Source organism: Lactuca virosa, chromosome 3 (genome assembly GCF_052849685.1).
Source record: "Lactuca virosa cultivar CGN04683 chromosome 3, Lactuca_virosa_CGN04683_v6, whole genome shotgun sequence".
Taxonomy (NCBI): Eukaryota; Viridiplantae; Streptophyta; class Magnoliopsida; order Asterales; family Asteraceae; genus Lactuca; species Lactuca virosa.
The window spans coordinates 253,629,752-253,701,840 of record NC_136428.1 but is presented as its reverse complement, the minus strand read 5'-3'; the positions used below and the strand labels follow the sequence as shown (position 1 = coordinate 253,701,840).

The window sequence follows — 72,089 nt, the reverse complement described above, 5'->3', positions numbered from 1 at the left end:
CTTCGGAGAACGTCCCACGTACTCACATGTTTCAGCCATTTTCGAGTTAACTCGGTTGGGTTGAATCAGTTGGGTTGACTCGTCTGGGTTGACTCAGTGGGTTTATGGGTTTTTACCAGTTGACTTTGAGTTTGACCATGTTTGACCATGTTTGACCAAGTTTGACTTTTAAGGGTATTATGGGTATTATTGGGTTTGATGGAATTGGTCACTTGCTGGTTGTAGGTATTTGAGTTGAGAGTTGAGATTCGAATTCGGGCCTTATCAGTTCTGTGTTGCTTGTGAGGTGAGTTTTCCTCACTATACTTTCAGGTCGAAGGCACCAAGGTCGGTCAATTGGTTTGATAACATGATACTGTTGATATGTTAAGTATGGGATAGATATGCATGCTAGTTTTGATATGCTAGTCTGGTAGATCTATAGGACTACCTGTGATACTATCTGTTTATCTGTCACACCCCCAAACTGGAACGGCGGAAATGTTCGGGGGCGGAGGACGTCATGTTTAGCATCACAACCAATGAATAATAGGAAACATAGCAACACAACCAATACAGTGGATACATATATAAGTAAAATGTTTACATCAGTTTGAAATCTTGTTTTAGGTACATCAACAGTATGTAAAAGATAAACATACGACTTTTATTGCTCCAGCTTCTCAAAATCCAGCAGGTACCTGTCTACTAATTCCCTGAGAATACAAGCAGTTTTGAAAGAATATCAGCATAAAGCTGGTGAGTTCATAAGCATTTAGTTTTGGTGGAAAAATGTTCTTTGATTCTTTTTGAAAAGTGTTCCTCAAGAAAATCCTATATTTTCTTATGAAAAGTAGTTTTGAAAGAGTATCTATTAGTAGAAAGTAAACCATCAGTATTAGAAATGCCAGTGTTATCCTAGGAAAATCCTATATTTTCCCTAAAAGCGGGTTATCTGTCCTAGAGGTAGAGATGGCAGTTTAGAAATCCTTAGAAATCCCCGATTACTATTAGCATATAGAAAAGTAGTTTTATTACTCAAAATAAAACAAATGAAGATTAGAGTCCGTAAACCAAAGTTAGTTTATACTTATTTAAGAGTCGTATAACCATACTTGATATGACCTAGAGACCTTTATAACGTTCTTCAGGCGTTAAGCTAAATGACATTTGTTCACCCCAGGCGTTCCCGCCTAACTGTAGCTAGCAGTTCAGGTGTGGGATTGTCAGTACCGAATAGATCTATTCACAAATCTCACGCTCTCCCTCCAGGAGACTCTGGTTATACTAAAAGGATTTATCACTGTACACCTAAGAGTACAGTATTGAAGTAGAGCCTCACAATTTTTTATCTAGTTTACTAGCGAGAAACAGTATAAAACAATAATTAACCTTGAATAATAGTACTTTATACTCCTGAGAAAAAATATAACATAAACTAAATCTGCCATAGTTTATACATATTTATTCATGAAATCTGATTTGGTGAAAAACTGCCTAGAGGGTTATCCCAAACTATACCCATTATAGTTTATTAGAGTTGATATGGAAAATGTTTAGTAAAAACCTTTCTGAAAACCATGAAGTAGATTGCCAAAATAAAAGCTTCCCTTATGCTCGACATAATACAAAAGGGATAAAATATCGGAATATTTTATTAAACATGGAAATCGTTGAATTGTATTAATAAGTTTAAAACTTAATAAAATACTTTGAGTTTGGCTTGTATTCCCCCCCTGAAAACATTAAAAACACGGAAAATGTAGGGGTATGAACACACTTGTAGTGAGTGGTTCTGACGTGTGGTTGGAAGAAGAGTGCAGAGTGTCAGGTGTAACCTTGAGCACACAATGATCCTAATAGACACATATAGACATGTATGTGTATGAATTTAGTGCATAAACGACTAAATAAGAAGGGTAACACCCTTATTGGCTAGGAAACTCTAACATTTATGGGATACAATCACATATGATTGCATAACTAGGGTATATGGCCACCCTATAAAGTTTACGGTCAAAGAGGTATGACCATTGGAGTTCACGGTCCAAGTGTTTACGGTTTTAGTGTTTACGGTCCAATGACCTTATGGTCATAGAGTTCACGGTCTAATGACCTTACAGTCATAAAGTTTACGGTCCATGGGTTTACGGTTCCATGGGTTCACGGTTCATGGGTTTACGGCCCATGAATATACGGTCATTGAAGGGTGTACGGTCTAAGGAGATACAACCGTAAACTCATCATTCTTCCACAAATGATGGTTTTCAAGGGCTTCATTCAAAGGCATCTGATTCTAGGGACCATGCTTAGCCTTAGGAAGGGTAAAGGCTATAAGAACACCCTTTATAAGGGTTTACGGTCTATGAAGATTCATAGGACCGTAAACTCTTTTGTTCGAGCAAAGGGTGATGATCTTAAGTCCAAAATGAAGGATTTTAACTCGATTCATGAAGGGGAAGATGATACTCACGGTTTTTGAAGGCAAAGAAGGTGTTTTCGGTCCAAAACACAACCGTGTTCTTGAAGATCTTGGAGGAAACTCGATGCAGGTAGAGAGAGAGTGGAGAGAGAAAGCCTTTGAAGTGTTTAGAGTGTGAAATGAAGGCCAAATACTCTATATATAGGGTAGAGTTCTCGGTCAAAAAAAAGGGGAGTCCACCTGACCGTAAACGGTTTTACGGTCTACACGAGTTTACGGTCGTAAACTCGTCCTGACCGTCAACTCGGTAATTTTCGAGGAAGTTTAAAGTTTTTCGCGTGATTCCCGGTTTATTCCGAATCGTATAAAATACATATTATTTATTTAAAACTTAAGGTCCTTCCCAAATTAAGAAATTTGACGGAATTAAATAAAAACCCAAATTTTATTAACGGAAACTGGGTAAGGATAACGGGAAAAGTTTCTGGTTGTCACATTATCTGTATATGATAACATATGTTATATGTTGACATATTATGTGGGTTGGGTTGAGGTTGTACTGCTCTGTGCTATAGCCAACAAACCCTGGAGCATACTAGTTATGAGTTGAGGGCCATGGAGGGCATTCCAGACTCATACTGAGGGCTCATAAGCATTCCAGATACGAGCTGAGGGCCGGGAAGGGCATGCCAGACTCGTACTGAGGGCTTAGTGGTATTTAGTCCGAGGACTGATCAGGCCGGGAGCAAGCCAGACATAAGTTGTGGGACCAGGGGCAAGCCATACTTATGCTGTGGACTCAGGGGTAATCCAGTCTGTTAGTTGTGGACCCGTTGCATGTTGTTATTATGTTTGTGCTATTTGCTTGTGTATTGATATTTTAGGGAACTCACTAAGCTTTAGGCTTATAGTTTTGGATTATGTTTCAGGTCCCTCAGAGGATTGTGGAAAGGCGAAGGCAAGATCGTGCACCTCCTCATGTTTTGTTTTCGTAATTTTGGGATTTCTCTGATATTGAACCTGTTTTGAAAACTATTAGTAAACAATGATGATTTATGGGTTGTTTTAAAAGTTTAAATTTTTCACAAATTTTATGGATGTTACAATTTGGTATCAGAGCCTTGGTTTGAGTGAATTGGAGGAACACTTGTGTGAGTGAAGTCTCAAGTTATAGAAATGATTTTTTTAAATGGTTTTCAAAATAATCGATGAGGATGCGATGTGTGCGATCAGCCAGAGCCAGTAACTAGACCCCAAAATACCATACTGTTATTTGATATTATGATATGTTAGAAAAGCATGCTAGCTATAGGCTAGGGTTCTTCAAGATTTTGCATGATAGAATTGCCTGATTATATGATGCCTGATAACATAGGGTTCTTCTCTAATGGAATTGACATCATTATTGTACTTTCTTAATGTATGCATCATGGTCATTCATAAATAAGAACTTATAGCCTGAGAATGTTTGGTTTGGCCTTATTTCATGTTCTTGTTTGATGAAGGACTTAGGGTAGGATCAGATATTCAACTGTCTATATGGTCCAGTGTTATGTACGGCTAGCATACACGAGTGTTTCAGGGTTGGTGGAGGTCTCATGGATGAGTGGTGTGGGGTCAGTCGGCCAGTTTTGAGATATATAGCCTTCCTCTACGGTGTGAGGATTGAGCGTATGAGTATGTTAGAGAGTATTGTTAGGGTGTTGTGATGATCCTCTGAGACAAATACGGTTAGGTGTGGAAGGTAGTATGGGTTCGTACTACTGAAAGCACATGACCCGTACGTGGCAAGGAAGTCACAACCGATAGGGCTATGTTGGGAGTTAGTTCCCCGTTATGATATGTGTGTTATCTGATATCCTCCTGGTTTATTTTCAGTATGGTGACTACGCATCGAGTTAAGACAAGATCTGGTTCGGGATCAGGAGCTGGCCGTCAGGGTGAGTCGGTTGCGTTGGATAACAGGATTAGGGAGATCCTGCAGGAGGAGGTTGTTACTCGTTTCCGAGCTCAGTTGCCAGAGATGTTTAGGTCTACCAAGATTGCCATGATTGAATACTTTGATGAGCGTTATGCTACTTTGTTCGAGGCTGCTGTTGCAGCCACTGCAGCCATTGCGGCTGCAGGGGTTGTATCGGGTCGGGTTTTCATTATCAGGACTTCGACAATATAAAGCCCCCGACTTTCAATGGAGTGCAAGACCCGATCATCGCCATGAGGTGGCTAGCTGATGTGGAGGGATGTTTCTTCACTTGTTAATGTCCAGCTGACCAGAAGTTCATATGCACTCTGAACCTTCTCAGGACCGGAGTGAAGGATTGGTGGAGGTTTGCTACTAGTTCCTATTCAGCTGAGCAGAGAGTTGTTGTGTCTTGGGAGTAGTTCTCTGAGATGTTCCGCTCCCGATATTTTCTGCTAGTGGAGCGAGAGAGGTTGGCCCAAGAGTACCTGGATTTGAGGCAGGGTTCTGAGACGGTGACGGAGATCACCAAGATGTTTACGGAGAGGGCTATGTTTTGTCCTGAGTTTGTTGCATCTGAGCAGGCTCAGATGACCCGTTACTTGAGCATGCTCAAGACGGAGATCATACAGTTTGTTTCTACTTAGCGCTATGGTACATTGTTGGAGATGTAGGAGGCCGCCAAGCGGCGTGAGATTGAGATTGATTTGCAGACGAGGGAGCCGATGCCGGCCCCAGCGTAGTCACAGCCTGCGCCAAAATGGTTTAAGGCCGCCGATGTCAGATTTGGGACCTGTAAGGGCCGCACTTGTAGGAAGTGCAGCAAGGTGCATGAGGGTGCTTATCGATCATAATCTGGGTGCCACAATTGTGGCCGGCAGGGCCATATGGCGAGGGATTGCCTCCAGCAGGCTCCAGCACTCAGTTCCAGGATTTTTTTATCATTGCCACCAAGTTGGACATGTGAAGGCCAACTACACATCGCTTGCTGCTAGGCCAGTGTAGGCTCCAGTGCTAGCTACTTTGAGGATCACGGATGGGAGTCAGGGTAGAGTGGAGCCCCTGAGGGCTCGAGGTCGTGCTTTCCAGCTTACTGCAGAGGAGGCCAGAGCAGCTCGAGATGTTGTGATTGGTATGTTTCTATCCCTTATTCTGTTAATTATGTTTTGTGTTATGCTTCTGTTTGTACCTCTGTTAGGTACATTCCTAGTAAACTCTTTGCCTGCTCTAGTATTGTTTGACTTGGGTGCAAGTCGGTCTTTTGTATCTCGGTCATTCAGTAGGGAGTTTGATATGCCCATTGGAGAGTTAGAGTGTCCGTTGTGAGTCACTATCGCCAACGAACATGGAGTTTCTGCATCATCAGTATATCAGGGTTGTATTCTAGAGATTTTCGGGGTGCCTTATATGATCGATTTGACCCCTATCCCCATGGGGGATGTCTGCGTGACTGTGGATATGGATTGGTTGAGCCGTTTCTGTGCTATGATTGATTGTGAGGGCCAGCGCGTGGTAGTTTGAACCCCAAATGGGGGAGAACTGGTTATCTATGGAGAGGGCACCAGGATGGGTTCAAGGTTTTGTTCTGTAGCCAGGGCTCAGCAGTATATTCAGCACAGGTGTGCGGGTTATTTGGCTTATGTGGTGGATACGCATGTTGGGGATCATGTTTCAGTTTCAGAGGTCCCGCTTGTCAGGGAGTTTGCCGATGTATTTCCGGATGAGCTACCCGGTGTGCCTCCTGAGAGGCAGGTCGAGTTCAGGATTGACCTTGTGTCGGGTGCGGCCCTGATTGATAAGGCGTCGTACCGCTTGGCACCGCCTGAGATGCAGGAGTTGTCATCGCAGCTCCAAGAGCTACTAGGAAAGCAGTTCATCAGACCGATTAGTTCTCCGTAGGGAGCGCCGATTTTATTTGTCAAGAAGAAGGATGGTTCATACCGGATGTGTATTGAATACCGGGAGTTCAACAAGCTAACGGTGAAGAACCGTTATCCCCTTCCGCAGATTGATGATCCATTTGATCAGTTTCAAGGTGCATCTTGGTTCTCCAAGATAGATCTGAGGTCCGGGTACCATCAGGTCAGGGTGAGAGAGGAGGACGTGGAGAAGACCGCATTCTGGACTAGTTATGGGCATTACGAGTTCGGACTAGTTATGGGCAGTACGAGTTCGTGGTGATGTCATTCGGGCTCACAAATGCGCCTGCGGTATTTATGGATTTGATGAATCGGGTATGCGGGCCGATGCTCGATCATTCGGTTATTGTGTTTATTGATGATATTTTGGTGTATTCCAAGACCATAGAGCAGCATGAGGAGCATCTTCGCGAGCTTTTGGGAGTTTTGAGGCGAGAACGGCTTTATGCTAAGTTCTCGAAGTGCGAGTTTTGGTTACGAGAGGTTCGGTTCCTTGGACACCTCGTTAAACACCTCGTTAACCAGGACGGGATATTGGTCGATCCGGCCAAGATCGAGGCAATGATGCAGTGGGAGGTTCCGAAATCTCCATCTGATATTAAGAGTTTCTTGGGGTTGGCAGGGTACTACCAGAGATTCATTCAGGATTTCTCCAAGATTGCAGTACCCCTCACTCGACTGACAAGGAAGGAGGTAAATTTCCGGTGGGGCCTTTAGCAGCAGTCAACATTTGAGACCCTTCGGCAGAGATTATGTGAGGCCCCGATTTTGGCCCTCCCATTGGGAATTGAGGATTTCGTGGTATTCTGTGATGCTTCCATCACTAGTTTGGGGTCGGTCCTCATGCAGAGAGGACGGGTGATAGCATATGTTTCGCGGCAATTGAAGTCGCACGAGACGAGGTATCCCACGTATGATATGGAATTGGGGGGCAGTGGTTTTTGCCCTCAAGATTTGGAGGCATTATCTGTATGGGGTCCATTATACCATCTACACGGATCACAAGAGTTTGAGGCACATCATAGATCAGCCGAACCTGAACATGAGGTGGCGCAGGTGGTTGGACGTAGTCAAGGATTATGACTACAATATCCTTTACCATCCGGGTAAAGTGAATGTGGTGGCAGATGCTTTGAGCCGCAAGTCGGCTGGGTCGTCAGAGGGGGTATCATGTATGAGGATATCAGTGGATTCCCTGCTTTTGGGATGATTAGGGAGGCTCAGGACAAAGGTTTTCAGGAAGAGAAATGGAAGATTGAGAGGATCAGGGGTGAGATCACCAGATTTATTCTGGATAGTCTTGGATTGTTGACCCGTTGTGGTCAGCTATGGGTTCCTAGGTCTGGTGGAGACAGACAGATTGTGTTGGAGGAGGCTCATAAGTCTCGCTTTTCTATCCATATGGGGGCCACCAAGATGTATCGGGGTCTGAAATTGAGCTATTGGTGGCCGTGTATGAAGAGGGAGATCGCCTAGTATGTGGAGAGGTGCTTGACCTGCAGGATGGTCAAGGTCGAGCATCAGAGGCCTCAAGGAAAGCTGTAGCCTCTGGAGTTTCCCATGTGGAAATGGGAGCATATTTTGATGGACTTCATCACCAATTTTCCGAGGACAGCAAACGGCTTTGATGCTATTTGGGTCATCGTGGATCGATTAACCAAGAGTGCCCATTTCCTGTCGATTCAGGAGATTTCTTCGTCCGAGAAGTTGGCAGATGTGTATATTTGAGAGATCTTTGCTTTCCATGGGGTTCCGGTCTCCATTGTTTCAGACCATGATGTTCGGTTCACCTCCGGTTTTTGGCAGAAGTTTCATGAGGAACTGGGTACGAGGTTGCACTTCAGCACAGCTTATCATCCACAGACCGACGGCCATAGTGAGCGGAAGATACAGACCCTTGAGGATATGTTGCGGGCCTATGTCATTGATTTTGGTGGGAGCTAGGACTCCTACCTACCTCTTGCGGAGTTCTCCTACAACAATAGTATTCACACCCACATTGGTGCTCCGCATTTTGAGCTCTTTTATAGGCGGAGATGTCGTACCCCGGTCTGCTGGGGCGAGGTTGGTCACAGGGTTATGGTATGGACTGAGGTGGTCCTTTAGACTACGGAGATCATTCCTTAGATTAGGCAGAGATTGAAGACTACTTAGAGTCGGCAGAAGAGTTATGCCGACCGGTGCCGATCCGAGTTGGAGTTTCAGGCCGGCGACATGGTGTTACCGAAGGTCTCACCTTGCAAAGGTGTGATTCACTTCCGGCAGAGGGGGAAATTGGGTCCCCGATATATTGGGCCATTCCAAATTATTGTCAGGGTTGGCAAGGTCGCCTACAGATTGGATCTTCCTGAGGATCTCAGTCAGATTCATAGCATTTTCCATGTTTCGCAGCTGCGAAAGTGCGTATTGGATGAGGATGCAGTAGTGTCGTTGGATGATATTCAGGTTGATGAGCACCTGAACTATGTTGAGAGACCAGTGGCTATTTTGGAGAGGAAAGTAAATGTTTTGCGCAGCAAGGAAGTACCTTTGGTAAAGGTATGATGGAAGTATCGGAGGGGCTCCGAGTGGACCTTGGAGCCGGAGGTTGAGATGCGGGGGCATTACCCAGATTTGTTCTCTGCAGCAGACTTCAAGGACGAAGTTTAGTTCAAGTGGGGGAGAGTTGTAACATCCCGGGTTTCAGGTATTTTCAAATCCTTCCTTTGGTTTTAAATTATATCATTTTGGTCCTTGGATTGTAAAGATGTAGCCCTAAGAAGCCTTAGTGGAAAAATGGTAATTTTGGAGTAGGAGTTGTACGCTGAGCGTACATGTGAGTACGCTAAGAGTATTAGGGCGCGCCCTAGTATGCTGGGCGTACACATATGTACGCTGGCCGTACTTATGTTCGAGTGAAACCCTAATTTTTAGGGTTTGAGGGGTATTTAAACACCTTTATGGATCATTTAGCCCCATCCTTTCAGCCTCCAAGCCCTTAAGTCGTTTTTGGCAAAACCTAACCCCATAAGAGAGTGTGTTGAACTAAAAGTGTGTTCTTTGTGTGCTTAAGGAAGAAAGAGTTGCATCAAGGAGATTAGAAGTTGAAGTAAGCTTATGGATCTTGGATCATCACCTTCTTGGGAAGCTCCAGAAGGTAAAAAGTTGCTACATTTATGCTTGGTTTGCTTGCATCTCATTTTATTAGCTTTATGATGTTATTTTTTTCCCAAAAGCCCCATTGTTATGCATGTTTGGTTTTGGACGTTTTGGGTTGTCCTTTCAGACCCTAGAAAGGGTTCTAAGCCATAAAATGAGGTCCCTTCAGCTAGTTTTGCTCCATGCTTCTTGTAGAAGGTCTTAATGGATTAAGACCAAATATTAAGGACCTTTTGGACGTTTGAAGTCATAAAGTTGGAGACTTTATGATTATGGGGTGCATTTGGACCATGGATCGGAAGTTTGGGCTTAAGTGCTTAAGCCATTAAGAACTTATTGAAGTTTTGGACTCTGGAGGGTACGCCCCGCGTAGAAGGGAGTACGCCACACGTACTCGGTCAACGTCCTCGTAATGTAGTCAATGTGAGGCTTGCGTACGCTGAACATACTTTCGGTACGCCCCGTGTACTTACATGGTTCAGCCATTTTCGAGTTAACTCGTCTTGGTTGACTCAGTAGGTTTATGGGTTTTGACCAGTTGACTTTGAGTTTGACCATGTTTTACCAAGTTTGACCAAGTTTGACTTTTAAGGGTATTTTGGGTATTATTAGGTTTTGATGGAATTGGTCACTTGCTGGTTGTAGGCATTTGAGTTGAGAGCTGAGATTCGGAGTCGGGCCTTATCAGTTTTGTGCTGCTTGTGAGGTGAGTTTTCCTCACTATATTTTCGGGTCGAAGGCACCAAGGCCGGCCCATTGGTTTGATAACCTGATATTGATTATATGTTGAGTATGGGATAGATATGCATGCTAGTTTTGATATGCTAGTCTAGTAGATCTGTAGGACTGCCTGTGATACTGTCTGTTTATCTGTATATGATAATATATGTTATATGTTAACATATTGTGTGGGTTGGGTTGAGGTTGTACTGCTCCGTTCTGTAGCCAACAAACCCTGGAGCATACCAGTTATGAGTTGAGGGCCAGGGAGGCCATGACAAACTCATACTGAGGGCTCATAAGCATTCCAGATACGAGTTGAGGGTCGGGAAGGGCATGCCAGACTCGTACCGAGGGCTTAGTGGTATTCAGTCCGAGGACCGATCAGGATAGGGAGCAAGTCATACATAAGTTGTGGGCCCAAGGGGCAAGCCAGACTTATGATATGGGCTCAGGGGTAATCCAGTCTGTTAGTTGTGGACCCATTGCATGTTGTTATTATGTTTGTGCTATTTGCTTGTGTATTGGTATTTTGGGGGAACTCACCAAGCTTCTGGCTTACAGTTTTGGATTATGTTTCAAGTACCTCAGAGGATCGCGGAAAGGTGAAGGCGTGATCGTGCACCTCCTCATGTTTTGTTTTCATGATTTTGGGATTTCTATGATATTGAACCTGTTTTTAAAACTATTTGTAAACAATGATGATTTTTGGGTTGTTATAAAAGTTTAATTTTTTCATGAATTTTATTAATGTTACATCACAAAGCTTTGGCTTACATTTGTGGAATAAATCTTTTTCAGGTTACCATTGGTGATCAATGGAAGGCGAAGGCATGATTGTACAAACTCATCAACAGCATTGGAGATTCCGCATTTATTGTACTACTCTGATTTTCAAACAATTGTATTTTGGAACAAATGAGCTTTCTTAACTTGGGTTTTATGAGATGTTGTTTTAACTTAATTTAAAATGAATTTTTTTTGTGAAAATAGGACATTACATATTGCATTATAGTGATCCACTGCAATGACAATGTAGTTATGGAAATGTACTAAAACTTATGTAAGAAAGTAAAGGAAATTAACTTAAATGACAATGTACTTATGATAATTTACTTAAACTGAAATGACAAGTAAAGGAAACATACTTTAAATACTTGCATTGTTAATCACATAAAAGGGGGTGTTAAAATTAGAACCAAACATCCAATTGCTCAACAATCTTATAAATGGCCATTAACTATCAATGTTTAAAAAGGCCTAACTGGATACTAGATGCTGATAAACAATTGGATGGTTGTTACCAAAAGTTGATGCAATGTTAATAAAAAGGGAAAGCAAAATACATAGAGCCCATGATACCCCCTCCTAAATACTCATACTCCAAAGTAATGGCTTTCTCCGTACTAGAACCACCTCCATCCTTGTCATAAACCGTTTTCTTCAACTTCATCTTAGCAATTCTCTCAAAAACCTTCCTTTTCCTGGGCCTCCCAACTTGTATATCTTCAATGAAGTCAATCTACCCATCAATTTCCTCATCATCTTTATTGACCCAAGTAGTGGTGAATCCAGAAAGAAAAGTTAGGGGTTGCACTACTAGAAAAAAAATTCATTTCCAAAGGAAATTTTTGTCACAAAATGGTCAATAAACCGACAAATTTACACTAAATTCACAATTATCTGACTTTGTGATGGATTGCCAACGGATTCGTGATGCATTTTGACGAATTTTCACTAAAGGTTGGCATACCATTTCCACTGGTGGCACAGGGTTAGGTATCACATCCCTTTTTAAGTTATATGCAGTCTCATTAACATCTATATCTTGTACCATATGATGTATTTACGAATTAAAAATATAAAACACAAATGATGCATTTATAAGAAAATAAAATTGGAGTTGGCATACCATTTCCACTGGCGACATAGTCATAAACTTGTTCCACTATGATTGGAGGTTGAACTGCATTTTATGTGTGTGTGTGTGCGCGCGCGGGGGGGGCTCTTGTGTAACATCCTCAAATTCACGGTCATTTTAAAAAATTTATTATGCTTATTTTAAAACAGAGTATTTCTTTTGTTGCGTAATTGGTCCCAAAAATATTATTTCAATGTGAGATAATATTAACATTAAACATTTTCGAAGAAACGTTCAGTATTGATATCTATTCAAAACTTGGGATGTCATAACTAATACAAAACATAAGCATAAATAGATCTTACATTAATTTATACTAATGATCTGCGTCTCCTTTAATCTCTCGATGTAATGCATCTTCGCATCAATACTTGTGATACAAATAAACTGAGTGGGTTAGGTTGAGAAACCTGGTGAGATACATAGGGTTTTCAACCAACAATAATATAGTTAATTTTTTTATTCACATATATCATGTCAAACAATTAACCCAATTACTCATTCCCTTTTTCCTTTATGTATTCTTCCCTAAGTATTTACCCTAAGGGTCATCTCCTACATTGCATTTACATATCATCGCCTACATCACATTTCCTTATATGTTTGTTGCTAAGGACTTTTCCTAATGATTATCGCCTATATCATATTGACAGTACTATTTTGAGGATTACTCCCCCAATACGTCTCCAGTAAGGGTTAGAGTATCATCTCATGAATACGTAGTTACTACATCACCTGAACTCGTAATCACCTACAGAATGAGCCTGCTAGTGTTTCCACATGACTTGTTTAGATTAGTCAGTGGTTGCCATATATACTCCGATAGATGACTACATCGCAAGTCAAGGTTAGGCCATCTCCTAGTCATCTCTTATTTATCATCACCTATGTATCATCTCCTATATGTTGGGTTTTTAGTTCAAAAATAGTTTCATAAACAAGAAAAATATAGCAATGGAAGACTTTAATTTTTGAAATAACATAAACATTTTATACCCACTAAGGATCTTCTTGCAAGTTATAGAAAGATTAAACACCAACCAAAGGAAGGATGAAGAAATAACAACCATTGTAGTTCGTTGGGTCCTCTTGGGAGGCTTGGAAGTTGATGAAGAATGTGGAACCTTTGACACACCAACAATGACTCAACTTGATGTAGATGCTAGTCCAAAACTCTTAAACTCTTAATCTTGAAGTTCATAACCAAAGTATGAACTTCAAGAGAGTTAATACAAGTAGCTTCTAACCTTCTAACACTTTTGCAAGAGAAGAGTGAGAGAGATAAGAGAGATTTTGGTCATTTCATCAAGCATAAGAATGAATCTCCTAGCCTTAAGCAAGCCCCTTATTTATATGCATAAAGTGAAGGCATTAACCATTCGATACTTTCACTTCAGACAAGCTTGTCCCCTAAAGCATACTTGTCTCCCCATGCTTTTAATTCTTTTGAATAAACTAATGGAAAAGCCATACTCTTATTCTTTTTATGCAAATCTCGAAAATTGCATAAAGAAGAGGAAAGTTAGTTTAAATTTTATAAACTCAAGGTTTATAAAATATAAATTGTCTTTTGAGTAAAAGACAAAAGGTTTTCAACTAGTCCAAAAAGTTTTGCATGACTTATTAATTCATACCATATGAAATAATATAATGTTACTTGCTAATGAAAATTATTATTTCCATGAAACAAATAATTTCCAATTTAATTATAAGATTTTTATTGAATATTTATTAAAATCAATTTCTAATAAATAGTCAATTGTATCAAGTTGTTGTTAGTGTGACCCATTAGTATCATATGTTATTTAGCAATATCACTTTAATATGACTCTTGAGCATACTGGACCTTTCACTATATACCATCACCTATTACTACCCAATACATATTTATAAGTCTATAATACTTATATGATTAGATCAGTTAAACAACATCTCATAATATCTTATCTAACACATAATATTCTCAGCATAGATAATAAGCACATAATCATGTAATTATCTAGATACTTCATATATATATATATATATATATATATATATATATATATATATATAAGATGAAAGTAACTATGCACTCACTTGTTAAATTGATGACCCGAAACTCGAACATCGTTTCGCTTCTAGCAACTGTCTTTTCCTTTGACGTAACCTAGTATCATTATCACTAAGTCTTAGTCTAATATTTTTTACGACCAATTATTAGTCTAGATTCATCATTAATTGAATGTCAGCTGATAAGGGACAACCAAGTAAGATCATATCGGAGGTAGGGTCTGTTTGGCATACATAGTATACTGTTTGGAAAGATCACTTTAAACACCTCACTAAATCTAGCCTTTCCATCATCCCCGTATGTAGATCAATTAGTATAACGACTTGGAGTCACAGATGAATCTTGTTTATATGTTCATAATAACGATAACGAACTTAAACATAAGTTATACTTAAAGCACAGTAAGCATAACTCAACTTATATGTGGTTTAGCGAGAAACCGGACTTTGCATGGGCATAACTTCTAAACTGAAAGCTCTATTTCTCGGGACTTTCCGACACTCCGGAGCTTCACTACTAACACTTAGGAAGTTCTATAGAAAGTCCTTGGGACCTTGAGAGGGTTTTGGAAGAGAAATGATGAAAAGGTGTGAAGAAATGAGTGAAATTCGGCTTCTATTTTGTAATGCCCGTGTTTCTAGGCTAGGCATTAATACTGATATGATAGTCTAGGTTAAACTTTGTAACTCATTTTGAAGAAATGAAAAGGAATTATGTGAATATTATGTGTTTTATGTGTTTTATGCTTAATTACTAGGATTTAATTAATTAAGAATAAAAATGAGCGTCGAAAATAAATATTAGACAAAGCCGATATCTATTAAGAAAGTTGTAGTGGTCGTGACAAGGATTACGGATATATAAAGAATACCAAAATCCGAGTTATAACGAAGAAGTTATGACCTGTCGAAGTTTCACGACAAAACCGGCACGGTGCCGAATGACGTAAAAAGTGAGTTTTTGATAAAATACTTTTTAGCCTTAGTGATCTAAACAAAAGTCGTAGTGTTCGTTAAACCGAGAGTATGTATAAAAAGAATGCCTAAATCTGACTTCGTATGAGAAAGTTATGATTTTTCGAAGTTTCAGCTTAGCAGTAGACAGCTAAAAACTCGAATTTTAGATCGAGTGATTTTTAGCTGACACAACCTAAATGAGAATCGAAGGTCTCGTCAATAGTATTACAACGGTAAAAAGACAGACGAAAACGGACGTCGGATGAAGAAGTTATGAATTTTTAACGGATTTCCTGTCCCGGTCTGTTAAAAATAATAATATAAAAATTAAAGTCAAAATTAGCCGATGAAGTCTAAACGAAAGTTGTAGAGCGTAATTTTACCTACGCGTGCATATAAAGAACGTCAAAAAAGGAGCTCGTATGCGAAAGTTATGGATTTTAGAAGTTTTGGCATAAAAATCGAGAAAAATTGTCAAATCCGAGAAATTTCACAAGGTGGACTTTGGCCACGTCACCTTCGCTGCATGTGTGCCACGTGTCCGAAATCTGCTGAGTCATCCGAGACGTGTCGCCTGCCCTCGCATCCGAAGCCGCGGTCCAGTAGCGATCCGACACGTGCCTTCTAATGACGCATCCGAGCCTCGCAGGTGAGCCACGAAACCCCCCTCCTCGGACCTAGACCTCGGTCCAATCAGAGATCAGCAGCGAGACCCTCGCACGTGCAAGCCATGTGCTGCCCCTTCGGATCTGCTGACGCGTGGAGGCTTATCAGCCCTTGGATCAGGAGCCTCGCCCCTATAAATAGGAGGGTGCGAGACCTCCCGGGGAATATTTGGAAATTTGTCACTTTTAGCCCCTCTTTCAATATTTCTTTCATTCCAACTTCCCCCAAAGCCCCGGTATCATACCAAACACCCGAAACACGTCCCGAAGTGCCCGAGAAGCCCTAGAAATTTCTCTTTTCGGTTTTGAAGCCCGACCTCGCAGAGCCCGGTTTCTCAATAAAACTTCCGGTTTTATTAGAAACGAACGTTTTAGGAAACGAAGTGCTGCCCGATTATCATCAAATCATGTGAGTGTGTAGTCACTTTCATCTTACATCTAGATATGAAGTATTTTCTATAAAATACGTGCTAAGTGTAATTATATTAAGTGTTTATTTGAGGTGACTGTTGAACAGATGTTTTATACAAGTTTTAAACTGTATATGTATTTTATCTACGAATATGTTGGGTAGAACATGGGTAGATGAAATAGTCGATGTGTGTTAAAATGGTGAGAGGCCTCGATGTTGTTGTTGTTGTTGTTGTAGTCGTCTAGCGGAGTATAGATGACGACCACGGACCTTTCTAGACAGTCCGGTGGCACACTAGCAGGTTCGCAACTTGTAGGTGTTGATGAACTAAATGTTCATTGGCGTACTCCATCCCCCTCATGGTTGCCTTTAGGACATGTATGGATGAGGAGACCCCTTAGCAGTAGTGTCCATCCCGACGATATTCCTTAGGCTAGATCCCTTGTGATAGGTGTTTAGGGACGTAAAGTGAGGACAACAGGAATGGGTAATCAGGGTTATTGTTGATTGGTGAACTTAATAAGTTTATTATTATTGTGGGTTGAAAACCCTATATGCTCACCAGGCTCCCAAGCCTGACCCACTCAGCTTTTTATGTTACAGGTAGTGGACCCCGAGCATAGTCGGAGGACGATGAGAGATTTTTTATTATAGGCCAGTAGTTGTAAATAACTGTAATAAGGCTTATAATGTCTTGTTTATGCTTTTGATCTGTATCGGAACATGACATCCCCAGGTTTTGATATGAAATAAAATTGTATATTTCTTATAGAAAGGTTTTGATAAACTTTTATCATGTTTTGTTGTGGGGACCAATTCCGCAACATCTCTTAAAAGGGTTTCTCTGATTTTATTTTAAAAAGCATAAATTAAATCGGTCTTTTCTGGCCGAGAAATTAGGGGATGTCACATATTTATAGGCTGCCAAGAGGCCCAGTATGTTGGGCGTACTCAAATTATGTTGGGCATACTCAAATTATGTTGGGTGTACTAGGGTCCACGTGTCATCATCTGGTGGAAAGCCATGGGGAGAACGGTGTGTGCCAGATCGCGACACGTACCGAGCCTTGGTTAATCCGAAAATTAATTATCTTGTAAAATTCATAACTTTCGTATAAGAGCTTTATTTTTGACGTTCTTTAAATTTGTGCGTAGCTATCGACGAGATCTATAACTTTCGTTTAGGCTCCGTCAGCTAATTTTGACTTTATTTTTAAAGTTATATTTTAACAAACTTAGACAGATAAATTCCGTTAAAAATTCATAACGTTGTCATCCGACGTCCGTTTTTTACTGTCATTATATCATTGAGCTCCTATTAATAAGATCTCCAATATTGTTTAGATTGTTTCGGCTAATAATCAACCAATCTAAAATTCGATTTTTGAGTTGTATATTGCTACGCTGAATCTTCGAAAAATCATAATGTCCTCTAATGAAGTCAGATTTGGACGTTCTATATATGCACACTCTCGGTTTAACGACTACTATGACTTTTGTTTAGATCACTAAGGCTAAAAGGTACTTTATCAAAAATTTACTTTTTACGATATGCAGAGTAGTGCCAGTTTAATCGCAAAACTTCAATGGGTCATAACTTCTTTGTTATAAATTGGATTTCATCATTCCTTATATGTACAGAATACTTGTCACATATACTATAACTATTGTTAAGATTATTTTTCCTAAATAATCTTCTATAAAAAGGTCATTTTTAACGCTTATTATCTCTAAATTGGCTAGCCCGAATATGCAGGTGTTACATCTTGAAACATATCATCTAGAGTTTCCTGATAATGATCATCCTCTTGTATAGTTTTTTGAACACTTGCATTAACTTGTGTAGTTTCAACATCTACACTTACTTGAACATCAGCTTATGTAGTTGCTTAAACATCTCATGTAACTTCACCCTATTCACTTGCTTAAACCTGTGCAGTTGCTTCAACCTCTTCACTTACTTGAACATCATCCTAAACATTTGCATTAACCCCAGTAGTTTCAACCTCTTCATCGTGTGAACTTGCTTGGACATCTCATATTGCATTAACTTCAATAGTTGCTTGATTTGAGGTTCCTTCTTCATCCTTGTTTCTCTTTCTATTACTTTTCATTATAAGCTTAACTTTCCTTTGATTTGAGGTTCCTTCTCCATCTGTGGCATCCTCTAATTTTCGAAACCAAAAAGAACTTTCTTTACGCTTTAAAAATCATAATATTTTATTTGCGGAAAATCCTAGTATATAAAAATATTTTGAGAACAAGATTGTCTCAAATAAAATCCTAAGGATGTCATAAGCAATATAGATACATAAGTTACATTGTAAAGACCTATTGGTCCTAAACACCATTGCATGCTTTCTATTAATCACTCAACATGCTAATCAATTCACATTAGCTTAAGCCTTGATACCCCTTGATGCATACAAACTGAGTGGGTCAGGTTGGGAAACCCGATGAGTACATAGGGATTTCAATCCCACAATGTTATATTTATATATATATATATATATATATATATATATATATATATATATATATATATATATATATATATATATATATATATATATCTTAAACCTTCAAAACAATATGTAGATATATTTCCGATTTGGATATATATAAAACCTCATACCTATACATACCCACCCTAATCGATCCTCACAGATCCTATTCCACGATTATCAAGAAGATAAACCGTTTAAGTACACCGATATGGGCTTCCTTAGCTGGTGAAAGTCATAACGGCATGTAATCCATCAAAATATTTGAACAATATGGTATCCTATTTCATCTATGTATGTGGGTTATAAACCCACACTAGCAACGTAATTCACAAGACCATCTAGAATGATCAAGTGTTGTCAACTTACTCTGGGAAATGACCATACATACCATTACAGTTTCCTAACTTGGACCCACCATTTCTGATCATCCAAAAAGGAATACGATTTGTACTCCGGTACATATTTCGTACCATCAACACCTGAACGTTCCATGGAACAGACCTCTACTCGTCGTTCCTAACTTATACACACATTCACTGAATGAGACTACCCGATAGCAAATTTAATTGAACTATGTATCTATTAATAAGTCTTATCTTATTAACAGGCAAAACTATTAGGCTCTCAATACCAACTTTGTTTAGACAACATTATCCTAATTTAATTTATATTTTTAACACAGAGTATTTAGGTATTAATATACTATTATCTTTCTCTTTAATAATACTTCTATTATTATTATCACATTATATATATATATATATATATATATATCTTAAAACATATAGAACCATATCTGGTTCACATATCGTATATCATCAAATACATTTCTAACAGATAATCCAGGCAATAAGCATATAGCTCACGTACAAAAATTTTGATACATATTTAATAATATAATTAATACTTGTATTAAAATCATGTTCATGAAAAGTATTATGCACTCACCTGACTTAGGTGGGTGACCGGAGAATTCGGCAGCGCTCCGCCTAACACCTTGACTTTTCCTTTGACGTAACCTAACTACGATTTATACTCAGTTTTAGTCTGATATTCCTAGTGACTAATGATAGTCTAGATTCCTCATTAATCCCAATGTCTACATCAAGATCTATCAAGTAAAGAATAACCGGGTAGGATCATATCAGAGGTGGGGTCCATTTGGTATACATAGATACTGCTTAGATATCCCACTTTAAGCACCTCACTAAATCCAACCTAGACATCATTTCCATAAGTATATCAATCAGTATAATGACTTGAATCACTGATAAATCTTATTTATAGGTTCAGAATAACTATTATGAGTATAAATATAAGTTACACTTGAAATAAAATAAGTGTTGCTTAACTTACAGAAATTTTAGCGAAAAATGGGAAAATTGCGTTGGCAGAACTCCGACCTGACAGCTACTAATTCTGGACACTCAGAGACTACCAATCTTCTTCAAAATACTCTAACTATTAGGAATTTTTGAGATTATAACTCGGAGAATCAGAAGGAGGGTTTAGAAAGGGGTGAGAAAACAAATGAAGGTCACTGGAAATTTATAGGGAGAAAATTGGGTTGCGCGTCACACCCAGAATAGAAGTGTGTCGCGCCCTAGCTTGGTCAGCCTCCCAGGGTGTGACACATGTCATTTAGCCGGTGGAGCAACGTGGAAGCTTCTAGAAGGCGCGCGTGCATGAGCGAATTTCCTGATTTTCAAAAATATGTATCTTCTTCATACGAGCTCCGTTTTCGACGTTCTTTATATCCACGTGTAGGTATCGACGATATCTAAAACCTTCATCCAGATTACGTCGGTTAATTCTCACTTTATTTTTAATGTTATATTTTTAACAGGCTTAGACTGTTAAAGTCCGTGTAAAAATCATAACTCTCACATACGACATCCGTTCTCGATTGTCTTTGTATCGATGGACTCCTATTAACGAGATCTTCGACTCTTGTTTATATTGTTTCGGCTAATAATCAACCAATCTAAAATTCGATTTTTGTGCTAAAGTTGCGCTGAAACTTTCTAAAAATCATAACTTCCTCATATGAAGTCAGATTTTGGTGTTCTCTATATGCACGCCCTTCGTTTTACGATTACTATGACTTTAATTTAGATTGCTTAGGCTAATAAGCAATCTATTTAAAATTCACTTTTTACAATACAGATAGCCGCATCAGTTAAATCGCGAAACTTCGAAGAAGCATAACTTCTTCATGTGAAGTCAGATTTAAGAGTTCCTTATTTGTATGGAATCCTTGTCATATATATTATAAATTTGGTTAAGGTACTTTATCCTAAATAACCTTCTATCAAAATTTCATTTTTATCGCTTATTATATTTTAATTGTCTAGCCCAAAGTTGTGGGCTTTACAATTATCCCCCCCCCCTTAGGATGATTACGTCTTGGAATCATCAAAAAAATAGGGCTTGTATAATGATTTTGCATGTTACCTTTCCATCCAGGCGATAACCGTAACTCATATATCTTTCCAAATGAGGATCAAATCCTTGGACTTCTTGACCGCTGGCTGCGTTCAACCTTGCACCCGCTCTTCATCCTATGTTGGGCTTTCAGTCCTAACCTTCGAGATACCAAGTTGATCCTTATCAGATACTCCTGCTCCTTCTTGAATAGACTTAATTCAAGATAAGGTCTTTACTTCGACTACCATAACAGACCAAATAGTTATGTTCTAAGGATCGTTCATCGCATGATGCAATGGATAGACTTAGGTATTTATGAGTTAGACTTTAGCATGGAAGATACCTTAATTCATGTTCTGATGTGATATAATTACATCATATCATGTAGCATTTCTAGCTACTGGCTGCTTAACCTTAACGAAGGTCGCGATACTTCTGTCGATCGCTTTATATTTTCCTTCAATCTCCTGACTTAAGTCGGATACTACATCGAACATGGTTCTCTGAACCGAGTAACTTACTTTTCAGACTTATCTTAATTGGTCTCGATTCGTTATTACCCTTAGGGTTGGAATAACATTCATTTCTTAGTCATCACCGAAACGAAGGTAATGACGAAAACAGACGAAACAAACTCAACTACTAGTGCCTTAGAAACCTTGCGACTCTTCCTGATCCAAGTGTGATTCATGTGCTTCTGGTAGTATAGGCCTTTACTACCTTTCATATATACTCATACTCATCCCAAAATTGTCCCGCAGTTCCCAAGTTACCATACCAGAAAAATCACAAGCAACTTAACATGTTGGATAGCAAAACATAATTAGGGATTTTATAACTTCTAAAAATGAATACAATCATATTCAAAGCCTATTATACTCTATGCCTCTTATATTTAGGCTACATGCTACAAGACTATCTATGTGGGGTGACCACTTCATGTCTTGAACTCCCTAGATAAGTAGCTTCCATCTATTAACTCTCTAAAGCGACATATGCTTCCTCCTTTATAGCTTTGAGAGTCATATGCAATGCTCATGCAACTTCTTCCTTCCTTGGGCAATCCTTCGAAATATTCCCACTACTTCCACATTCATAACATTTCTTGCAATTAAACATACAGTCTTTGGAATAGTGACCATTACTTCCACATTTGTAGTAGGTCACCACTTCTTTGCATTGTCTAAAATGCTTCTCTGTATTGTTCACACCATTTTGCCTCTTTGTTTTCCCCAAGATTCTTGTTGTTGGGGCTAGATTTAGAAAATATACTCTTTTTATTAGATTTTGAGGATTATTCATTCTTCCTCTTCTTTTCCACTTCAGCTTGGTCGAAAGCTTTCCCTTTGACTATGTCTTCAAGTGATATGGCAACTTGGATAGTTGCTTCCAAATTAGTTGCTAATTTCACCATTGGTTTGAAATCCACTGGTAATCCATTAGCAAAACTTTCTATCTTGGAGAGTTCAGTGGGAACTAGGTAAGGAACTAATTCCATCTTCCCAGAAAAATCCACAGCGTACTTGCTGACGCTCATCTCTCCTTTCTTCAGGTTCTAGAATTTATTACTTATCTCCAAAAGGTCTCTCTCCGAGCAGTATTCTCCTTTCAACTACATAAGGAAGTCCTTCCATGACATCTTCCTTTCTTCTCCTTTTGCCATGGTATTAGCCAACCATTTCCACCAGCTCAATACTTCACTCTTTAGTTGTCTGGCTGTGAAGATCGTTTTTCATTTGTTGCTACAGTCACAGCTTTCAAACACCATTTCTATTTCATAAATCCAATCCGTAACTTTCGCTGGAATTGGTTCTCTAGAAAGACTTGGTGGTTGGGATTCCATGAAGTCCTCATACTTTCATCTATTTCTGTCAACCTCCTATTCGATGTTGTTTCTCTAAACCCTTTGTGGTTCAATTTGATTTACAACTTTACTACAACTTCATTCTTCGGGTTGAACTTCATTTAGCATTGGTTCAACCATCGGTGTCATGAATTTTCTCTTACTCCCTTGGAGCAGTTGTATGGCCTCCTCTATATGATCAGCTAGCATTTCTTGCATCATTGCTTGCACTCCTGCCATTGTGATAGGTTCGGGTGCAGGTGCAACGACCGATGCACGACTAATCACATTCTTAGGCTGTCAGTTTTCGTTATCATTTCCCCGCTTGCTATGAGTTCTTACCATGACATTTTGTACTCCGACAAATTACATGCCAACTCTAATACATTAATTAAATGTTTAGAACCCGAACATATAATATTTTATCCTTCGAACCAAGGTTGGCATTTAACCTCAATTTATTTCAACTATTAGCATTCTAGGTAATATAACACATAACATTTAGCTCATATTAGCACATAAGGCATTAATCCTAAAGTATGTCAGTGCTCCTAATACCAAATAAGGTACATAACCTAAGGCATGCTATAACTTAATTTTTATTAGCACATAATACTAGTTAAGGCTCATACCCTAAAATATTCTAGTGCTTGTGTCTTTATTATTAATTTAGGTATACTACCTAAAATATTCTAGACACAACTCTCACCATCATCACTCAAGCTCTAAGTTTAATTCTAGAAATCCTCACAATTCCTAGTTCGCTTAAACTAATGCTCTGATACCAACTGTGACATCCTCTAATTTTCACAACCAAAAAGAACTTTCTTTGCACTTTAAAAATCATAATATTTCATTTGCATAAAATCCCAGTATACAAAAATCTTTTGAGAACAATATTGACTGAAATAAAATCCAAAGGATGTCAAAATCAATACAGATACATAAGTTACAGTGTAAATATCTAAAGGTCCTGAACTCAGCATCCTAATCAAGTCCCAGTGGCTTAAGTCTTGATACCTATGATGCATACAAACTGAGTGGGTCAGGTTGGAAAACCTGGTGAGTACATAGGGATTTCAATCCCACAATGTAATATATATATATATATATATATATATATGATTTGGGAAAACGTCATATAGGTTGGAGAATGTTATTGAGTAATTTGAGCTCTTAACCCTTTCAATGGAGTGTTTATAAGAATTGGAGTGTAATGATGGAATTGAGGATTCCATGGTTAAATTAAAAACTTACAATAGGATTTATTATAGTTTTATGTGCTTGAACACATTTATATGAGTGTTCAATAAGTTGGGAATAAGCTTTGTAAACTTTGGAATTCTCAAGTGAATAATGGACAAGTTAGTCTTCTTATGGAATTTGAGGATTTAAATGATCTTAAAGGTTTCAATGAGAACGTAATGGATTAGGTAGAGTGTCTAAGATGATAAAACACCTCCTAAACCCTAAATAAATGGTACAAAGTGAATGGGAAAAGGGTCTTCAAGAATTATGCAAAGTAGAGTGTTATATTGAGAAAATTCGAGAGTTTTGTGTTACGTCCCAAATTTCAAAGGCAATTTTTTTCATTTTTATTTATCTAAATTATATTTCTTACAAAACATTACAATTCATTATTATATAAAAAAGTATTTTAGCGAAAGTCTATAAAACTTTATTGATGCTTCGATGCTGATACAGTCATGAGTGAGTCTTTCCACGGTCTGATGAACAACCTGCAAAGTAGTTATTCAACAACTATAAGCCGAGGCTTAGTAGATTCCCTCAAAATATTTCATACCACACCAAATATACAATGCATGCGCATAATGGCCTTCAACATATAGATGGTCCGCCCCTCGGCCTTCAGCATATAGCTGGTCCGCTCATTTTGCCTACAACATATAGATGGTCCGCACCTTGGCCTTTAACATGAAACTAGTCCGACCGATTCTATTAGCCTTCAACACGAGGTTGGTATGTCCTCAACTCCATATATAATAACATACACATATAACAACAGTCCACATAACAGGCAACTAACTATCCTAGTCTAATTTCCTAAGTGCTTACTACAAGGTAACTATATCCTAACATACAAATGATACATACTGGAATATACAATATAGTGAGAAGAACTCACCTTGACAAATTCTCAGAGGATTAATAGTTAATCGGACAAGTTAGTTGACGACCAACACTTCAATGAGGATTAACCTATATTACTATAGTTTATTAGTTCTTATCGTAATCTTGGTAAAGTAGGCTAGATGTATCACTAATCCCAATGAATACTGATAGTTCTATCAAATAAGGATCAGCCAGGCATGACAGTTGGGAGGCAAGACCATTTCGACTAATTTTCATTTAGTCGGCTAATTTTGACTTTATTTTTTTCATACAGACTTAGATTGTTAAATCTCATATAAAATGCATAACTTTCTTATCCGGAGTCTATTTTCGACTGTCTGTATATCGATGAACTCCTATTAACGAGATCTTCAATTCTCATGTAGATTATGCCGGCTAAAAATCGACTGATCTAAAATTCAACTTTTGAGTTGTACACTGTTATGCCGAATCTTAGAAAAATCATAACCTCCTCTAATGAAGTCAGATTTAGACGTTCTCTATAGGCCCACTCTCGGTTTAACGACTACTACAACTTTCGTTTAGATACCTTAGGCTAAAAAATAATTTATTAAAATTTTACTTTTTATGGTACGCAGAATCGTGCCGGTTTAATCGTGAAATTTCAAAGAAGTATAACTTCTTCATATGAAGTTGGATTTACATGTTCTATATATCTACGGAAATCGTATCAATGTTTCCTACGTGTCTATGATGATTATTTTGGCTTTATTTCATATTTTAGTACAATATATCTATAGTAAAAATGGGGTGTTACATTTTGTGTGTGTAGACCTCATTCCACGGCCGTGGAATGACAAGGAAAATCATTCCACGGGCGTGGAATGACCAGATCAAGGCCATGTATTTTTTTTCATAACTTTTGCTTACGGACTCGGATTTACGCGTGGTTTTTGCCTACGTTCACTTTTTTACATAAGGAAAGAGATGAAACAATAAAATTTAGTAATGGAACAAATGAGGTTATTTTGGTCATTTTAATTACTTATGTCTATATTGTATAGGTTGTGTCTAAGGGGTGATTGCTAGTGAAGTTGAGCTAGAAGGGAGTAGCAACCTTCATTGGAAAACTAGGTGAGTACGTGTTGGCATTTTCCCACTTTGGGGTACATGGTAAAATAATTTTATGATAATGAAATACAAAGCTTTGATATATGAAATCTTTTGAAATGAAAGTGTTAAATGCTATTGAAAAGAATGTTTTGAAAGAATGCTTTGAAAGTAAGAATTTTTTGAAATCTATTGGGGTGGTGTCTCCCCTTCGCGAAGTAGATGTCATAGTTAGCACATTGTGTTGGTGGATTGATTTGTTCTTTCCACCTTGGTGTAGACTTAGGGGTACCCTAAGTGTAAAAATGACAACGGTTTAATACCATAATTGGCCCTTAATGATAAAAGAGAATGAAATATGGAAAGATGTATTTTGAAATAAAATGAAGAGAAATGAAATGATAAGATATGAAATGATATTTATGAAAAGAGTTTTCCTTGAAAATGTTTGAAAAGGTTTTATGGTCAAAAAATATGTTATGTTATGAATGAAATGATTTTTCATGTAAAATGTGATGAATGTTTTGGGTCACAAACCTGCATAGCTCACGAGACATCATTGTCTTACGTATCTATTTTAATGTCATGTATCCTAGGTTATATTCAAGGAGAAAGATGATATATGGAAGTAGAAGCTATGAGATAGGAAAGGAGTGGAACTTGTCAAGTTCCTTATCAATGCATTGATGTAATTCTTATTTGCTTGCTATGGTTATGTAAGATTCTTAATGGTAACACCCAATATTTTAATTGTAAATATTTTTATGGTACCGGTTTTTTTTTAAACGTTGGTTAACCCCCGAAATGATTTTTAAAACCATAGCATTTGAAAAGTTTTAAAGCTTCAAAATTTTGGGGTGTTACAGCTTGGTATCAGAGCCATAGTTTAAGCGAATTAGGATTGGATCATTCCACTCCCAGGCTTAGACTTTGGTTATGAAAAGTGTGAATGATACATAGGATTGTTATGCCTTAATGTAGTTAGTATCCTATGCAATGAATGATGATGAGAATTGACATAGGTAGATGCTTATGACACTTTAGATAAGACTAGATAAAATTATAGAATGCTACATTTAGTGCTTCTATATTGGGTAATGGAAATAAGAATAGTGTATGGACTATCTAAACCAATGGATCAGAAGCGTTTTGTGGTGAAGTCAAGGTCAATTATGTATGATGTGGGTATAATAGTATAGGGCTCGTACTATTACACACACATGATACATACCCAAACTTGGTGGAACCATGAAAGGGTATTGTGAAATGTGGTAAAGAATCGAGTGAGTTAGGGACTCAATGAACACATATCATGTGTCAAATAATGGTCATGAAGGATCTTAAAGCATGTTGATGGATAAAGGAATTTTTTTGACAACTTTGACTTTTCTGTCAAAGTCAAACAGCTAGTGTCAATTGAAAATTACTTGGGGTATATTTGATACATGTTGTAAATTGATCTTGTATCCATTAAGTAATATTAGTAGAGTTAGAAACACCAAGGAACGAAACAAATTGAGTAGTTAAATTTGTTAACAAACAATTAGCTAAAAAGGACGTAGTTGACTTTTCGTAAAAGTCTAAAAGGGGAGAAGAATTGAAATTCCAAATATATGATTAAGAAACTAGTTCAAGTTGGTTATTTGGGACAAACTTATGTTATTACATAGGAGTGAGAATTTCATATTGCAATAAAGTTGATTGAGAAAAGAATGGAATGGAATAATGAATTCCATCTTCAGATGAAAGTAAATACTTGGATGTGATTGAAGACACTAAATGTGAGCACAATGAGCTAATTAGTGTAGTCGTGATAACATGATGAAATACAGATAATAGTAGAAAGCACGACTAAGACAACTTGGGAAGGAGTTTGATACATTTGACTCAATGAGATATGTTAGGATCCTAAGGAGTTAACAACCAGAAGCCAACAATATCGAGTGTCGAGTGTGATGGTTACTATGGAAGAAGGGTGTCTTTGTGAAACCAAGACACTAGTAAAGGGCGAGTAATGGAGCATTAACCTAATGCACTAGAATGGTATGTGAAATCACTATAAGGAAAGACGATGTGACATCCCCTAATTTCTCGGCCAGAAAAGACCGATTTAATTTATGATTTTTAAAATAAAATCAGAGAAATCTTTTTAAAAGATGTTGCGGAATTGGTCCCCAAAACAAAACATGATAAAAGTTTGTCAAAACCTTTCTTTAAGAAATATATAATTTCCTTTTATATCAAAACCTCGGGATGTCATGTTCCGATACAGATCAAAAGCATAAACAAGACATTATAAGCCTTACAACAGTTATTTATAACTACTGGCCTATAATCCAAAAATCACTCATCATCATCATCTGACTATGCTCGAGGTCCTCTACCTGTAATATAAACAGCTGAGTGGGTCAGGCTTGGAAGCCTGGTGAGCATATAGGGTTTTCAACCCACAATACATAATTTATTATGCTTAAACATCAAACAATCAACCCAATTACCCCAACCCCATTATCTTATTTATTTCTTAAGGGTTTAACCTAGGAATCAACTATCACTCCTTCCTAAGGATTCATCCTAAGGAATAGGCACAAGGTCACACCATCACCAGGGTTTATACAACAGGCACTAACTCCATAGCTGCCAAGGTTTATTCAACATGTGCTAAGTCCATAGCTCTCATTTATCGACAGTATTATTTATAGGTATTCCCCCCCTGTAATACATGTCAATGGGTTTTTAGAGTACAGCAAATGAACATATAGTTCATTACACCTACAGGTTGCGGGCCTGCTAGTGTTCCACAGACTGTCTAGAATAGTCCATGGTTGTCATCCATACTCTGTTGAATGACGGGGGCCAACATTTTGGGTAAGTGATTCTCTCAAATTTCACCACTCACCCTCAACTCATGATCAATATTACTGATCATCTCCTTTATCCAACTCACCTTTCATCACACCCACTATTTCATCTACCCATGTTTTACCCAACATTTTTCGTAGATAAAAATACATATACAGTTTAAATTATTTAAAAACCTGTATAAATCATTCCTTCAACACCCATCTCAAATAAACAAACAATATGTATATTCACACAGCACGTATTTTATGTAAAATACTTCATATCTATGTGTAAGGTTAAAGTAACTACACACTCACCTGATTTAATGAAAATCGGGCAGCAATTCGTTTCCTAAAACGATCGTTTTTAATAAAACCGGGAGTTTTATTGAGAAACCGGGCTCTGCGAAGGGTCGGGCTTCGAAACCGAAAAGATAAATTTCCCGGGCTTCTCGGGCACTTCGTGGCGTATTCCGGGGGTTATAATTGATACCGGGGCTTCGAGGGACGTTAAAATGAAATAAATATGGAAAGAGGGGCTAAAAGTGGCAATTTTCCGAAATATACCCGGGAGGTCTCGCACCCTCCTATTTATAGGGCCGAGCCTCCTGATCCAACGGCTGAGAAGAAGCCACGCGTCGCAGATCCGAGGGCTCGCAGGGAAGGCTCGCACGTGGGCTCGCACATGGCTGCGCATGCGAGGGCCTCGCTGGAGGCTTCTAATTGGACCGCTTCGGACAGCACCTCGGTTCGGACACGTTGCTGATGACACACCGAGATCGGACACGGGGCAGCCTCCCATTGGACCGAACCTCGGACTCGCGAAGAACATGACACGGCTCGCCAGGTGGCTTCGGTGACTCAGCAGGTTCCGGACACGCGTCGGATGCGAAGCGAGGACACGTAGCCGAAGTCCACGTGTGCGAAATTCCTCGGTTTTGGGGATTTTTCTCGGTTTTCACGCCAAAACTTCTAAAATCCATAACTTTCGCATACGAGCTCCGTTTTTGACGTTCTTTATATGCACGCATATGTAAAGTTACGCTCTACAACTTTCGTTTAGACTTCGTCGGCTAATTTTGAATTTAATTTTTATATTATTATTTTTAACAGACCGGGACAGGAAATCCGTTAAAAATTCATAACTTCTTCATCCGACATCCGTTTTCGTCAGACTTTTTACCGATGTGCTACTAATGACGAGACCTTCGATTCTCATTTAGGTCGTGTTGGCTAAAAATCACTTGATCTAAAATTCGAGTTTTTAGCTGTCTACTGCTAAGCTGAAACTTCGAAAAATCATAACTTCCTCATACGAAGTCAGATTTGGGCGTTCTTTTGATCGAACTTCTCGGTTTAACGAATACTACGAGTTTCGTTTAGATTACTAAGGCTAAAAAGTAGTTTATCAAAAACTCACTTTTTACGACATTCGGCACCGTGCCGGTTTGTCGCGAAACTTCGACAGGTCATAACTTCTTCGTTATAACTCGGATTTCGGCATTCTTTATATATATGTAATCCTTGTCACGCCCACTACAAGTTTCTTAATAGATATCGGCTTTATCTAAAATTTAATTTTTGACGCTCATTTTTATTCTTAATTAATTAAACCCTAATAATTAAGCATAAAACACATAATATTCACATAATTCCTTTTCATTTCTTCAAAATGAGTCACAAAGGTTAACCTAGACTATTATGTCAATATTAATGCCTAGCCTAGAAACACGGGCATTACAATTGTCTCCCCCTTAGAATGAGTCCGTCCCCGGAATCACACATCAGCAAACAAATACGGGTAGCGACTCACCATGTCACTCTCCGTTTCCCCCGGTGAGATTTGGCCCATTCGTATGTTTCCAACGCATAAGCACTAAATCGACTATCTTACGTTACAACTTCTTAGTCTTACGGTCAACGATTGCCTCAGGTTCTTCCATTAACCTCCTGTTTTCATCCAACCTTAATTCAGAAATGGGAATTATGTCGGGCACTCCTCCCGTGAATTTTCTCAAATAACACACACGAAAGGTGTTATGAATACCCTTTAGTTTTTCCGGTAATTCTAGCTTGTAAGCTTGATTCCCGATCCTCCGAAGAACTTTTAAATGGTCCAATAAACCTTGGACTCAATTTTCCCTTCTACCAAACCTTATAAGTCTCTTCCACGGAGAGACTTTAAGTAAAACCGAATCTCCAACTTCGAAGGATATCGGTTGTCTTTTATTGTCAGCATGGCTCTCTTGAGCAGCTAACATCCTTTCCCTAATCACTTTCAACGTTTCAGCAGTCTGATGGACTATTTTAAGTCCCATAAACTGCTTTTCCTCAGCTTCCAGCCAACATGACGGCGTTCAACACTTTTCCCCCATACAAAGTGTGATAAGGTGTCATCTAGATGTTCGAGTAGAAACTATCATTATAGGAAAATTATACTAATGGTAAGTGTTTACCCCAGTTACCTTGGAATTCCAGGGTACATGCTCTCAGCATATCCTCCCAGGTTTGAATTGTTCATTTGCTCTGACCATCGGTTTGCAGATGGTAAGCTGTATTCAAACACAACTTGGTACCCAATTCCTCTTATAAACTCCTCCAAAACCTTGGGGTAAAACGGCTATCACGATTAGTTACAATCGTTAACGGAACACCGTGAAGCCTCATAATTTCCTTCACGTAAGAATTCGCAAGTTTATCCATAAACCATTTCTCGTTAGCGGCTATGAAATGAGCACTCTTAGTGAAGCGATCAACGACCACCCAAATCATGTCGTGACCGTTCCTTGTTCTGGGTAGTTTAGTCACAAAATCCATGGTAATGTCCTCCCATTTACCCATAGGTACAGGTAGGTTCTAAACTCCTATACGGTTTCTGATGTTGTGCCTTAACCCTAGCACAAGTTACACACTCAGCCACATACTTAATAACATCGAGCTTCATCGTCGGCCACCAGTAATAGGGTTTTTTTAGATCACTATACATTTTCGTACTGCCGGGATGAATCGAGTACATGGTTTTGTGAGCTTCTTCCATCAGAAGACCTCTTACTCCTCCCGTCTTAGGTACCCAAATCCTATCTTTGAATACCTTCAACCCATGACCGTTTGTATCAAACACCATCGTTTTTCCCAAACGTTCCTCCTTTCGGTCATTCTTTTCTAAAGCTTCCTCCTGAGCTTTCTTTATACTTTCCACAATTGTCGAGACGACTTCAATTGTCGCGAAACTTCGACAGGTCATAACTTCTTCGTTATAACTCGGATTTCGGCATTCTTTATATATATGTAATCCTTGTCACGCCCACTACAAGTTTCTTAATGAATATCGGCTTTATCTAAAATTTAATTTTTGACGCTCATTTTTATTCTTAATTAATTAAACCCTAATAATTAAGCATAAAACACATAAAACACATAATATTCACATAATTCCTTTTCATTTCTTCAAAATGAGTCACAAAGGTTAACCTAGACCATTATGTCAATATTAATGCCTAGCCTAGAAACACGGGCATTACAGACGAATAGTGTAAGATACGTGGGGATATTTCTCGATCCTAAAAGGAATACAACCGAGATGAAGACCGACTCGAAGCATGCAAATAATGGAAACTAAAAGTGATGATGATAAGCCCATAAGAGTACCTTACCTTAGGGTACTAGACTATCGTGATGAACAGTTTAATGGAAGGAACTTTGTAAGCCCTACTTACAAGATCTATGATTGGTGATAGCTTAACATTGAAGGAGAAGTATATGGAAGGTGTTTAATAATCGATAAAGGAGAAAGACGATTCCACATGATAGGATACCAAAAAATGCAAATTGAACATCAAGGATATTATAGTGCTAACAAGGTGTGGGTAAGAATAAATACTTGAAGTTTGTTGATAAGGACTACCAAGAAGACGATGGTGAGAAAAAGAAATTTTTTTGAATTTCCATGAATGAGTTAGAGAGACGAACTACTACCTTGTGACAATCATAAGGTGATTTGGACCTTCAAAGAAATGCCCTCACTTCTTTTAAGGGTTAGATGTTAAGGAGGATATCAAAGTATGATAATACGATGTTATAAGAACTCACAAGACTCTAGAGGTTGAGTAAGAACAAAACGTGGTGCTTGGAATTATAAGTGAAACAAATGAACCAAAAGTACAAGGTTTAGAACTTCCTTGTTGTGCAACCTGATGATGCGGACCAAGCACACTCAAGTACAACTGAGTATTAGATTTGTGTATTGTTGCTAATCTGGATTCGACCACCAGACAAGGAGCGAGAAAAACTTATGATAATGAGATCTTCTATTATAAGTCCAGATAGAAGATAGGAATTTGACTCAGAGCAACAAGGGTCACTTAACAGTGACTAAAGGACACATAAATCGATTGATATAAAAGTTGTTTGTGTATTTATAAGGAAGGTTCAAGAAATATAAAGAAGTAAAGTATGATGATACATACTTAAGAAATTAAACTGAAAAAGTGTTGAATGGAAGAGTCGGGTACTCGAACAACAATGTTGAAGGGAACATGAATGATAAAATTTAGATACAAGATATAAGTGATTAATTGTGTAAAGCAAAGGTGGAATTTGAATACTACAAGGAGTAAATGTGAGTAAACGAGCTTTCCGCAAGGAAATAAACTAAACATCTTGCTACATGATGAGGATCGTCTTGTGCTTGAACCTTAAAAGAAATGCCTTCATTTCTTTTAAGGGGTAAATAGTTGGGAAGAACCAAGTTGCAAATGACAAAATAATTTAGACCCAACAAAATTTTGAAAGTTGAGTTGAAACAACACTATGTGCCTTCAATTTTCATGTCACTGTATGCTTAGGCTTGTAGACCTAAGAAATGTGTTAACTCATGAAATGAGATTTTGGGTTTGACACGACAGTTAAAGTGAATGGAAGGGTACATGGATAAGGTTGAGAAGCAGACATGAACGTGGATAGTATGGTACTCGTTGGTACAAAGGTAGTAGACAAGGAATGATATGCATGATCGGGTTATCTTGTGGATAACTTTGAAGGAAAGCATCGTTAGTATAAAACCCAACAACGGTTTAGTTACGATCATGTGAAATAGAAATTAAATAATATGTGTACCATAGTGTGCTTTATCATGTAGGCCATATGAGATGTTAGTATGTAGACCATGCAAATCTTGTTTCGGTAGGCGTTCGAGCCAACTTGATGATATTATGTCATATTTGAGACCCTAATACTAGAGAAGGTCGAAAAAAGGAAATATGAAAAGATATATCAGAAGCTAAGTTTCGATAATGACTTACTAAAGGAATTAGTAAATAATGGAATGCTGGCGACATGCTTGAGCAAAAAAAGGGGGTCATACTTAGGTAGATTAGAACCTAAGTGAGGAAATAGAAAAATTTTGACTTAAAGGTTAGAAGGACCCAATAAGGTTTCTTACATGCCTTAAACTTTGTTGTAACAAGATAAGACTATATGTCTTAGGATAACTGATATCATCATTAGAGAAATTTTTTTTAAAGTTCAAAAATGGGACAAAAGGGTAAAAGTAAGAGGGTAAATAACCCCTAATTATGTATTATTGATTATTAGGGTGACTTCAATCGTGACAAATGACCAAATTGATGTGACCATCGAGGAAACTGAAAAGTGATGGGATGAAGTTATAATGAGATGGCTCACGAAGTAATTCCGAGGACGGAATCCTTTTAAGGGGTAGATAATTATAACATCCTAAAATTTAAGACTAGGTTCTTAAATTAATAAAGTAAATAAATGAAAGATGATTTATTTAATTAAACCATTAAGGAATAAATATATCATTATTTGATATGAATTTTAGAAGGTTCGAAGTGAAACTAATAACATTTTAAAAGTTATAGGGCCAAAAGAGCCAAATTGACAAAGTGATTTGACCAAAGGGTTGACTCAATTAATGGAAGGGGCTATAAAAGTTACATAATTAATGGATAAGGACTGGTTATGTCAATATTTTAGGCAAATGTGAAAATAAATGAATAAATGGTAAGAACTGGCAAAATGCTTGAACTAGAGAGACCAAATGTGAAAATTAAGAAATGAGATCCAAACCCACTCCATTTCTCTTCCAGATCGCGTTCTTCATCCTAAAGACTTCTCCAATGGCGATTTTCCATCATCTATCATCTAAGGTTCGACTCAAGTGAAGAATTCAACAATAAAGCAAATGAGAGATGGAATCAAGGCTTGCAAGGTAAACATCTTCTCCCCTTTAGCTTAGAATTCAAATTGGTGAAGTGGGTGAAACCCCGAAGTCGAGTTTTGTAGGATTCAATGATTAAGTTTTGGTTTCTCCCCTTGGGTAGTTTTGATGATCCCAATCAAGTATTGAACACCATAGCATGCTTTCTCTTAATAACTTAGCATCCTAATCAAGTCCCAGTTGCTTAAGTCTTGATACCTGTGATTCATACAAACTGAGTGGGTCAGGTTGCGAAACCTGTAGAGTACATAGGGATTTCAATCCCATAATGTGTATATATATATATATATATATATATATATATATATATATATATATATCTTAACACATATAGAACCATATCTAGTTCGCATATCGTATATCATCAAATACATTTCTAACACATAATCCAGACAAAAAGCATATAGCTCATATACAAACTTTTTGACATATATTTGATACTTGTATTAAAATCATGTTCATGAAAGGGACTATGCACTCACCTGACTTAGGTGGGTGACCGAAGAACTCAGCAGCGCTCTGCCTAACACCTTGACTTTTTATTTGACGTGAACTAAGTATGATTTATACTGAGTCTTAGTCTGATATTCCTGGTGACTAATGATAGTCTAGATTCTTCAGTAATCCTAATTTTTACATCAAGATCTATCAAGTAAGGAATAACCAGGTAGGATCATATCGGAGGTAGGGTCCGTTTGGTATACAAAGTATACTGTTTGGAAATCCCACATTAAACACCTCACTAAATCCAGCCTAAACATCATTCCTATAAGTAGATCAATCAATATAGTGACTTGGAATCAATGATAAATCTTATTTATAGATTCATAATGACGACTATGAACATGAATATAAGTTACACTTGAAATAAAATAAGTGTCGCTTAACTTACAAAAATTTTAGCGAAAACTAGGAAAATTGCGCTGACAGAACTCCGACCTGATAGCTACTAATTTCAGGCACTCAGGGACCATCCGGCTTCGTCAAAATACTCTAACTATTAGGAATTTTCGAGATAATAACTCATAGAATCTGAGGGAGGGTTTGGAAAGGGTGAGAAAACAAATAAGGATGGATGGAATTTTATAGGGCGAAATCCTGGCTTGCGCGTCGCGCCCCTTGCGTGCACGAGCGAATTTCTTGATTTTAAAAAAATATCTTCGTCATACGAGCTCCGTTTTCAATGTTCTTTATATCCACACGTAGCTATCAATGAGATCTACAACTTTTTTTTAAACTCTGTCGGCTAATTGTCACTTTATTTTTAATGTTATATTTTTAATAGGCTTAGACTGTTAAAGTCTGTGTAAAGATCATAACTCTTGCATATGATATCCATTCTCGATTGTCTTTATCTTCGAATTTGATTTTGATTGTTTTGGCTAACAATCAACCGATCTAAAATTCGATTTCTATGCTAACACAGTTGCGCTGAAACTTTCGAAAAATCGTAACTTCCACATATGTAGTCAGATTTTGGCGTTCTCTATATGCACGCTCTCGATTTTACGATTACTATGACTTTCGTTTAGATTGCTTAGGCTAATAAGCAATCTATCTAAAACTCACCATTTACGATACGCATAGCCGTGTCAGTTAAATCGCGAAACTTCAAAGAATCACAATTTCTTCATATGAATTCAGATTTCAGAGTTCTTTATATGTATGAAATCCTTGTCACATATACTATAACTTTGGTTTAGGGTATTTATCCTAAATAACCTTCTATCAAAATTTTGGTTTATCACTTACAATATTTTTTAATTGTCTAGCCTGAAGTTGCGGGCGTTACACCATCCCTACTTGGTATTCAATTTCCATCTCTCTTTGGTCTTCCTGTTTTTAGGTGGCACTGGGTCCTTTTCCCTTGCTCATTCTTAAAAGGTTTCATGTTTTGTCCAAATTGTAAACATCTATTACACCTAATAGTCCTACAACTCCTGGCTCTAACAGTTAGGAACTTGGAATCATTGACCTCATTTCTGGCCTACCATACATTCTCCTTATTAATGGAGGTAATATATTTATGTAGTCAGTGGGTGCCTACATGTTGCTTCCATTTACTGGTGATATATTTGTACTATATGTAGCCATAAATTTCTCCTTTTGGAACCACATGCTTAGAAAATCAGTTGGATTCGTGTGACTAAAGTTTATGGCAGCTTGACCATGCACACATGGTATTCCTGATACCTCCCAAAGTCTACATGTGCCATAATGTGCTTCCAAATCTACTTTGTAAGATGTATATACATACATTATCTTAAATACAAACCCTCCGATTGCTATCACTTTCCAGTTCCTAGAAATAATAATTGAAAATAGCAAGTTAATGTTAAGTACTAAGCATAACATAAATAATTTAAAGTAACAACTTAATGGTAAGTAGTAACGACTTAACGCTAAGCATTTACCTCGTCTCTTCTCTAAAGCCATTCAGTTTGTTATGATAGTTGGACAAGATCCAGTTGTCCATGTAGAAGCTTTATCAGCCAAATAGTAAAACCTAGCCGTGATGTAGATTATGATTTCCTCTAACATTGTAAGAAGTAGTTTTTCCTAATATCTATGATCATGGAATTAAAGGACTCATAAATCCCATGTTCCACTGCCTCACATGCATACCCTTGTGAAAAAAGGCCATACACCATGATTGTGGATTCGTATACATCAACCAAGCATATCCATTCGGGATTATTTTCTTAATTTCATCCATTTTAACCAGAAAATCCCCTTTAGCGGTACTAGTTGCAGTAGCCCAGAACAAGTTCTTCAAATCTAAACCTGTATAAGTCTTCCTGAAATTGGCATAAATGTGCCTTGCACACTGCCTATGTTGAACATATGGAAAGGTATCTTTTATAGATTCTAGAAGCCCCTGAAAAAAGTAAATAGAAAATTAATATTGTTTAATCAATAAAAATGAATAAATGACAAAATTTGTAACTTATTTATGTTTACCTTGTGTTGATCTGAAATGACAACTAGACCCTTTCCACCATCAACATCCAAGTCATCAACCAAAAGCTGTAAAAAACAAGTTCAGTTGTCTTTGTTCTTTACGTTTACTACAGCCCATGCAATTGGATATACGTGATTGTTAGCATCTCTTCCAATAGCATTCAAAATCTCTCCTTGATTTATCCTTTTAGGAAAAATCCATCTGATCCAATCACACGTCTGCACCCTCTATTCCAGCCATACCTCAATGCCTTTATATATATATATATATATATATATATATATATATATATATATATATATATATATATATATATATATATATATATATATATATAATCGTTGAAAATAGTTCTTGTCATCTGTATTTACTGTCACTCCTACTTTGTATGTGCTTCCAGGATTAGATCTAAGGATTTCATTGGCATAATCCCATACCTTAGCATAGTATTCCTCTAGTTTACCTTTTATCATTTCCTTTTCCCTTACCCTAGCTCTATAACATTGACCCTTTGACACTTTAACATAGTATTTTCTAAGGACATCCTCCATCATCTCAGGCAATGTTATTTTTGGCTTCCTAATTATGTCCTTAATGTAGTGTTTTGTTAACCAGTTACAACTAATCAGTTGTTCAAAATTATAATTCCTTGTGCAAAGGTGTGTTTTAATCATAGATTTTATCTGAAAAGTACGTTCATTGTACTTACATGAAGCATGGACCCTAAAAGATACAGGGGGGTTGCATTTTTCCTCCCACGCTCAGCAATAACCCTTCTTTTATCACTCTTCATGAACAAAAGTTCGTATCCATTAGCTACAATGTAGTTAGTGCAAACCTAAACTAAGCAGGAGACCCATATAACTCACCAACAGTAAGCTTCATTTTGTTCCACTTAGCAGTAGAATCGTGTACACTGAACTCGACACCCACTTCCAGCTCATTTTCATATTCAAGGTGTTCATGCCCATGCTCTTCATGGTGGACATCTTCAACATCAGCTTCATCGTCCCCTTGAAATTGATTATTATTTAACATTTTATCATCACATAAAATGTTAAGAAAAGGGTCGTCACACAAGGTAGATGTAGGATTGAAGTGATCTGGTTCAGCATCCAACAATCTTAAGTCAAGAAGATCATCATTGGACTCTTCATCACATTCATATCTGATCTTGTCGTCTTTGTTCCTTTACTCTTCCTTCTCCGTGATGATTCTACATCACTTGCCTTTACTTCAACAATAGTGTTGTAAACCCTTGAAAACCTTCTAAAACCCTCTTTTGACGACGAATGTAATTGGATAACCCTTGCAAGGTTATACAATCATTTTAATAAAGGTGGAGACTAGTATGTGTTGGTGATTTGTTTCACTAATTGTATTTAAGTGTAATGGGTTTGACAAGTAAGTTTGATACATTGAATAAGTTTGAAGGGCAAGATTTTCGTAGATAGCAGAAGAAGATGAAATTTCTCCTTACCACACTGAAAGTGGTGTATGTTCTGAGTACACCCATGCCAGTCTTACCAGAATTTGTTGAAGATGAACATTTGGAGGCAACAAGAAGGAGATCAAAGTGGGAAAATGATGATTACATATGTCGAGGTCATATTCTCAATGGTATGTCTGACTCTCTTTTTGATATCTATCAAAATTTCGAATTTGAAAAAGAACTGTGGGATTCTCTGTAGGGTTTTGAGCATTCTAACACTCCTATGGTGTACATGCAACCCTAGAAACCTTGGATCTATGTTTTATCTATGATACATTCAAAATTGTTTTTCCAAGGTTCATAACCTATCTAGCATACATGGGGAACTTTTAAACATAAAAGTTAGTAGGAAATACATACCTTGTAGTAGTTAGGATTCCTTGAAAACCTTGTGAGCCTAGCACCTCAAGTGTGATGCCTAAAATGTCTCACACAACACCAAATGCACTTGGAATAACTTAGAGAGAAATGAAGAACACTTAGAAATCGGCTAGCCCTCACTTGTATATCTTAGTGACCGATTTTGGTGAAGAACGTGTAGCTTATATAGTGTGTTACAATTAGGGTTACAACATGTAAACCCTAATTGTCATGACTTTTCATTTCCATGACCCATGGGTTCTATAAACACCATGGAGCATCCTATGGGTTTTAGCCCAACTTGATAATCCAAGAAGCATTAGCCCACTATATAAGTATGGATGATTTACACAATCAACCCATATATTTAATTAGTCTCCTTTTGATCACTTAATTAATTCCAAATTAATTCTTGATCAATACTAATTAAATAATACTATTAATATATTAGAACTTATAATATATTAATAAACCTTAAGTGTTATTTCTCTCATTTTAGTCTATCCAAATGCATGATGCCATGCAACCCAAATGGACCATGCTAATCGGGTCAAGTACATTCCAAAAATAGTTATGAACTTAGACACCTAATCCAACATTCTCTTGAATCCAAATACATGGTTGAAGATACTTCTAGCAAGAAGTTTCTTGTCAGTAACTTTACGGGTTACAATATGATTGACTCCAGGCCTGTTATGGAACAATTCCATGAAATGTTAAGGATCGTGGGACAGTTTGCTCAACATAATCTGAAAATGGATGAAGCCATTTATGTGGTTGTGATCATTGACAAACAGCCCCCTTCCTGGAAAGACTTTAAACATAATTTGAAACATAAAAAATAGGAATTAACTTTGACTCAAATTGGAAGCCATTTACGGATTGAAGAGTCCTTAAGGACTCAAGAACTTGATAACAATCCTAAAGGCAAGAACCAAGTTGGTTCCTCTTATGTGAACATGGTGGAAGGAGAAAGTTCAAAGAATCCCAAGAAGTCTAATGGAAAAAGGAAGTTTAAAGGAAAGGATGACCAGTCTTCCAACAAGAAGGCTAAGTTGGTTTGTTGGAATTGTAACAAACCGGGTCATTTCAAGAAAGATTGTCGTCTTCGCAAAGTGAACAAGGATGGTGTTGGACCAAGAGGATCTAAGGATCCAGAAAAGCAACAAGGTCAGATTTTTGTTTCCATGCGGAATTCTAAATATATTAAGAATTATGTTTGTGTGATTTCTGAAGCATTTTATGTGTAGAATGATGATGTTGCATTGTGGGTTGATTCGGGAGCAACAAACCATATATGTAAAGATCTTCGTTGGTTCAAGGAATGTCAACCAATTGAAGATGGATATGTGGTGAAAATTGAAAATGTTGCAACTGAACCAATCAAGGGTTTAGGATCTGTTTTACTTTACTTTACTTCTGGAAAGTGTTTGTGTCTAAACAATGTTTTATATGTACCGGGGATTCAAAATAATCTTGTGTCTGAAATTGTTTTAAATAATTGTGGTTACAAACAAGTATTAGAAAGTGACAAGTATATCTTGTCAATACATGGTTCTTTTATGGGATTTGGATATGTATGTAATGGAATGATTAGACTTAATATCAATTATCCTTTTATTGATAATTCTGGTTGCATGACTTCTACTAGTATAGCAATAATTTTAATAAATATGAATTATGGCATGCTAGACTAGGACACATTCATTACAAGAGATTAAAAGACATGTCTAAAACGAGTTTAATTCTTGGTTTTGATTTGCAAAATAATAAAAAATGTAAAACATGCATGTTAACTAAAATTACAAGACAACCTTTCAAAGATGTTGTTAGGGAAAGCAAGGTGTTGGAACTTATACATAGTGATTTATGTGATTTCCATGCAACACCTTCCCTTGGAAACAAAAAGTATGTTGTTACTTTTATTGATGATGCATATAGATATTGTTATGTCTATTTGCTACATTCTAAGGATGAAGCACTTGATAAATTTCAAATTTATAAACAACAAGTTGAGCTTCATAAAAATGAATTAATAAAAGTCTTGCGTACTGATAGAGGTGGTGAGTATTATGATCCATTTTATTTTGAATCAACTGGAATAATACATCAAACCATAGCTCATTTTACACCGCAACAAAATGGTGTAGCTGAAAGGAAGAATAGGACTTTGAAAGAAATGGTTAATTCCATGTTGTCCTATTCTGGATTAAGTGAATGGTTTTGGGGTGAGAAATGTTAAATGCATGTTACATCTTGAATAGAACTCCAAATAAAAGGAGTAAGAATACTCCTTATGAACTTTTGTGTAAAAGTTACCAAATTTGAGTTATCTCAAAGTTTGGGGTTGTCGAGCAGTTGTGAGGCACACTGAACCCAAAAGGAAAACGTTGGGTGAATGAGGTATAGATTTTATATTTTTTGTATATTTTGAGCATTCCAAATCTTGTAGATTTTATGTTTTAGAATCTAATGACTCTGTGTCTGTAAACACTGTTATAGAGTCAAGAGATGTTATCTTTGATGAAGAAAGATTTACATCTATACCTAGACCAATGGACATGATTCAACAATCTTTCAGCAAGAACACAACTCAAGTTGAAGATGCTTCTGGTGGTACAAGTTATGTGCCTGAACTTAGAAAGAGTACTAGAGCTAGAAAAGCTAATTAATTTGGATCCGATTTTCAACTATATTTAGTTGAAGGAACACGGGATGAGACTGTGTCTCAACATCAATATTGTTTTAATATTGAGGAGGATCCAAAGACTTTCAGTGAAGCTATGGCTTCTAGGGATGTTCATTTCTGGAAAGAGGTAATTCAGGATGAGACTAATTCTATCATGCATAACAATACTTGGGTATTGTCTGATTTACCTCCTGGTTGCAAGGCATTAGGATGTAAATGGATCCTTAAAAGAAAAATGAAGGTGGATGGCACAATTGATAAGTATAAAGCCAGATTGGTTATCCAAGGCTTTAGACAAAAGGAAGGCATTGATTTATTTGATACTTATGCTCCTATTGCCATAATTTCTACTATTAGATTATTATTAGCTCTTGCAGCTATACATAATCTTGTGATTCACCAAATGGATGTGAAAACCGCATTCTTGAATGGTGACTTGGATGACGAGATATACATGAAACAACCTGAAGGGTTTGTGATGCCTGGAAATAAACACAAAGTGTGCAAGTTAAAGAAATCATTATATGGTTTGAAACAAGAACAAAAACAATGGCATCAAAAGTTTGATGATGTTGTCTTGTCTAATGGTTTTGCATTAAACCAAGCTGACAGGAGTGTATATATCAAATTTGATACTTCTGGTAAAGGAGTCATGATTTGTTTATGTGTGGATGATATGTTGATTTTTGGTACTGATTTAGAAGAAGTTGATAAAACCAAGAAATTCTTATCATCAAGTTTTGAAATGAAAGGCATGGGGGAGGCTGAGGTCATTCTTGGTATAAGAATTAAACAAGGAAACAATGGGATTTCAATTTCTCAATCTCATTACATTGAGAAGATATTAAAAGAGTTTAATTTTGAGAATTGTTCTCCTGTTAGCACTCCTATAGATCCTAGTCTTAAGCTTCTACCTAATAAAGGATATCCAATGTCTCAACTTGAATACTCAAGGGCTATTGGTTGTCTAATGTATGATATGATTAGTACTAGGTCTGATATAACATATGTTGTGGGAAGGCTTACTAGATATACTAGTAATCCTAGTACACATCATTGGCATGTTGTGAGTAGAGTATTCAAGTATTTGAAAGGGACCATGAATTATGGTTTAACTTATAGTGGATATCCTTCTGTTTTGGAAGATTATTCAGATACCAACTGGATTAACAATTTAGAGGATCACTCATCTACTAGTGGTTGGGTGTTTCTTCTTGGAGGAGGTGCCATTTCTTGGGCATCCAAGAAACAGACTTGTATTACTAACTCAACCATGGAATTTGAGTTTGTTGCATTGTCTGCTGCTGGTAAAGAAGCTGAGTGGCTAAGGAATTTGATTTATGAAATTCCATTATGGCCCAAACTGATATCTACCATTTCTATCAGATGTGATAGTGTTGCAACCTTAGCTAAGGCTTATAGTCAAGTGTATAATGGAAAGTCTAGACATTTAGGTGTTAGACATAGCATGATTCGTGAGCTCGTGAGCTCGTCATGACTGGTGTGATATCTGTGGAGTTTGTAAGAACTCAGTTGAATTTAGCTGATCATCTAACCAAAGGGTTAGCAAGAGATCTTGTGCACAAGGCGGCTGTAGGGATGGGTTTAAAGTCCACTTAAAATCTTTTATATTGAGATACCCAATTCCCATCTAATGTAATATTAGATGTTGAATTCAATGTAGAAAGCTTGATATTTGAAGATTGGAACACATTATTATCATCATCCCAAGGTATGTGTTCAGTACTGCAAGTTAAGGAGGTTGAATTTGTATTATTAATAGTTCTTTTGAAAATTTGCATTTGCAGGTGCAAGAATAGGACTACCTATATAAGCATGAAGTTTAGATGCTTCAAGAAGTTAGGACTTGGCTTTGATATGCTTATTGAAGGATGGGACACAAGCTAGTAAAATATAGTGTCAAGTTAGAACTTATGAGAATATAAACTGTTGTGTGTATTATTTTCATGTATTCACTATGAATATAAAGGGTTCAATCCTTAGTGACACCCTGATATTCGAATATTTGGATTGAATAATATACTAATGTGAAATTCAATCGTCGTGACATTTCATTTATGAATTAGTTTGTTGTTATTATGTTTTGTTTTAAGTTAATCAAGATTACGCTTAAATGGGGGAGGTTTGTTGGTGATTTGTTTCACTAATTGTATTTAAGTGTAATTGGTTGACTTTGTTGACCAAAATCAATCTTGATGAATATTAAACAAGTAAGGAATGTGTGGAGTGCACACTTGTTTAAGTTTATTCAAGATTAAAAGTAGACTGTTATTTAGGGGTGAAGCCCCTGAACGAATGGGGGTCCGGGGGCAGCGCCCCTGGGAGCGGGGTCCAAGGGGCGGCAGCCCCTGGCGGGGTCCAAGGGGCAGAACCCCTGGCTGGGGTCGAGCTGACCCGGTTTTTTACTTTGTTTTGACCCTTATAGAAAGAACCCGGATTAGTAACAGTTTTCAAACATCAAACTGTTTTTTGTGACAGTTTTCAGACATACAACTGTCTGGTGACAGTTTTCTGATAAAAAGGTACTTAACTAATTTTGGTCTTCATTTGATGGTACACACGAAATTCATAACAACCAGATTTTCTGTTCTTGCTCTCAATTTCTGAGTCTTATCCGATTAAAGATTGAGAGTACCACCCAAATACTTTAATCTGAAAGTGATACTATAATTCTCAGAATTTCCAAATCTTTCTATAACCCAAATTTCTAACAGTATGTACATTCCCAAGAATTAGTAGGACAACCGACAAGGACTTTATTAAGGATTTGATTACCGGTTGGTAACCGGGTAAAGATGATTAAATGGAACGCATTTTCTTTAAGGGTAGCAAATAACTAATAAAAAAATATATTGGGGTTAAATTAAAACGAGAGTTATAAATAATGATTTTTATGGTATAAATCTTTAGTCTATTGCAAAATGAACCAAAGTTGCTTTTCGTTAGACACTAAACTTTTTTTTCTATATTATGATATTGTTTATTATTTTAAAAATTATAATTTTTAATCGGTAAGTAATTAAAAAAATAAAATTAAATCATTAAAAAATAGAATTAAACCATGCTTGTTTCTTCCAGATTTATTAAATGTAAAAGAAACATAGAAAATTAATATTTAAACTTCTCATTAAAAAATTGATGGTAGTAGCCAATTTCTTATTTGATATCAACTTATCAAGTTTCCTATTTGTTATATATTTATCATTTAATATATGATAAGTCTTTTTGAATATACTTTTAATGAAAAAGACCAATGGCAGATCTGTAAATAATGTAAATAACAAGGGCATGGTGTTAGAGTCTGGCATTCACAAGCAAACAAACACAAGCAAAGGGATTAGTTGTGGACGATACTCGATAGAGAAGATAGATTCGCTCGAGAGCTTCGCCTGAGACATTTATGGCGGCAGCTTCTTCCAGGGCTTTCTTGCTCTCTCGATTCGCCGACATCTCACTCTTTCACCACCAACCACCTCCCTACTCCCACCACCTCCTCATCCGTCCCTTGCCGCCTTCCTTCTCCGCCATCACCACCTCCAAGAAACGTCCAGGTCCTGTTGCTATTGTCAGCTGTCTTATATCCGGAGTAGATGGCGGTGGCGTCTCCGATGAGTTTGTGTCCACACGCAGGTCCGTCTCGTTCGATCGTGAATTCTCCGTCATCGCCAATATGCTGAAGAAGATCGAGCCGTTGGATACTTCCGTGATCTCCAAAGGCGTTTCCGATTCGGCTAAGGATTCCATGAAGCAGACCATATCTACGATGCTAGGGTTGCTTCCATCAGATCAGTTCTCCGTTATGGTTAGAGTTTCGAAACGTCCTCTTGATCGCTTATTGTCCTCTTCGTTAATCACAGGGTAAATCATAAGTAACTGTGTTTTTGTTTATTAATCGTTACATTTGATTAATCTAGTCAATTGGATCTGTTATTGATTGCAATTGATGTTTGTTATGAAGGTATACCTTGTGGAATGCTGAATACCGGATTATGTTAATGAGAAACTTTGAAATTTCTCCTTCTAATGATTCGAAAAAGCAAAATTGTGGCGAGGATAATGAGGTTTCAGATGAGAAAGTCGATAAAAGTGAATGTTTATGTGATAGTGTCGTGATGGAATGTTGCACTGAGGAATCCGAGAGGTTAAATCTACAAAGTTGTTTGGGTGATTTGACTCCTGAAGCCATGAATTACATCCAACAGTTGGAATCAGAGCTATCTACAGCCAAAAAGGTAAGTCGCTGTCTTATATGCATCTTTTCTTATGCTATCATAGAGCTTGAATCGGTTTTAATGGTGATTTCAATTTTCATTACCCTTTCTTCTCAGGAACTGCATGCTAGGAAGCAGGAGAATATGCAAATTGAAAACACAAGAGAAAGTGACAATGATCTATTGAAGTACTTGCGCTCATTGGATCCTGACATGGTAATTACAAATTTGCAATTACCCTAATTCAATCATTCATCCTTAAACTAATCCATCTTTCTTGAACAGGTGAATGAACTATCAAGACCATCATCTTCAGAGGTTGAAGAGGTTATACAAGAACTTGTACAGTGTACATCAAGAAAGTTCTTCAAGGAAGAAACAACAGAAAATTTGGACATAGGAAGCCAAGAAAATTACCCAAATGATAATGATAACTTCTGTGACACCATTGGGACTTCACGAGATTACTTAGCAAAGTTGCTTTTCTGGTTAGTGGATACATTTTATAAAAGCTATGATGGTGTATGATTATGAAATTAAACTTTAACAAATTTTGGTTTTTTGTAGGTGTATGCTAATGGGGCATCATTTGAGAGGGTTGGAGAACAGATTACATCTGAGTTGTGCAGTGGGGTTGTTGTGATAAAAGATAAAACAAGGTAGAAAGATTGTATATGCTTTTCCTTTTTTGAAATTTACTGTTTATACTTATTAAGATTACTACAAGCAAGTCATGATTCAATGCCATGTTCTTGATTGTATTTATCATGTAATTTAACTCATCCTCCATCCACTTAGGCCTACATTAGTAAATTTAAATCTATTGATGAATATAGGTTTACATACCAAAAACAAGACAGGTGTTAGGGTGTATTTAGTGTGCATAAGCCAACTTATTGAAATGTAGTGTTTGGTGAGATGACTAAAGTAGTTTATAAGCTTAGCTTTTTTAAAAAGTTGAGGCTTTTTCCACAAATTTTCTAAATATAGCCTTATATGTTATGTTATTTTAGATTTGTCATCTAGTTTATCAGCTAGTTATTACCAAACACTATTACTTTATCAGGTAGCTTATACCAGCCAATTTATCAGGCAAAAACTAGCTTTTTAGCCGGTCTGTCAAACACAATTGTATGTGTCTTATTTAGAACCTAGATCTCAATCAGGTCATTTGTTACGTAGGACATGATATGACATAAAGGTTTTTAGTATGTTTGGTATGCATTGGACTGGACTGAGACACTGGGCATGATAATTTACAAGTTTTTATCCTAAACAAAAGGTGAGAAAGAGATTGGTTGGTGTAAATGACATAAATGCCCTTCTTTATCAAGGGTGATAACCTAAAAAGTTAGACAAACTAGGGACATATGTAGAAGGATGGATATATGAACTTTTGTTTGTAGTATAAAATAGAAAATATATGTAATGGTAATACATACATCAATCACTATTTAAATAGTATTAATACATCATTAGTGGAGCTCTATGAAGATAGTGCCAATATGTGAGATTTTAATTCAATTTGATCTTGGAGTGGTCAACTTTGATGATTTTTAGGTTGACTTTTTAAACGGCACCAAGCCATCAAATATTGACCTACCACCGTTTGAAGTAGTCATCAAAAAATCATGATTCATGGGTCATTATTAAATTTCTGAAAGAAAGTGTTTTACCAACTTTTTTAGTAAACTAGCTTTTTAAAACCCATAATAACACGTTTTCTTGGAAATATCAGTTGTATAAGGAAAGAAAATTTAATGTGATTTATAGAAATAAGACATTCTTTATTGGAGGTGACAAATCAACAGTTGAGACGAGCTAACATGTCAAAATTAGTTATTTCTTGTGATGGTTGAAAAGGATCGGGATTGTATGTCCATTTCTATAAAAAAAAATAAAATAAAAAAATAAAATAGCTAAAATTACATAATAAAATGGGGTAAATAGGAGATGAGATGTATTGTGTTATCAGTTATTCTTCCATCCATGGATAGAGAGACTGATTCTATATGTGAAGTATAGTCACACACAATGGTGATTTTGAATTCATTGTCTGGACTTTCGACTAGAGTCTTCTCTTATATATATCTTTCATCTTGTGGCTCACAAATCAGTATTTTTTAGGCAAAGGTCTACTAGAAGCACAATTTCTTCTTTGATGTTTTTTATATACCGTTTATTCTCTTATCGTTCAAATACATGCACAATTCGAGTAAAAAGTTATATAAAATATTAAAATGAGAGAATTAGGTTCAATGCCTGTTATTATCAAAACATGAGAGAGAATGATAAGTTGAAACACTTGCACCAAACAACATTATTTGTGATGCTGTATTAGATTAGATAATTACATTTGAAATTAAAGATACTCACCAAAATGTTCATATTTGAACCATGTGATACCCACATGACCCTTTATTTATCGTTTACCAAAACAATGATCATCATTGTCTCGTTGACCATTCGTGACCAAGTTTTATGTCTAATATGTAAGAGATTAACACGGCTTATACCTTCAAGTGCCCAATCAACGTTTATTTATTTATTTATTTTTCTTGTTTTTTTTTGTGTGTAACAAACTACTTAAAAGTTAAAGCTTGTAGGATCTAAATATTAGTCGAGTGTGGTTGATGTTGGTTAATCATGTTTTAAGTAACTCATTCCAATCTTACAACTATGATCTTGCAAAATGAAAACATTCTTGATCTTAACAGCATTGCCTTAAACAATAACTTTACATATACATTTTCCAAAATAAAAACTAACCAAAAATACAATCTTATTCTATCATTCTATGCCCACAAATGAATCATACAAAAGAAAGACTAGTAAAATATGTCAACTTAGTAACTTACACCCTAATAATAATTGTGTCACCAACAGTTAAAAAATAGATAAAAAGTAGTAGTAGTAGTAAAAATAAGCTAAGTTCTGTACAAATCTAAGATAGCCCAACCTAAGAAAGAGCAGAGCTTCCAAGACTCACGGCGTCAACTAACAACAAACAAACAACCTTAAAAAAACAAACAACAATATCCTTCTATTTGCGATTCTTCTTCTACTGTTACAAACAACGTTAAACTTTCACAACATTTGATTTGACACCATTAAATTGACCAAAACACCCCCCCTATTTACACAACCCCAACCCAACATCTTTTCTTTTCTTTTATATATAAAATCTTCACAAACACCTGTATACATGGCTCCTCCCACTTGCTCTCACCTAAATTTCTTCAAAACAACAACAATATCAATATTCAATAATCAATAATACCATATATCCAAATTTAGCTTAAAAGTTAACATATTTTTTTGTTTTTTTTTTTTATGTACCTTGTATTTGAATTTGATAGAGCATCAAACTGAGACTGAGGCTGTTGATAAGAATTTGTGAAATCTTTCTATTTTGGCTTGTTGACTATGTGAAGAAGATGATGATGATGATGCCGCCTTTCTTTGTTTTCTTCTTACTCGAAAGTAGTCTTCTGTATCCAGTACATATGATATCTGCCAAATTCATTATATGTCAAATTATGCTACATTTAATCGAAATGACCAAAATACCCTTTGATACCTTTGATGAGCTACAAGACATCTTATACTCCAATCCATTCACCACATCAGCACCTTCCATGGCAACTGTTATGCTTGAAGATTCATCCACATCCGAAAATCTTCTTTTATTTCTGCAAAAATAAATAAATAAATAAAAATAAAAGTAGAAAGTACATTGCTATTTCTCACATAAAACTATATAACATACCTGTTCATTAAGATGCCAGATTGTTTTTTTGTAGGAGCAACAGAAAGAAAATCTTTATAAAGATAAGATGCAAAATTAGGATCCACAGAAACAGCAACCACTTCAGGCTTTTCATTTCCATCATCCATCAATTGAACAGTCAAACGAGACGTGGGACCGGTCAACTGCAAATAAAAATAAATATCTTATTTCCAATATTTTATAATAATTTAAAAAAGAAAAGAAAACCTACACATTGAAATCTGTAGATGTTTTCATCATGAAGAAGCACATGTGCGTTTTCATAGTAAACAGAGTCAATAAATTTCTCTGGTTTTCTTGATTTTTCATATTCGTATAATTGAAGAAGTTTGTTGTCCATTTCATCACCTGCAACACTTTGAAGCTGCATCCAAATCCAAATCCAAATCCAAATGTGAGTAAAAGTAAAACAACAATAAAATAATAATAATAATAAATTATTACCTGTTTAACAAGTTTATAAATTAATTTGTCCAAAGTGAATAACACATAAGATTGATTCCCTAAAATTGCACGACAATCGTCTTCAAATTTTGCATTATCAGCTGACCCATCAAGCAAGTTGTATAAAGCACTCATAAATCTGTAAATATTTTATTTAAATAAGATTTTAATTTAAGTGAAAATAAAGAATTAAAAAAAATGACCTTGAGTAGAGATCTGGAGAGGAAGTGTCCTTGTTGGAGCTTCTCCACTTTGTTTCAGCAGATGTTGAATTGAATTTTGCTGATGAAAGCCTTTCGTATAAAACCTGAAAAATAATTAAAATTTAAAAAAAAAGAAAAAGAAAAAAGAAAACATTGAATATTCTTACTTGATGAAGCCTAAAGAGGACATAAAAGCTATCATTCCCATAAAAGACATGCAAATCTTTTATTTCACCATTCTCACATAAAGGAGCTGCAACACGTTTTGCCAATGGCTTTGCAGTTGACAAAAACTGCTCAGACGGGGGCAAAATCGTCAAATCACCACCACCACCACCATCCTCCGCCACGCCCTCAGCCTCCCCTTCACTCTCTGCCTTACCATCACCATCACCATCAAGATCATCACCTTCTTCATGATCTTCCCGTGAACAATCATCAGCGGCTGACTCACTGCCGGAGACATCACCGCCACCCTCAGAGACATTCACACTGTCCTCGTCATCAGCCTCCCCACCACCACCACCCCTGTGTGAAGTGTTATCTCCATATGTGACGAAATTGCCCTCATCAAAATCATTATTTGGAGATAATTCGCCCTCTTCTTTTTCAATTTTAGCTGCTTCATTCAAGCCTCCTCCCTTTGCAGTTGTTATGAGATCCCGATGCTGTAGATTACAAAAATATACTAAATTACTTTTTTGCCCTTTTTTAATTTTGTAAATTATTAATGAATAAAGTCTTACCTGTAATGAAGGAATTTTGTCAATCTTAGATTTGGATTCATGAGCATCTTCATTAACATTATTAGGTCTAGAAGTACTTGCTTCACGCCCTGAAAACAAATTTCCAAAATTACCCTCCACCACAAATTTTTTAAAAAATCATAAATGTCAAGATTACAAACCAGATAAATCTACAGGACCAGAATCCAAACCCCAGGTTCCATTAGAATTTGACACTTTATCTCCATTCACCATGGTCTTTAATTCTTCTTCCTTGGTCAAAGTCAAACCATCTCCATTGACCAAACTGTTCTTGTTTGAATCTTGATCAGGTAATGTAGTTTGAGCCCCATTATCACAATCAGCATCTGGATTTCTATTAATTTCAGTTTTGGGAGTAACACTAACACCATGGCTTGATATTTCAGCATCTTCAACAGAATTAGGGTTTTGAGGGCGAAAAGGGACACCTAAAATTGGCTCCAAGAAAGTAGTCCATAGCCTTAAGACTTTGTTTAATTGTTCCTTTGAAGTGCAGATTTCTTCACATGAATATTTTATAAGTTTTAATAAGTCTTCGTGAATGTCTTTGTCTTTGAATTCATATTCAAGATTTGGAACTATGTAGTGGCGACTTCCAGCAGCAATACTCAATACAACATCATCATCTTTCTGGCTTTTTTCCTTTATTTCTTTGATTTCAGCCACCAATGCTGTTTATAAAGACAAAAAAGACTGTTTAAATATATAAAGATTAAAACTTGATGATACCCAAAGACGAAAAAGACTCTTTAAATAAATAAAGATTAAAACTTGATGATACCCAAAGACAAAAAGACTCTTTAAATATATAAAGAATCGAGTGTTTCCTAAAAAAATTAAAACTTGATGATACCTAAAGACAAAAAAGACTCTTTAAATTTATAAAGAATCGAATGTTTCCTAAAAAAATTAAAACTTGATGACACCCAAATCAACAAAATCAAGAATTTAAGTTTGTTTCAGGGTATGTGCATGCATACATACCCTGAAAAAAAAATTTGGTAGTGTGCTATAGTTTAAAAGAAAGGAAAAAAAAATGTCATTCAAATGCATTCCCTGATAATAATGTGGAAAATCTTGATTCTGCCACTATAAAAAAAAGGTCTTTATATTAAAGAAAATCATGATAAAGATTTTTTATTGTAGTATATGGTTGAGTCAAAAATCAAAACTTGATATCCAAATCACTGAAACCAAGCATCTAATATTTTTCAAAAGAAATAAAAACAATAAATTGTCATTCTAAACTTCTAATACATCCCCTGAACAAGATTTGTAATTGTAATGACTAATGAATGAAAGGTTGGGTCGAAAATCTTGCAAAGAAAAAAATGATTACTTACATTTGGTGCTGAGATTCTTTGAATCTTGTTGCTTGAAATAGAAGCTACGATGATCTAATGATTTGTAATGATTCTTTGCATATATTTCAGCCCACACTTTGTTAAAGTCAGACCTACACTTTGACCAATCTTCTTGTTTTTGTTTCAATCGAGTCAATATAACAGGTAATGCAAGAGATGGATTTCTTCTCAATATATCCATCACATCAAGCCCATGATCACCATATAAACGTTCAATACACCTCAAATCAAGAGCTACACATCAAACCATAACAACAATATTTCAACATAATCCCAAAATATATAAAAAACAAAAATTCGACATTTTTTATTACAAAATCACCTGTGAAATGCTCTTCAATACGAATGGGACCCTCTGTAGTGATTGACTTGTTGTTGATGTTGTTCAACAAATCTTCTGCACGTTTAGATGTTGAACTCACAGATTCCAATAACATATCCAGCTCAAACCTAGAATCATCATTGAAAAAGTTTGAAACAGATACTACATAAGATGCTAAAACTCATGCAAATGTAAGAATTAGGGTTTTTTTAGGGTTTACCTATCGTCCTCACATCTGAAGAGGCTTTCTTCATACTGGTTTCTACGCATGTGTTTGAAGGAATAATCTTCACTTCCAGAAGTTACAGATACCCAAAGATCATTAAGTACTTGAGATCCAAGCTCTGATCTTTGGCTTACTGAAGGTATTGGATACTAAAAAAGACCAAAAAAAAAAAAAAAACACACAATCAAATGATGTCTCTGATCTTTCAATTAGAAAGAAGAGAAAGAAAGAAAGACTTACATCATCAGGGAGAAGTCTGTAACTAGGTGTGCATCTTTGACAATTAGAAAGATCAAGTTCTTGAATAGATTTTCCCCAATATTTCTCTTTATACATGTCCTCTTTTGCAGCATCAGCTTCACGTCTATGTTCTCTCTCTTTCTCCTCTATTCTACTTGATTTAGAAACATGCCCTTCATTCCATAAAGCTTCTGTAATTCATAACATGTTACATGCCATGTCAGATTAGATGACATGAACAAAAATACAAAACCGAAATATCTGACAATTGACAAGAAGCAAGAAGAAAGACATACTTTTATCCATCACACCCGCAAGGAATCCATCTGAAAAAAATACGTATTAGTGAAAAAAAATAGCATAAAAGATTGTAAAAGAGTCATGAATGTCAAAAAAGCCACTTATCTGTATGTATTAGTGAAAAAGATAACATAAAAGAGTCGTGAATGTAAAAAAAAAAGGCACCTATATTTTCACAACGTTCCAAAAATGCACTGAATCCTTCCATAAGATCTGGATGCTTTCCGAGTAAATCTGAAACCTGAAACAAGAATTTTTTTTCCAATGTTTAAAAAATATTAAGAATGAAAGATCAAGGAATCGAAAAACAAGCATAAAAATACATACCAAGCTTTGTAACTCTTTCCTTGTAATTATTTCAGTGCTAAAGATATGTAGACACTTCAAGAAAGCTTGATAATCATCTGTATTGCGTAATCTATCCTTCACTTTCTCACAGAAAGTAAATTCTTGGCTATATAAACCTATAAAAAACAAATCCCATAAGTTCTTTTATTGAGATATTTAAAAACTCCTCAACTAATAAAAGAAAGTTACTAACTTTTAAGGGCATCTTTATCATCATATGGAGCCAAACCCGAATTCACTCCAAAATCTTCAACTTTTCGTGCAGATTTTCTTTTTTCAAGATGTTTCATGTCCCTATTAGCATCAATATCAGGCTCTTTAAAATCTTGATCACGATTTCTTCTATCTCTGATTTCTTTTTCAGATCGTTTTCTTTGCTCCTTGTGAAGTTTCATCATTGTTTTATCATCTTCCATTTCATGACCTTCAACACTTGGGTCCCGCTCACCATGTGGAGGAATAATCTTATCTCTCCTCCCTCGTTGCTAAAAACATGTAAACATTTAGTCCTTTGAATAAAAGATTACAAAGAGTAAACAAATGTAAAAGCTACTTACTTTATCTATTTGTGTATGCCTTAGAGGAGCCATAGCTGAGCTTCTTTCATCATATCGGTTGTAAGATTGCCTTAGAAATGAAGCTTGATGTGCAGATGCAGCAGCAGAAGCATCAGGTAGAAATCTTGTAAATTCATCAAGAAGATCAGGATGATCATCAAAAAGAGTGGCAACCTGTGTAAATTGTAATATAAGATTATAATATATGATTCTATGTGAATTGTGACATGAAATAGGTGTAGAAAAGAATATAGAATTTTACCTCATGGTAGACTTCATTGATACCCTTGTGTTCCTTTCTATACATATTCAAGATGTCTAGAAACGACTTGTAAACATGATCATCATTTTGGAAACGTTTCTGGACAAGAGAAGAACAGGGTTAGAAATTAGAATGTATACATATAGAAAAGAGATAATCTTTTTAGAAATAAGAATTATTGATTTCACCTTTATTTTGTTTACAAAGCTTATAGCTTCCTCAAACTCTATGGTTCTTTTTGGTGGAGTTTCATCATCTTCAATAACTGTAATTTCATAGCCTTTTGGCAAGAAAGTGTTGAACCCAAATATAAGATTATTATGCCCTTTAAACAATTCTTTCACTCTTGCTATGACTCCAGTAGTATCAATTCTGCATAAGGTAAAATGTCAAATTGAGATGCATGTTGAATTGTTGATGTGAAAACAACTACCATTTCATTTTGATTTGTATGTACCTTTGAGCTTTAAAGTCTTTCATAACATCAAGAAACATGTCGTATTTTTCTCTTTGATCTTGAAACATGTCCTTAACCTCTTTTAGATATGTCAAAGCATCATTTGTAGTGAGTTTTTGGGCACTACTAGCACCTCCTCCACCACCTACCCCTCCTGCTGCTTCACCTCCTCCTCCTCCTCCCCCTCCTCCAGGGATTTGGGGTTGCCCATATCTTCAAGATGAAGAAGAAAAATGAAAATCAACCCTTTTAGCAAAAATAAATAATTAAGAAACTCACATTCAAACACCTGGATATGGGACAAATCCTATATGATTTCATGGAGATACTATCAAATGGAATGCTCTATCTAATTATTCATGAATAAGATTCCATGACTGATAGAAAGAGATTCGAATTTACTCTATCCCTCTATCCACTAGCTGATCTAATAATCTTATAATCTTAAGCCCTGAAACCTAAAAAGGACAAGAAAAACACCCTACCAAGGGCATAAATTTATCATGCATAAAGAGCATAAATTTATCACTTATCGTCAAGGTTTATAGGCTATAGCTGAACCAATAAAAGTCAAAACGAGCAAAGTCAAATCATAGTTCGTGCTAGATGTGATTTCAGAAGCCAGTTATCCTGATCATGCGTTTTTTCAACTAACCCCATAAAAGTACAAGCAGATTCAAATTCAAAGGCAATTAGGCAAAAAGTGCATATTTGCATGAAGCAGATAAACCAATAAGATCAGAAACGCCTCTCGAATCATCACAACACATGAATAATCCACACAACCAGACAAAGAATTTAACAAATAACACCACGAAATTGAAAGAATTTAAAGACTAGAGCATACGATTCTCCACGAGATGAACCAAAAGGTCGCTTAATTTGAGAGTTACTAAATACATCATCTCGTAATCGTTTCATATCTGCAAAAGCAAACCACAAATCAAGATTGTTTGTAGATAAGCGTAAACCACAAACAAATTGCAAAGATAGCACCGACTAAATCTGTTTTATAATATCAACAAATTATAAGGAAGACAAAAGGCTAAACCTGTGAAGTAACCCTCGAAGGAGGGAAATTGGGCAGATCTAAGCACCCAACGAAATCAAACAAGTTGAATCACCTTTAGATCGAAGTTTCGAAACAACAATTACTTGTGTAGCAAAAACAAACCAGTTTGAGAAGAGATACCAAGAGGTACAACAACAAAAAAGAGATGAAGAAATTTGTGCATTGTGCGTGTAATTGTAATCTAATTTACGTGACGCCATTTATATAATTTTCATAATATGAGGGGCTTTATATATCTACTAGAATTTCTTGAAAATGGGCTTGTGTACATTTGACAATCAAGGATCAAGTGTTTCCTTTTATATACTTGGGCTTTTAGTACACACAAACTTGCCCTAATTCATGTCTAGGGTTCATTTTCACTCTCTTTAAGGATTATGCTAATGGGCTAATGGCAACCAAGAAGTCCAGCTGTTGGTGTATTAGATAATTAGAAGTGCACAAACATCTTATTTCGAATCGGATGGATAATCCGGTAAATGTTTATCCGGATTTGGCCCATGAATATTAAATTGGTATGTTGGGATTTGGATTTGTTTTTTTTTTTTTTTTTGCAAAATAACCATTTATTTTTAACATGTTATTTTCGGAGTATGATTCTGGATTTCGAACTTGATGATCATTTTGGAGTGAGATAACAACTTAAGCTTCCAACACTACATTGAAAGATCATTTCACAATGAGATAAACAAATGCATTACAATAACACATAATCACAAATGCATTACAATAACATATAATCAAATGCATTACGATGAAAAATGAAGATAGCTTAGTTTGTATGTATGTATGAGACGTTTCATACGCATATAACCAAATCCATTACAAAATGTAGCATAAATAATACATACTAATCAATTACTGAAAATATATAACCAAATCCATTACAAAATGCAGCATAAATAATACACACTAATCAGTTACTAAAAATATATAACAACAAAAATAAAGAAAGAAATATTTTCAGATATGACCAAACACATTACAATATAATATGCAACATAAACATTAAACCCTAAACCATAACAAAATACAATGAAACATTCTTTAAAGCTAAAACATAAATCATGATTAAATACAATACCATGTATAGGCGCATCTGGTCTACATGTATTTGGTTACTTATGGCTAAAATATTTGTTATTTGTATGCCTTTTGCAATAGATGTTTGGTGTAACATCCGGATTTTCAGGTATGTTATTTTTAATTATTTATTTTTGAGGATCATTGATCTACTCGACGAGTTGGTGCTATAACTCGTCGAGTAGAAGCGGGGTGGTCACGCGAGTTTAATGAACTACTCGACGAGTCCAAGAGTAGACTCGCCGAGTAGGCGCTGTAAGTGGAAACCCTAGATCCCCAGGTTTGGGGCCTATTTAAAGGCACTTATAGCCTCATTTGCGGCCACACCTCTCTAAGAAGAAACCCTAATCGCCCCTTGAGCTTGTGAGAGAGTCTTGAGCCTTACTTGAGATTGTGAGTGCATTTTGGTGTGATTTTGCAAAGGAAAAGAAGGGTTCCAGCAAGAATGACCAAAGGAGGTTGTCATTCTGAGGTCTTGGAGCAAGGAGCTTCACCTTGAGGTAACAAATCGGCCCTCTCTTTCTGTATGGTGTAGATTGCATGAATCTAGGGTTTCTTGACCCTTGTCTTCAAAGGATTTTGGAGTATATGAAGTCCCTTTGTGGAATAAGCATTAGATCTGGACCTTAAGAGGTCCAGAGAGTCCCAACCTTCCAGCTTTATGCAATCCCTGTTGGATTAGTGTCTAAGCCTGTAACCATATTTGGTAAGTACTTGACCCGATTGTGCATGGTCCTTTTGGGTTGCCTTCACCAAAGCAACTTAACTGGAGAAATAATAGAGAAAGAGGTTATTATGATTTATTAATATGTTATAAGAATAATATATTAAAGGAGAAATCATATTTGTTTAATTAATATCGGTCAATAATTAATTAAGAATTAATTTTGTGATCAAGTGTAATTAATTAAACTAAAGGGGCTGAATTGTAATTATGTGATAGTTACAAAATAGGGTAATGATTATCCTTGATATGGGTTGGACGAATTCAAGGGATAAGATATCCTTGAAATAGTCCAAAGGATAAAGGATAAGGGATTTCAAGGCTTATCTTATGATTGCTTGGTGGGCAAGCAACTAGATAAGGATAAGGACTGAAACCCTAATCTCTACACCTATATAAAGACCCCTAAGGCTCATGAATTCGTCCATGCCTTCCCAAGGGGTCCTAGGGACGAAAATCTATACCTCTTCCCTCTCTCTATTACCTCTCCATTTGCTCTTGGTGTTTGTGAGCCATTAGAGGTACTACACTTGTGGTACTTGCTTTCAAAGACAAGAAGATTCAAGATTTAAGTTGTTATTACAATATAACAACAAGAGGTATGTAATCTAACCTTTTTGGTTAATTTCGAAATTCCTAGAAGCCTTTTAGGGTTCTTCAAGTGTTCATAATGTTGTGTATCTAATAGTGAAAACATATATCCAATTCTAGGGTTGCATGCACACATAGGATTGTTTGTACAAAACCCATCAGTGGTATCAGAGCCATTGGTTTTTGTTTTCAATTAGCATTATACAATTGTATGACCTTGACATATTAGGGTTTATTGCCAATAAACCCTAGGAGGCAAGAAATTTCGAGATTAGGGTTTCTATACCCTAATTTGCGAAAATTTGAAAGGGTTTTCAAATCCTTTCCTTAAGCCTCAAGATTTCGAAATCTAGGGTTTGAAAAACCCCATGATTTTCGAAATTAGGCTCCTCCCCTAGATAAGATCCTAAATTTTAGGGATTTGGATTATCCTATATCTTGTAATTATCCTTTAATGGTTATATATGGTAATTAAAGATTTTGAATTATCCTATCCCATGATTTTCGAATTTTAGAGGGATTAAAAGGATTAGGATAAATTAATTGATTAATTGGTAATTATCCTTCACGATTTAGATAATCCCTTATGATTTAATAATTTAAATTAATAGTTTAATTCAAGATAATTATTAAATCAAGAGTTTTAATATTTAAAATTTTAATTTAAATAGTATTAAATTTCGAAAATTTTAAAGTGAAATTAAAACCTAATTGTTTTGAAAAGTTTCAAAACTTGCCCTCAAGTTTTGGAATTTAAATTGTTTGATTAAAAGGTTTAATTTTGAAAAAGTCTAAATTCTAAAACCCTAATTTTGAAAAGTTCATATTACACCCTTATGGTTTTATTAAATTAGTTAAGTGCATAACTAAAAGAGAGTTAATAAATCCATAATGATATGGTTTATATTTAATTAAATTAAAAGTGTAATTTATAAAATTAAACCACCTAGTATTTTAAAAGTGTAAAATACACCCTTATACTATATATATATATAACATTGAAAGTCTAATATTATATATGTATAACTAAAATGTTAGTCTTACCGTTAGTAGGCCTCATTCACAAAGCCGATCTATAAGGGGGGTATAAGGTTATGGCCTATAAAATGGCCGTTTAATGGGTGTCCACTCTCACCCACCGCTTCCTTGATTGGTGGAGGGTCGTTAGCCGAACGGGTAGGATAGGACAAACCCTTTCCATTAAAAGTATAATGAAGTATAAAGTAACTAAATGTTTTTACAAAATTCCCAATCTTAGTTACTTTAGGCAAAAAGTGAATTGATGCAATCCCATGAAATTACACTTTGTGCCCTTGCAAAGACGTTAGTGGAGCGCGTGTGGTTAACCGGCACACTAAATGGTTCTAAGCAAAGGTAGCAAAGGATGACTCATTGTTTGTCATAGTTCGGTGGAGCGTGTGTGGTTAACCGGCACATCGAATAGGTGATTGTAACATTGGGGGCACCATGTAAGTTTGCATGGTTATTCACACCCTGTTTTGTGATCCTCGGCATCCCAGTCACAAAGCGAGGGGCATATCGAGATTTAAACATGCCATTGAAAAGTTCAATGAATCTCAAAAGATCTAGGAATTTTCAATAGATTTAAAACTTAAATTTCTTTTTCGTTTTTCAAGGTGGAAATTAGTGAATCGTCATTCACTTACCTTCAAATGTTCTGCAATTTGGGTTACGGCATCCCTCTCCCAAATTGTAGAGTATTGTGTTGGGTCCTAGCCTTAATATCTCATTTGGGTGATTTATTAAGGATTCAATCAATCAACTAACTTGAATTTTTCTCCCGTTTTGTAGATGTCAAAGTATGACAACTATGGTCTTCCCAAATCTCGTGGAACAAGCTTTTCACATGAAGATGATATTCCATGATTCGATCGGGGAACAAGAGATCATGCTTCACTTCCTCCACCTCCTCCTATTATTCTCCCTAACCCACAAGTTCAAAAGATTGAAAAGTTCAAACTCACTCAAGTCCTTTTGGCAAGTAAACATGAAGAAGGAAAGTCAGTGTGTGCACACGTCTTAGAGATGAAGTCACACATTGATAGGTTAAGAATGTTGGGATATGTTGTCTGTGAGGAGCTGGCTGTTGACTGGGTCCTTCAGTCACTTCCTGATTCATATAGTGAGTTCGTAAGAGAGTACTATATGATGAACCACGACGTAACCCTCATCGATCTCACCTATATGCTTATTGCTGCTGAATCAGTAATGATTTGGCGCACTAAAAAAAAAGGCAAAGTTGATTGGTGAATCTGCCTTCCAGACCTCTATGGATATAGGCAATGGCAACGAGAGGCATGCCATGATCAAAAAGTTTGATCATAAGAGAAAGGCAAAGTCAGAAGTAGTTCCGTGTGCTGTTCCAAAAGAGTCAATTTGCTTTTATTGCCAAGAGAAGGGACATTGGAGACGAAGCTGCCCTAACTACCTGAGAAATCTAAGAGATGGGAGAGTCAAGATGCATGGCTCTACTTCAGGTAAAATCCATTAACTAACTCTTTTAAGTTCCTATTCTAGATTCATAATACATTATGTAATAAGATTACATTTTGATGTTTTATAGAATCGAAGAAAAGAGAGGAAGCTTAAGGGAAGAAGTGAGCTGAATCTAATCGTGAAGAAATGGATTTCGATCGCATTGCTTGAAGATTAGAATTTTGAGCTACTACTTGGAGTTAGAATAGATTGCTATGAAATATGTATTAACATATTTTTTCAATTAAATTGCATTGTAAGCACAAATTTTTCCGCAATAAAATAAATTTTGATTTTATATTATTTATTTATCCTTGCAATGGCGTGTATGAAATAATTGATGTTTGTAAGTTTCTATTATTAGCAATAATGGATTTGATTCTTAAATGTATTATTTGTGGAAAGGTCAAGAATTTACCAAATATGGAAAGTTTCCCATCGCCCAAGTTTCAATTGGATAGAAACTTGGAATCATACAACTTGATTGCATGATGAATAAGAAATTTCATATTTGGAAATTTAGACAAATTCTTTGACATAGTGTCAAGTGTAGGACTAGGAGATCGAGTACACAAAGTTGTGTGTTGATCAAATCCACCACAAGAGTAACAAAGATATTCGTCATGATTTACTAAGGTTAAGTAAATATGATTATACTCATAAGATTAAGTGTAATTCTGAGTTGATTGAAAGAGCTTCAATCAATAGCAGAACGAATAAGAAGAATCAAGTAAGCAGAAAGATAAAAGTTTCTCTATTCTAAGAAGAAGGGAGAGTACATTTTATTATGTTTTATGATAGGTCTTAATGATGAAGAACCATATCTCAATTAATCCTCTAAGTGAGTCTTAGTGCAATTGTATGTCTGAGAAGAGGAATCAAGAATTGAAGAAATGGTTAAATCAAGAAGTCAATCATACTTCGTTCCAAAAACAAGTCTTAGAGTTAAGATTGTGACATTAAGTGACAAGTCTTAAGAAGGTTTATAACATTCATCAAATGTGGAAAGTTGTGATGTCTTGGATAAGACAAAGACCAACTAGGACCAATTTTGTGAAGTGTTTTGTCTTGATAAAAGCTACACTAACTCTTGAATATTTGTTTGTCGAGAAATGTTTATTGACAAGAGAATCTTATATGTCAAGGAGTCAGTGGGAGTCTTAATGGTCTTGAAAGGTTTCAAGAACAAATCAAGAATAAACCTTATCATTCATCACTAGCACACGACTTGAGGTTTACAACCTATCGTGTTGACACTAATTTTATTTCTGTGCCATTCCAATCGAGTTATTTATGCATGTGAGTTCTATGAGTTCTCAATGGATTGTATAGGGGCAAGACACCTTGTTCAATGGAAAGTACATTGAAACGAAGAGGTGAGCTGCTCAATAACTTGGAAGTAATGGTGGGACCCTTGATGGCAAGAAATTAAGAAGAACAAGTTCTATCCATAAGAGTTTGGATTTGTCACTAACATTATCTTGTGATTATGGTTATGACAAATTCACATGGATAAGAACGAATACACCACAAAATCTAAGTGTCATAAGGTTTCTTTCATTCATAAGAATGATTGTAAGGAAACGCTTTCACTAAGAGAGATTTTGAAGATAGCATTATGTAATTTGGGTTTCTCAAATTCAACTATGATTACGGCATTCCTCTTCATAGTTCCAATTGTGGGAAATGGCAAATGGGTCTGAACATTTTAGACTTGTTGATATGAGTCCTAGAATCGTTTAGACATATACATATGAGTTGTCCAAGGAAAAGTGAATGAGTTTGAGAAGCTTAGATAAAAAGCATCTAGTATTAGAAATATGAACTTAAGAAATTGTTTTCTAGAAGTTCAGCTAATTTCTGAATACATGTCGAAGCTAGTGGGAGCATAAGTGTTATGCTGGTAAAGAAATAATCATCATGTAAGTGGGAGCATGATTATTATGGTAAGTATTGCCAGTTAGCAATATTAATTATAGAAAACAAGAGTTATACTTTGCAAAGTTGTAAAGGTTGAAAAGTTGTTTTGCTATAATTAAGGGAGAGAATATTGTGCTTCATTTCAAATCTAAAGCTTAGATTGAAAAATTTTAATAAATTTAGTCAAAGGATACATAGTGTCTTCTTAAACTTCGATTATGATTACGGTATCCCTCTTCATAGTTTGAATTGTAAGAACGTGACACATAAAATATTATGGCAGAAGATTGATAGAGTATCGTATCTTTATGTAAGACATTATGCATCGTGTCCCATACGCTTCGGGTAAAGGATCGATTGCAATTGCTATAATATTTGACCATCCTAAAATTTTCCAAATGTCTAGCGCATTAAGAAGGGAAAAGGACAATAATTGGTATTGACTAAGATAATTAAACAACTATCAAAGGACGACCCAAAAGTTCCATGAGGATTGGTCGCTTGTGAGTAGTTGGAAGTATGGTATTGAATGGATCATATCGACATTATTATGAATAGATAAGATTCTATTAAGAATGAGTTATCATATGGTAAATATGGAAATGTTTCCATAATTGGGAGTTGGAAATTAAGAATTTACATGATTAGAAAATTTTATGCAAAAGGATGTTCAAAGGAATGTACTTTGAGTGAGAGACATCACATCTATAGAATTGTTCTGTAACAATTTTGATAGAGTACCTTGTGATTTCATTGGCCGAGTCTTTGTGATTTTTGTGCCGTGACTTCACAAGAGGATCATTGCATAAAATATTAGAATTTGACATATTCTAAAAGGTGGCAAGAATTTGGTATTCTTACACTAATTATAAGGATTGGGGATTGTGAAATGAGTTGCATTTGAAAAGTTTCAATTAATCTATTTCACAAAGTATGGACCATAGGAAACCAAAGTGTGCATGCTTTGAGCATGGGACAATTGTGGTTATGATTCGAGTTATAAAGTTGATTATCTGAAACATTAAACAATGGATAATGAGTAATCGATATGGTGATAAATAAAAGGTGTTTTATTTATACTCAAAGGTTTGAGACCATATAGGATTAGTATTATTCTTGTGTTTCTCTTTGCATGTTTTGACTTCCAGAATAATTGAGTTTATTAAGAATAATCGAATTATTCAAACGGTCCGCAGTCGTTCATATGTTGGAAGTAGGTATGAATGAAGACTGTCATGAATTGGTTTGTAGATTGTCTAAAGTGTATTAGACATAGCAAAGGTTTGCTGCAACGTTCATGAGTGCTTATGAATATGATTTTGAGCATTAGATTAAACCCACGCTCACTTGGATCGCTTCATGGATTTTATCACGAGCGATTGGTGAGACGATAATATCTTGTATTCTTGAAACCGAGATGTGTGAGTTGTATCTTGCGAATCGGTTACACATTGATAATATGTAAACGCACCAGTAACTTGGTGTTATAAAACTTATTGTTGTGTGTGATTTGGTGAGTGAGTGCAAGCAAACATTGAGTCGAAGTTTATCCGTTCCTTTTACCCAAAGTGGGATAAAAGCGATATCTATGGGCCCCTCGATGATTTAGTGATGACAAACGTAAATGCTCGGCCGGGCTAGGGCTAATTTGATTTGTTCAATTAGTCAGTCGTCGTAAATCGGAAATCGGGAAACAACACATAGACTGAGAGAATGATTTCAATCCATGTCTCACGTCTATACAATATCTAGAATGGAGGAATATATGATCCCTTATCTAAAGGACAGGTTACTGATAAGATCAGAGTTCGACAACGTCTTTGAGAGCTACGATTGCTAATCGAGTTGTACTTACATTTGTGGTTACTAGACTTATCCAAGTGGGAGACTGTTGGATTAGTGTCTAAGCCTGTAACCATATTTGGTAAGTACTTGACCCGATTGTGCATGGTCCTTTTGGGTTGCCTTCACCAAAGCAACTTGACTGGAGAAATAATAGAGAAAGAGGTTATTATGATTTATTAATATGTTATAAGAATAATATATTAGAGGAGAAATCATATTTGTTTAATTAATATCGGTCAATAATTAATTAAGAATTAATTTTGTGATCAAGTGTAATTAATTAAACTAAAGGGGCTGAATTGTAATTATGTGATAGTTACAAAATAGGGTAATGATTATCCTTGATATGGGTTGGACGAATTCAAGGGATAAGATATCCTTGAAATAGTCCAAAGGATAAAGGATAAGGGATTTCAAGGCTTATCTTATGATTGCTTGGTGGGCAAGCAACTAGATAAGGATAAGGACTGAAACCCTAATCTCTACACCTATATAAAGACCCCTAAGGCTCATGAATTCGTCCATGCCTTCCCAAGGGGTCCTAGGGACGAAAATCTATACCTCTTCCCTCTCTCTATTACCTCTCCATTTGCTCTTGGTGTTTGTGAGCCATTAGAGGTACTACACTTGTGGTACTTGCTTTCAAAGATAAGAAGATTCAAGATTTAAGTTGTTATTACAATATAACAACAAGAGGTATGTAATCTAACCTTTTTGGTTAATTTCGAAATTCCTAGAAGCCTTTTAGGGTTCTTCAAGTGTTCATAATGTTGTGTATCTAATAGTGAAAACATAGATCCAATTCTAGGGTTGCATGCACACATAGGATTGTTTGTACAAAACCCATCAGTCCCTTTGGAGTTGTGGACCTTGGTTGCCATTTTAGGAGCTATTTCACCAAAAGAAGCCCTAGGAGTGTTGCATGAGCGTAAAGGTTGGACCTTTACGTAATTATTGTGTACTGGAAGGTCAGATCTATAGGTTAGAGAAGCAGATCTGACCTCAGAAGGTCATTTGAGTAATCTCATGGACGAAACTCGCCGAGTCCATGAGCGGACTCGACGAGTCGGGTCGTGTTGCACCACGATTCGTGATCAGTGGTAACCGTTGAGAAAAAGGTTAACTCGACGAGTCGAGTGAGGCCTTAGGAGGACTCAGAGGACACGTATGGACTCGCCGAGTCACCTGAGTGCACTCGACGAGTCTGGTCAAAGTTTGACCGTTGACTTGAGTTGACTTCAGTTGACCTTAGGGTTTTGGTCAAGCTGGTTCTAGAGAGAGATCTGGGAGGGGTAGAATGGTTTTCTACCCACTCCTTAGAAATGAGGACAAGAGAAAGTATTGATTAGAGATGTTATTATGTTGATAGGAGGAGGCTAGGTCGGGTTATCTAGCACAAGAGGTTATCCGACATCGTACGAGGTGAGTCTTCTCACTATACTTTACCTAGAGTGGTAATATGTGTGACCGGAAGGTCTTATGTGCTATGAGGATGTGACATCCCCAAATTCACGGCCAGAAAAGACCGGTTTAATTTATGCTTTTGAAATAATTTCAGAGTAATCATTTGATTAAAAGTGTTGCGGAATTTGTTCCCAGAAAAACATAATAAATATGTTATCAAATCATTTCCGAATAAATGTATTTTACTCATTTAAACCATTGGGATGTCATTGTCAATACAAAAAACATAAGCATAAACAAAACTTACATTCATTTACACTAGTGATCTACTTCTCTTTTAATCTCTTAGTGTAAAGCAACTTCGTATCGATACCTGTGATACAATTAAACTGAGTGGGTCAGGCTTGGGAGCCTGGTGAGCATATAGGGTTTTCAACCTACAATAAATAATAAACTTATTAAGTTCTCAATCAACAATAAATTTATTAATTCCATCAACCAAAATAACCCTAATTACCCATTCCCTTTATCCTCACTTTACGTCCCTAAAACAACTATCATAAGGGACCTAGCCTAAGGATTATCACTAGGGGTGACAACATTGCTTTGGGGGTTCCTCAGCAAGTTATGTCAAATAAAACAAACATCGGGGTGACAACATTGCTTTCCCTCAGCAAGTTATGTCAAACAAGACATCCTAACATAAAACAACCAACAAGGTGACAACATTGCTTTCCTTCAGCAATTTATGTCAAATAGGCACGAAGTCACATCGTCGCCATGTGCTAGTCCATAGCTCTTATTCATCGACGGTATTTCCCACGGGAGTTTCCCCCCCGCAATACATGTCAATGGTTTTTCCATATACTAAGTTCATAGCTCTTATTCATCGATGGTATTTCCCACGGGAGTTCCCCCCCCCCCCCCCCCCCCCCCCGCAATACATGTCAATGGGTTTTCCATACAGCTGATGAACATACTTAAGGGGTTTCCCCAACCTTACATGCCCTAAGGGCACTCATGAGGGGAATAGAGTACAACGAATGAACACTCAATTCCATTAACACCTACAGGTTATGAGCCTGCTAGTGTTCCACAGACCGTCAAAACAATCCATGGTTGTCATCCATACTCTGCTGAATAACGGGGGTCTTAGAGTACAGAGAATGAACACTCAAGTCCACTAACACCTACAGGTTGCGAGCCTGCTAGTGTTCCGCAGACCGTCTAGAACAGTCCATGGTTGTCATCCCTACTCTGCTGAATGACGGGGGTCAACGTTGGGTAAGGGCTTTTCTCATATTGCACCACTCACGCCAACATTTGGGTAAAAGCTTTTCCCATATTTCACCACCCACTCTCAACTCATGATCTATATCACTGATCATCTCATCTATCCAACTCACCTTTCATCACACACCCACTATTTAACTCATGATCTATATCACTAACTCATGAAGCTAGTCCGATCACTTCATAAAAGAACGAAGACTCCAAAGCTCTTCCAAATAAAAGTATAGGGAAAATATTGATAAAGTACTCCCGTACGCTCCCGTACCCCGACACGTAATAGTGTCAAAAGGAAGAACTAATGGATGAACACATAGTTCAAAAACACCTAATGAACATATAGTTCAAGAACACTTTATGAACATATAGTTCAAACATACGTACCGATTACAAGTCTACTAACGTTCCACTGGACTATCTAAAATAGTCTGTGGCCGTTGTCTATACTCTGCTAGATGACTAGATCATCTTAAACATCGATACCTCTCATCACTTTTATTTCATCACACATCATCTAATTCATCTACCCATGTTTTACCCAACATATTTGTAGATAAAAATATATATACAGTTTAAAACTTGTATAAAACATCAATTCAACAGTCACCTCAAATAAACAATTAATATATTTACACATAGCACGTATTTTAAGGTAAATACTTCATATCTATGTGTAAGGTGAAAGTGACTATACACTCACCTGATTTAATGAAAATCGGGCAGCAATTCGTTTCCTAAAACGATCGTTTCTAATAAAACCGGGAGTTTTATTGAGAAACCGAGCTCTGCGAGGGTCGGGCTTTGAAACCGAAAAAATAAATTTCCCGGGCTTCTCGGGCACTCCGGGACGTGTTCCGGGCGTTGGAAATGATCTCGGGGCATCGGGGGATGTGAAAATAGCCAAAATAGTGAAAAAGGGGCCAAAATTGCCAATTTCTAAATTCTAGTCGGGAGGGTTCGCACCCTCCTATTTATAGGCTGCGAGCTGCTGATCGGACGGTCAGGAGAGAAGCCACGCGGCAGCAGATGCGAGAAGGAGTCACGTGGGCTGCGCATGCGAGGGGTCCGGTGGCAGCTTCTGATTGGACCGAAGTCCGGATCCGAGGAGGGGGCTCGTGGCTCATGCGAAGGTTCGGATGCGGTGAGTCACTGTACATGCGTCGGACGTAAGCGAGGCGGCTTCGGACAGCTCTCCGGGTTCGAACACGCGTCTGCCAGCTGCTCGGATGACTCAGCCATTCCCGGACACGCGTCGGATGCGAAGCGAGGACACGTGGCCAAAGTCCACGTGTGCGAAATTCCTCGGTTTTGGGGATTTTTCTCGATTTTCGTGCCAAATCTTATAAAATCCATAACTTTCGCATACGAGCTCCGTTTTTGGCGTTATTTATATGCACGCGTAGGTAAAATTACGCTCTACAACTTTTGTTTAGACTTTGTTGGCTAATTTTGACTTTAATTTTTATATTATTATTTTTAACAGACCGGGACAGGAAATCCGTTAAAAATTCATAACTTCTTCATCTGACGTCCGTTTTCGTCTGTCTTTTTACCGTTGTGCTACAAATGACGAGACCTTCGATTCTCGTTTAGGTCGTGTCGGCTAAAAATCTCTCGATCTAAAATTCGAGTTTTTAGCTGTCTACTGCTAAGCTGAAACTTCAAAAAATCATAACTTCCTCATACGAAGTCAGATTTGGGCGTTATTTTTATACCTACTCTCGGTTTAACGAACACTACGAGTTTCGTTTAGATCACTAAGGCTAAAAAGTAGTTTATCAAAAACTCACTTTTTACGACATTCAGCACCGTGCCGGTTTATCGTGAAACTTCGACAGGTCATAACTTCTTCGTTATAACTCGGATTTCGGCATTCTTTATATATCCGTAATCCTTGTCACGACCACTACAAGTCTCTTAATAGATATCGGCTTTATCTAATATTTAATTTTGACGCTCATTTTTATTCTTAATTAATTAAACCCTAATAATTACGCATAAAACACATAATTCACATAAAATTCACATAATTCCTTTTCATTTCTTCTAAATGAGTTACAAAGGTTAACCTAGACCATTATGTCAATATTAATGACTAGCCTAGAAACACGGGCGTTACAGAGGAGTATGTAATGTATGTTGTTATTTAATATGTATGTGCTATGTTATGTTATGAGTAGTATGTTATGGACCGGAAGGTCATTATGATATGGACCGGAAGGTCATTATGATATGGACCGGAAGGTCTACCAGGATTATGGGACGGAAGTCCCCTGAGACACATTGACCGGAAGGTCTTGTAGAGCTATAGCCTTGAGTGGCGTATGTGAGTATGTGGTATTTTGGGGAACTCACTAAGCATTTATGCTTACAGTGTTTGTGTGATGTGTTTCAGGTACCAGTGAGGATCGCGGGAAGGCGCCGGCTTGATCTGTACATACTGATGGGATTTATGTATTAGAGATCTCGGGATTTGTTTTATTATGATGACATGTGATACAATGGATTCTTATGATATCTTATGAATGAAATTATGTTTTAAAAATGAAAAAAATTGTTTTGAAAATTTACGTTGCTACAAGTTGGTATCAGAGCCTTGGTTTAAGGGATTCGGATGCACTTTCGGGCGTATCTGAACTCAAACTAAGGATTTGAGAAAGTTTTTCATAAAAGAAACAATTTTTCTAAAAAGTAAAAGAATTTGAGAAAAGCGGAAAGAAGCAGTGTGTATGATCAGTTAGCGCCCGAACGGTGATTTCCCAAAATACCCTTACATTATATGTTATGAGATATGATATGATATGTTATGTATGCTAGAGGAGGCTAGGTATTCATATTAGGACTAGAGTGGCCTGATTTGTGATGCCTTAGCCTAGGAGATTATTGCTGCTATGAGATGCTTGAGAGTGAGTAGGTAGCAGTGAGGAGCTTAGGAGGGGCCTACCGAAGGGTAGCCTGTGCTTAGCGAGAAGTAGAGTACTTGTGATCTGGGATCCTAGGAGGAGGACTTGGGGTGAATATTGATGCAGTGTGGACGGTAGTATAGGGCCCGTACTACTGAAAACACCGGATCAGTGCGCAGTCCAAGTAAGAATCCTTAGGGTACTAAGGAACAAGTAGGGATGGGTTATCGAGTGCGTGCATACTCGAGCGAGTCTCTGATATTTTTATGTTGTATTTCAGAGACATCATGGTTGGGACACGCCATAGAGCAGAGACCAGCGGCGTGAGTGACAAGGAGCTTCGTCAGATGATCCACGATGAGGTGGCTGCGACTATCCGCGCAGAGATACCAGAGATGTTTGGGTCTATTAAGACCACTCTGATTGAGACGCTCGATGAGAGATACGTTGTGGTTACTGAGGCTGCAGCCGCTGCAGCTACTGCAACTGTTGCTGCTGCTAGACCTCAGGGGGGTGACTCGTTGCTGTTCAGGGAA

The 72,089-nt window shown here is 36.6% G+C and overlaps 2 protein-coding genes across 2 annotated transcripts; one reads left to right on the top strand and one right to left on the bottom strand.

Moving 5' to 3' along the window:
• Positions 1-46,052: 46,052 nt before the first annotated feature.
• Positions 46,053-47,692, top strand: LOC145167132 (seed maturation-like protein). Its single transcript, XM_079086230.1, has 5 exons — positions 46,053-46,592; positions 46,693-46,966; positions 47,063-47,161; positions 47,231-47,433; positions 47,513-47,692. Exons 1-5 carry the CDS (start codon positions 46,135-46,137, stop codon positions 47,586-47,588), a joined length of 1,110 nt encoding a protein of 369 aa, XP_078942356.1. The 5' UTR covers positions 46,053-46,134; the 3' UTR covers positions 47,589-47,692.
• A 2,147-nt stretch (positions 47,693-49,839) lies between these two features.
• Positions 49,840-57,488, bottom strand: LOC145167131 (paired amphipathic helix protein Sin3-like 2). Its single transcript, XM_079086229.1, has 24 exons — positions 57,277-57,488; positions 57,073-57,148; positions 56,226-56,438; positions 55,957-56,140; positions 55,769-55,867; positions 55,507-55,680; positions 55,143-55,434; positions 54,929-55,065; positions 54,767-54,842; positions 54,598-54,627; positions 54,302-54,492; positions 54,056-54,210; positions 53,836-53,963; positions 53,493-53,747; positions 52,290-52,820; positions 52,129-52,217; positions 51,550-52,050; positions 51,383-51,486; positions 51,180-51,318; positions 50,947-51,099; positions 50,715-50,878; positions 50,526-50,637; positions 50,285-50,458; positions 49,840-50,182 (listed from the first exon to the last, which is right to left on the bottom strand). The coding sequence occupies exons 2-23, from the start codon at positions 57,144-57,146 to the stop codon at positions 50,309-50,311; spliced, it is 3,951 nt and encodes a 1,316-aa protein (XP_078942355.1). The 5' UTR covers positions 57,147-57,148; positions 57,277-57,488; the 3' UTR covers positions 49,840-50,182; positions 50,285-50,308.
• Between the last annotated feature and the right edge of the window lie 14,601 nt (positions 57,489-72,089).

Excerpts from the sequence above, each read along its gene's own strand:
- LOC145167132 (XM_079086230.1), top strand. The coding sequence starts at position 46,135 with ATGGCGGCAGCTTCTTCCAGGGCTTTCTTGCTCTCTCGATTCGCCGAC. Across the intron at positions 46,593-46,692 it reads TCCTCTTCGTTAATCACAGG|GTATACCTTGTGGAATGCTG; the intron begins GTAAATCATAAG and ends TTTGTTATGAAG. Across the intron at positions 46,967-47,062 it reads AGCTATCTACAGCCAAAAAG|GAACTGCATGCTAGGAAGCA; the intron begins GTAAGTCGCTGT and ends CTTTCTTCTCAG.
- LOC145167131 (XM_079086229.1), bottom strand. The coding sequence starts at position 57,146 with ATGAAACGATTACGAGATGATGTATTTAGTAACTCTCAAATTAAGCGA. Across the intron at positions 55,066-55,142 it reads TGATAAAGATGCCCTTAAAA|GTTTATATAGCCAAGAATTT; the intron begins GTTAGTAACTTT and ends TGTTTTTTATAG. Across the intron at positions 51,319-51,382 it reads TCTCCAGATCTCTACTCAAG|ATTTATGAGTGCTTTATACA; the intron begins GTCATTTTTTTT and ends AAATATTTACAG.